Source organism: Ochotona curzoniae, unplaced genomic scaffold (assembly GCF_017591425.1).
Source record: "Ochotona curzoniae isolate NIBS_2020 unplaced genomic scaffold, NIBS_Ocur_1.0 contig_430, whole genome shotgun sequence".
Taxonomy (NCBI): Eukaryota; Metazoa; Chordata; class Mammalia; order Lagomorpha; family Ochotonidae; genus Ochotona; species Ochotona curzoniae.
In genome coordinates, this window is record NW_024466219.1 from 20,498,365 (window position 1) to 20,560,422 (window position 62,058).

General features: G+C 43.1%; 1 protein-coding gene across 1 annotated transcript; it reads left to right on the forward strand.

Annotated features, from left to right (window-relative positions):
* The first annotated feature begins 1,224 nt into the window (after window positions 1–1,224).
* Window positions 1,225–58,727, forward strand: PPP2R5A (protein phosphatase 2 regulatory subunit B'alpha). Its single transcript, XM_040985642.1, has 13 exons — window positions 1,225–1,997; window positions 31,285–31,481; window positions 38,926–39,027; window positions 45,848–45,940; window positions 48,555–48,685; window positions 49,887–49,946; window positions 50,780–50,888; window positions 51,296–51,349; window positions 54,744–54,794; window positions 55,054–55,173; window positions 55,251–55,378; window positions 56,061–56,162; window positions 57,592–58,727. Exons 1-13 carry the CDS (start codon window positions 1,808–1,810, stop codon window positions 57,722–57,724), a joined length of 1,470 nt encoding a protein of 489 aa, XP_040841576.1. The 5' UTR covers window positions 1,225–1,807; the 3' UTR covers window positions 57,725–58,727.
* Window positions 58,728–62,058: the final 3,331 nt, after the last annotated feature.

The window sequence follows — 62,058 nt, forward strand, 5'->3', positions numbered from 1 at the left end:
GGTCTCAAAGCCTGTGATCTGCTCCCAGCAGCATCGCAGCAAAGGGGGACAGGCTGCTCGCATCGCGTAAGGTTTATTAAGGAGCATGATGCATGAAACACAAGACACTGAGCTCAGTTCTTGCCCTTCGGATATTAAAAACCTAGCACCTCCATGGAAGGGATCCTAGGCAGAGTAAACGGGAAGCCGCCAAGCCACTAGCCACTCTGGAGCAAATCTGCGCTCGATGCGCTGGGGTGGTCCAAGGCCTCCGCTGGGGACACTAAGCTGGGAGTAGCTTGTAGCTTGTTGCGGGGCGCTGACTTGCAGGAATCTGAAGTAGTAGACAGCCCAAAGCATCCTGTCACACCCGAGCTCCACACCCTCTCGCCAGGGGCCACCCCAGATTCCAGCGCCTCGCTCCCAGGGGTCGTGCTCACTACCTCGTCGTCCCCGGGGATCCTGTACTCGCCAGTCACACCGTTCGCCCCCGCACCGCCCCATGGCAGTGACGTCACACCTGCCGCTCCAGGGCAGCCCTCCAACTCCCCACCGTGTCCTCATCGGCCAGCAGAGAGGACAGCGCACAGCGCAGGGCTGGCTACTCTGCGCGCAGAACTACCCCTTGTAGTTTTCTGGTTTTCTCCTAGGTCGTCAGGAGAGCAATTATAGCTTGGAACTGCCGCGCAGGCGTGCGAAAAGTGTCCCACCCCCGGCTTCGCTCCCCAAAACTGTGACGCAGATGGTACCCCCGCGAGCCGCCTTCACTTCCGATTGGCCCTGATGGAAGGCCGTCACGCGGCCACGCCCTATCTCCCCTTCTCACCTCCCAGCTCCGGACACTTGATAGACCGACCCAGGAGGCCACGCCTCGCACGGGTCCTGCCGCTTCACGCTGCGATTGGCTGAGGAGCCCAGCATGCCTTCCCGCCCCCTGGCCCCTCCGGAGCATCCCGAGGCTGGCGGGCTTCCACGGAAGTTGTCAGTCAAACTCCTCCCTCCACGCCCTGCAGGAGGCCCCTCCCCAGGCCGCGCGCCCCAAGCGCGCGCGCGCACCCACGGCACACACTCCCCCCCCCAACCCCTCGCCGGCTTCTCCCGTTTGCTTGTACCAACCACCTTCTCAAGTTGTAGCGGCCGCTCGCCGGGGGTTCTCCGTGGGCGGCCGACGGGCGCGAGGCGGACGGAGTCCGGAGCTCTCGGCGCGGCGGGGAGCCGGTGCGAGCCGAGGGCCCGGGCGGCCGGTCACCGCCCCGGGCGGCGAGAGGCTGGCGCTGGCCGGGGAGAGCTGGCACCGCGGCTGCGGTTCCGAGGGGGCACCGTGACGGCAGCAGCGCCCCGGGAGAACGCTGCGAGAGGGAAGGACTGAGAGCGGCCCGCTGAGGGGCCGGCCGGCTGGGCGAGCGAGACTGCAGGGACCGCCGGGCGTGTTGGGCGTCCGCACCGTGCGCCCTCACCTCAGTTGTCTAAACTTCAGGCTCCCTTCCACCCGCCCTCCGCGCCCGGAGTCAACAACTTCTTCACCCCCCTCCGCCCCCGCCCTTCCCTCCGTCAGCCCGGGAGCTCGCCCGCGCGGCGGGGACCAGGAACCTCCGGGTGCTGAGATGTGGCCGTGAGGCGTTGGCGGGCGGCGAGGAGAAGCTCGGCGGCGCCCGGGAGCCGGACGGCGGTTTGGTCGGGGGGTCCGGGGCTCAGGGCCGCGAGCTCTCCCCGCCTGCTGCTGCTGCTGCTGCTGCCGCCGCTGCTGCTCCTCCTCCTGCTGCCGTCGTCCCCGCTGCCCGCGCGCTGCAAGCAGCCACCGGAGCTGCCAAGCGCCAAGGCCGCGGAGATGTCGTCGTCGCCGCCGTCTCCTCCGGCGGCGGGGGCTGCCAGCGCCGCCATCTCGGCCTCGGAGAAAGTAGACGGCTTCACCCGGAAATCGGTGCGCAAAGCACAGAAGCAGAAGCGCTCCCAGGGCTCGTCGCAGTTCCGCAGCCAGGGCAGTCAGCCGGAGCTTTCCCCCTTGCCCCAGCTCAAAGGTAAGCTCCGCCGAGGGCGCAGCCAAGGCGGCGGCAGCAGCGAGCGCGGGGGCTGCCTGGCTCCGCTCGCCCCGGCGCCGGCTGTGCCATTTCCTTGCTTGGGGTTCGCGGAGTACCGGGGTGCCCCCGCCGTCCGGATAGGTTGGATGCTGGGACTCTTGCTTCTCACTTCTCCGGCTTTCACCTTAACTCTTTCCCATCTCAGGGGAGGCCAGCACCCTCCCCACCTGCGCGCTGGCTTAACCTGCGCTTCCGATTGGGACCTGCGCCTCGCCTCTCGCTCACGCCAGTCCTTTACAGATCTTGCCTTAGAGCCCTGCCTTTGTTGCCTGGTCTTCTTCACTTTCCCGAATCTCAGCCCCCTCTCTTGGGCCGCTCTTCGTCGTCCTTTACTTTATACTGTTAGCAAACCGATTGCACCCACACGGGCCTCCACTCCCCGTCCCATTGATTGTATCTGGAATCCTGATTGTCAACAGCGATTGAAAGTTAGATGGCCTTCACGTGTGTGGAATATCTCGCAGGGAAAAGGCTCACCCTCGGGCCAGCGTAGCGTCTTCTTGATTGGTTCGTTGGCTTAGGAGACCCCTTAGTTGAAGGCGGCACTTAGGGTCGGGTTGGGGGAAGGGGAGTGTGGTGTGGCTTTGCGATGCAGTGGGAACTTGGTTCGCCTGGCAGCGACGCAGAGACTTTGTGGGTTTGTACAGTCATTCAAGTTGCTGTCCGTGCCTAATGCCTTGCAGAAGTAGTTGGCACTCCTTTTGGCGCACACACTTGTCCCACTGGAGTGAGAGGTTTTTCAATAAGTTTCTCTAGGGTTCTCGCCTATTCATTGTGAATTGCTAACTTTGAATTATACAACTGAAATGCCGGCTCCCTGTGAGGTAGAATTAACTACGGAACCAGGTGACCATGCCCTTAGATGTTTAAAAAGTGTTTGCAACAAAAACCTCAAGGAACTCAGAGCGTAGTTTGTGCAAGGCGAGAGAATGAAAGGTTCATAGTAAAATAGATAAATGTTCTGATTTTTCAGTCCATTTGGAAAAAAAAAAAAAAAAAAACCACACTTTCCTCCAAGGTTAGACTGATTCCGATTTGTTTTGGGGCCCGTGAGCCCAGCCTTAGCTTGGCAGGGAGTTTAAAGAAAACCCCAGATAGGATGACAGGTGACTTCAGATGGCTCTGGAACCCCGTTCAGTCCACGTGCCGCGCTGCCTCTTGGGGTGCATATGAACCAAGGACATCCGCCTGCCAAGTTCAGACTGGCTTTTGAAAAGAGATTTTACCATGTCTTCAGTTGGTGCTCTGGCGTGTCACTTGACTGCCCTTTCGCATACAAAAATTTAAAATTGTACGTGAGGTAGTGTGAGGCGTTGCCAAGACTTTGTTAAAGGATATCCATCTTACCCATCAGAACATTGAATTGCTGTTCATAGATTTTAAATTTTATACTTAATTAAAACATCATGATTGCTTTTATGCTGATTTTTTGAAGTTGTTTTTGTATAATCAAGATTTAGTGTTAACGTTTTTCTTTCATTTAATTTGCTTTTCAGTAAAGTATTTTGGTTACTTAATATTATGCTCATGAATATATTCGGTTTAAAAAGAATAGCGTTAAACATATGGTTTGTTTTAACTAGAAGATGTAGGTCTAATACGCTTTGCTTTTAAAAACCTGGCAGATAAATGCATAGACTCAGTAATCATCTAGGTTAAGTGGTTCTGGTTCAACAAATTGAAGGTGTTATGAGTGTTTTGTTTATGGTATTTGGTTAGCATTAGAAAAAAATAAAGTTGGAAATTTAAATTAATTCTGGGTATTTACATTAAAAAGCTATCGTAAGGAAAATTATGATTGCAAGCTAAATTTAAGCAAATATTATGGGAAAAAGCAAGATGCTTACTTGGGTTAACTGGCTAAAAGGAAAAACTACTTTTGCTCCAGATGCCAGTATACTTGAAAAGTTATTCTCAAAAAAAAAAAAAAAAGTCAGTTGGTTGAGTTAGTACTCTGGGCATTGTACTTGCTGTGGCAGCATTGTGTATTTTTTCTGTCACTGGTAGTTCTTCCCATTTGTGGCCTTAACCAAAAAGACAAAATAAGCAAACAAGTGAAAAAACCGAACTAGTGGAAAGCCCTGTGTGCATGAAAGAGACTTTTTCTTGCTGCTCTGAAATAGGATCTTCCTGTGGAGTGATTCAGATATCTGGGGGCATCCAAGATCTGCAAGTGTTTATGCCAGCCTGCTGTGTTACACTTTGTCCACATGGCTCTCACCTGGAAAACTGCCAACTAGTTTTCCGCAAAGCATACTGTGAGTGAGGATTAACAAAATAATTTGACCTTTTCCTCTGTAAGAAGTTTATTTGTGTAAAATCATTTAGTAAGTTAGTTCTAGGATTTTAATGACAAGCATGTTTGCAATAAATCCTTATTGTAGAGAGTATTTAATAAACAAACTTTAATTTTTTTAAATGAAAAACTGTCCTGAAAATTGTGAAGCTTAAAAAATTTTTTTCAAAACACATTAAAATCTATTCTGTAAACTCCTTTGAGAACTAGCTAGAAATTGAAGTTAGGAGCATTTTACCAATATTTTTTCTCATATTTGAAATGTATGTTAGGGAAGTGAGAGGTGCGTCTTAGCTGTTAAGATGCCCACGTTCCACATGGAAATTCTTGGATTCCGCTCCTGGCAGTGCTCCTGGTCTTGGCTTCCCAGCAGCACAGACCTGGGAGGCAGCAGTGATGGCTAATTGAGTTCTTTCCACCGGTGTGTGCGATTGTCCTGGCCGCCTGCCTGGTCTAGCGGAGTTGTTTGATCTGGGTGGTGAGCCCGCAGTTGGGGCCTTACTCTGTAACCACAACAACAACAAGTTGTGTTAGCATGCGACCTAATTTTTCCACCTTAAGCTTTTCATTTCCTAACCAGCAATTAGGAAATGTTTAACTTTTTAAAAATCTGCTGTTCACAGTAGAAAGCTTCTTCAGTCTTTTGAACCTGTTTGTCTTCAGAAGGATTGGTTTGGTAAAATACCTGATGACTTATGTTTGTTTTGCATTTTTAAATCATTTTATCTTCCTGTACATTATTAAACAATATTTTTCATAATAAATGGAACAGCCTGAAGATGTGCAGCCCTCCGTCCCTGTTCTCTCCTTTTTCACACCTTGTGAAGTGTCATATGACAAGCCCTGGGTCAGTGTAGTTTTACTAATATTTCTTTTTAAATCTTTTAGGGGAGATTTTTACAATTTGAGAAGCAGAGAAAAGAGAAAGCTGCCATCTTGTGGTTTGCTCTCCGAGTGCTCATGACACCTGGGCTGGGCCAGGCCTCACCAGGCCGAGGGCTGGGGACTCAACCAGGTCTTCCATGTCAGTGGCTGGGACCCAGCTGCTGGAGCCACCACCTGCTGCCCACAGGACGTGTGTTAGCAGGAGATCTGGAGACTCGATCCAGTTCGCCCAGGTGTGTGGCAGGAACTCAGCTACTTGAGCCGTGAACCTGCTGCCTTCCAAGGTCCTCCTTGGCTGGAACCAGGAGTGGAGTTGGGACTCAAACCCAGGCCTTGAGAGGCACAACTTGGGTCTTTGTTGTTACGCCAAATATCTATCCTCAAATACTAGGCTTCATTAGGTTATCTCAGCAATTTGGCAAGACCATTATCAGTCACATTTTATTGGTGAGGCTTAGTCTTGTTCCAGGCCTGTGATTATTTGTTTGGATGGTGTCACAGCTGACACTGGGGCCCCGGGTCAGTTATTTCAGGTCGTTGTCTATACCTGCAATGGCATGATATACTACGTAGCAGAATGTTGAACTTGTGGTCCTAGCTGAAGAACTTTACTATCCTTATAACATGGGGTGAGACTGCAGGAGGGAATGCAGGTCTAGATCCTGTGCCTGTGGAACTCTATCTTGAAAAATAATAATAAAATTAAAACATGATTTCATGTTTTTTCAATTATTTATTTTATGTAAATTTGAAGTAGGATGATAGATAGGTTTGATTCACTGGGGTTAGTCCTGGGTAAAAGGTAAATTTTTTCTTTGGAAGATTTATTTATTGCAAAGTCAGATATATATATATATATATATATATATATATATACACACACACACACACAGAAATACCTTCCATCCAGTGATTCACTCCCCAAGTGACCGCAAAGGCCAGTGCTGCACTGATCCGAAGCCAGGAGCCTGGAACTTCCTCTAGGTCTCCCACATGGGTGCAGAGTCCCAAGGATTTGGGCCGTCCTCGACTGCTTTCCCAGGCCACAAGCAGGGAGCTGGATGGGAAGTGGGGCTGCCGGGATTAGAACTGGCAACCATTTGGGATCCCAGTGCATTCAAGGTGCGGACCTTAGCTGCTAGGCCATGGCGCCAGGCCCCAAAAACAAATAAATTTCTAATCTGAGTAATTTTCCTTATCTGTAAAATGGTAGCGACAATGCCCTCTGCCTCCCCAGGGTTTTGAGAATTAATTGAAATAATGTAAGTGCCTAAAAACTGGCACAGACTAGTAGTTCCCATCCTTGTTTTCCCAACTTCGTATATTAAAATCCGGAATAATTTTTAAAACGAAGGATTTGAAGGATTATTCATAGTGTTGCTCAAATAGTAAATTAGTAAAGTATTATTTATAATCAGTTTTTAAAGGTGATTTACATGAAGTGTGAAGCTACGGCATTTTTTAGTGTGAATATAAAAGTGGAAATACAGTAAAGTTAGACTCTTTAAAAATAATAAAAATTGTGATAGTAATTTTTTTCACCCAGCAAAGGGATTGAATTGCTGAGTCTGCGTAGCTGTGTGTTTGTTAGGACACCCCCAGCAAATAGGACGGAACAGACTGGAACCTGCTCTCGAGGCCCCTTAGCCTAGGTGAAGAGCGTCCCCTCAGCTCACATGCCTTACGGGTCACTCTGAGGAACTGGTCCCCTGGAAGCGCTGTGGTCAGCCAGCCATGGGGGTTGGCTGATGCCGTGCTTGCTTTGGGGGGACCAGGAAGTTATGTGTGCACGCTTCCTGGAGGTATATGTTCTGCTTAGATAATCGTGGAATAAGAATAAGGTGAAGTTTCTCTGTTGATGCTGGGGAAATATCACTACTCAATTTCTAAGGTTTGTAGATCTCAGAGTTAACATCATTCTCTCTAAACACAATACCGTTTTTGTAACTGAGGCAACTATTAGAAAAGGATTTGCTACAAAGCTGTGCCTGGAAGCCTTGTCCTTTCATTTCTAAAGACCTATTTAAAACATTTTTATAATTTTGTAGATGTAAACAATACATCTTTGAAAAGCTGGGTAAATCTAGTGTCAGTTGCTAGTCTTCAAATTAGAAAGTTTGGTATTTAAGTCTGAGTTTTTTGGGCCCTACTCAGTAGCCTAGTGGCTAAAACCCTGCCTCCCATATGGGTTCCAGTTCATGTCCTGGTGGCCCCACTTCCCTTCCAGCTCCCTGCTTGGGGCTTGGGAAAGCAATCAAGGACGGCCCAAAGCCTTGGGACCCTGCACCCATGTGGGAGACCTTGAAGAAGCTTCAGATTGGCCTAGCTCAGGCCATTGTGGTTGCTTGGGGAGTAAATCAGCGGATGGAAGATCTTTCTGTCTCTCCTCTTTTCTGTATATCTGACTTTGCAATAAAAATAAATTAATTAAAAAGTCTGAGTTTTTGACATCTGTAAAATTCCTATTTAGACTCATACCCCTCCCCCTTTTTATTAGCCTCTGATTCTTATTTTAATTTTGTCTTATGAAGGACCTAATTGAATAAAATGATAATGCAGGAAAATGTGTTTGGTGAAATAGTGCGAGCGCTGGAGTAGTGCTCTGTCATGAAACAGTAAGCATCAGAGATGACTCAGGTGTGCTCGGGGCTAATTGTTTAACCCGGTGAACTCCAGCTCAGCCATCCCCACCTGCAGAATAACGCTGCCCCTTGGAGAAAAATCACGAAGAGGAGTTAGTCTTTTTTTAAGAATTAAGTCTTTCAGAGTTATTGTGCCTTTGGATTTTTGCACTCCGTTTTTATAAAATTTAGCTTTTTTTCAGTTGTAAGTGGTTGGAGATCAGGAGTAGGATTTGTTTTTTTTTTATGTCTTTGTCATGTGCTTAGCACTCCACTCCTCGGCCTTTGCTGTCCACTTGAGAGCTTTAATGAAGTGTCCCCGTTCTCAAGAGTCGCTCTAAGGTGAACCCATGCGTATGTGTGTGTTTTTAAGATCTCCCAGAGTGGTGATAGGCAGCACGAGTTGGGAATCACTGATTTAGCTTTGTCTATTGATTTAGTTCACTAATTCAGACTTGGTCATTGCTCAGCGGGTCCACATACCCTGTCCTCCGGCAGGTCCTGCTGTTCACACGTCCCTCTCTTAAACCATGCTGCCCCCTGCGGCTGGTGCTGAGGCTGCCGGCAGACTCGCATTATTTATTTGACAAAACGAATCTATTAGACTTTGCCGTAGTTACCAAATGAAAGCTTAACTGTTATCATTTGATACCAGGTAATCAGTTTTCTTTGATTTTTTAAGAAAGAAAAAAATTTTAAGAGCTGCAGTTGAGCTAGTAACTAAAATTGACAACACATGAGAGAAGCTTGCCTTGTTTTAACTGCTTCATGCAGAACAGGTGGTCGCTCATCCCACCCACTTTGAAATATAAAACTGATTTCCTGTCTACACTCGGAGCCCTTTTCTGATTCTTGGAGATCTAGACCTACCTAAACTACTTCTGCATGTGTTATATACAAGATACTGAACATAAACTGTCTTGGACTTGACTGTGTTTCTGAGCAAACCTATTTGCTTCTTCAGAGTGTTTTCATGTGAAACATTTGGCTTAGTTTTGACCACACCTTATTGTTGAAGGTCATGCAGTGAGGTCTCACGACAGTTCTTTTTTTAGGATTCATTTTGTTTTTATTGGAAAGTCAGATATACAGAGGAGGAGAGAGAGGAAGATACAGATTCCGTGGTGTAATGGTGGGCACGTTGGACTCTGAGCCCAGAAAGAGAGAGGAAGGTATTCTGTTCGTTGATTCACTCCCCAAGTGGCCACAATGGCCAGGCTGAAGCCAGGAGCCCAGAACTCTTCCGGGTCTCCCACATGGGTGCAGGGTCCCAAGGCTTTGGGCTGTCCTCAACTGCTTTCCCAGGCCACAAGCAGGGAGCTGGGAAGCAGGATCACTGGGACATGAACCAGAGCCCATGTGAGATCTTGGTGCATTCAAGGTGAGGACTTTAGCCGCTAGGCTACTGCACAGGGCCCTCAGGGCAGTTCTTATTCCTGTTTTCTCTTTGGCCTCTCTGCTGACCACTTTGCTGACCACTTAGGTTCGTGGACTTGTTGTTTTGGATGAGTACTTAGTTGTTATGTAGTTGATGTCTTTCTCCAGAATGAGAAGAAATTTTTTTTGTGTGTGAAAGTAGAAGTCATTATCTGCTTTTCGTATCCTATTATGGTACCAAATACAGTATCCTGTGCGTAATAAACACATCTTGGTTTTTTTTTGTTTGTTTCAGAGGCAGAGACAGTTTCCATTGCTGCTAAACTCCCCAGCTGTGGGGAGAGGGGGGCTGGGGGGCGGTGTGCAGGGCGGGAACGTGGACACAATCGGGGTCTCACTTGAGTGGCGGGAACCCAGTTACTTGTGCCATGGTCTCCGCCTCCCAGACTTTGAGCAGGAGAAGCTGCAGTCCAGGGTCAGGTACACAACCCGAGTGCTGGGACGCGGGACCCAGGCCTTCTGAGTGTGCTGACCAGGCCAGACGCCTGTGCCGGAATCACTGTGTCGATGGAGGAACCTGCCTGTTGGGTCTCTTCTGGTCACCACCCCACACACACCTGCCCACATTTATAGTTTGTTCTTCTCAGACAGCAATTCTTTCCTGTTTTGCCTTGGGTTTTCATATCTTTATGCCTAAAATTGGTTCCAGTTAACTTAAAATAAATGAATTCTGGATTCTTGACACTTTGACAGTGCATGTCGACTTGAAACAGATGATTATTTACTCATGTATTTTGCCAATACTAGTGTGTGAGCTAGAACACTAGTGATAGATTTGTTGTTAAGAAAGTTACTACATAAGGTTTGTGTGGAAAAACAACTTGATTAACCTCCAAACATGGTCATATGTATTTTAAAAAGTGAAATGATTAGTTTGCAGTAATTTATAAGTTTGAAGTGCAGTCATTATTTGTAAGGTTGTCCTTGAAGGAGATGAAAGGATCAGATTTAAAATGTGTAATTACTAGTTGTGCATCATTATGTAACTAGGAATCTAAATACTTTGCTGAAAGAGTTGTACATGACAGGCCGGGTTTATGCAAAACACACAGTACTTGTCTGAGCAGGATGATTGACTAATAAGCAGTTTCAAGCCTAGTTTTTTGCATTTATCTTTTTGAACTCTTCCCTAAAGAAATTGGTTTATGTTGGCATTTTGAGTGTATAATGAAGAATTATAGAAACTGTGCAGTTTCCTTCCAAAAAAAAAAAAGTTTGAAAGATTTACTTATTTTGAAATTCCAAAGTTACATAGAGAAAGTGAGAGACGGCGAGATGGATCTTCCATCCACTGGTCACTCCCCAGGTGGCTGTGGTGGCCAGGGCTGGGCCAGGCTAAAGCTGGGAGCCAGCAGCTGCTTCCAGGTCTCCCACGTGCGTCTCTTTTTCCCAAGGCATTAGCAAGAGCTGGATTGCAAGTGCAGTATTGGGAGTACACATGGGTGCCCATCAGGGACACAGATCCATGCTGGTGTCATGGGCAGCAGCTTCACCCACCACGCCACAGTGCCAGATTCTGCAATCTTGATGATATTTCTAAGATTTCAACTTGTATTGGTAATTTGCTGACTACAGCGAGTTCTCAAGCTCAGATTCAGAGAACCGATATTTGGCCTGAAGGAAGGATTTCTAGAGAACATACTCCTCCTGCTGGAACGTTGGTGCTAATTGCATCTGCTGCAGCCTTACTGTGAGGGCGCTTTGCAGTGCTGAATGGCACTCCCGGAGTCATTCTGGTTCACGCTTGTTCTAAATAAATAGCCATCTTGTCATCAGATAAACATACTTACAAGTAGGGCAGAAGCTGAGATACCGTCTCAGGTTTTGTTTAGTTGGTGAATGAATTGTATATACAGTAGCTAAAGAGGTTTAATGCCTCAAATAAGGGTTTAATGACCGGAATGGAAATCTGAAATAAGGCTTTGAAAATTACATATTTAATTGTTTTTGCCTTTATTTTGCATTTGCTGGTGAAGGGTTATATCTGTTCCCCAAATTGATGATTACTTGAACTCATCAATAATCCCATCCCTGTAACTTGTCAGAAGTAGGAAATAATTTTACAGCGCTTGAATTTTTTTGTATTTATTTATTTATTTATAAGGCAGAGTTGGAAGGAAGGAGGGAGAGAGGGAGGTATCTTTGATCTGCTGATTCAGTCTCCAGATGTTTGTAACGGCCAAGGACCAGGAGGACTTGGGCCATCCTCCAGTGCTTTCTTTTTTTAAAGATTTATTTTTATTATTTTTTCATTGGAAAGGCAGATATACAGAGAGGAGAGACAGAGAGGAAGATCTTCCATCCGATGATTCACTCCCCAAGTGAGCGCAACGGGCCGATACTATGCCGATCCGAAGCCAGGAGCCTCTTCCGGGTCTCCCACACGGGTGCAGGTTCCCAAAGCTTTGGGCCGTCCTCGTCCAGTGCTTTCTAGTTAGGTTAGCTGGGCGCTCGATTGGAAGTGGAGTAGCTGAGACTGGAACCGGCTTCCTTGTGGGATGCTAGTGGCAGTGATTTTACCCACTACAGTGAAGTTGAAAAGGTCCACCTAAAGAAAGAATAACATGTGCAGAGCCATGGAGAAGTGAGCACAGTGTGTGTTTGGGACTAGCCAGCAGTTTTGTATGTGGTCATGATGTAGAATCTAACAATGAAATGGCTAGAGCTGAGAATAGAGCAACAACATCTAGGTCATAGTATTGAAACATTTTAATTTTAAAATTGACATGTAGTAACTACATATTTAAGGGGTGCATTGTAACATTTCAGTACATATATGTACAATGTGAAGTACTCAGAATAATCAGCATGTCTGTCGCCTCTGACATACTGCTATGCTAGCTTGAATGGATACGGCTATTCTGCATTGAAAACTGAAGTGATGTGAAGCATCTGTTGGGATATGAGAGACTAACATCTGTTAGATGCTGGCACACTGATCCAGGGAAGACAAGAGGTGGCAGTAAGCAGGCAGAGTGGTACCACAGACAGGGCTTGGTGACAGGGCATAGCCAACCATGAAACATTCTGAGATGACCGACTCGATTTGTGATAGCAATCTGTTGAAAAGGAAAACAAGAGGACAGATTGGTTTGGGAGGACGGGCTGAAGAACGTGTGGAAGATCTGCCGTGCGGCTGCCTTGGATCTGGAGCTAACCCAAGATCTGTGCTAGAGGCTAGAGTGTGGGAGTCCAGCTTCTCGGTGGCATTGGAGGTGATGGAAGTAGAAGTGACTGTCCACTTGAAAATGCACAGAGTAAGAAGAGCCCAAGGCGTTACCAGCATTCCGATGGTGATCAAAGGGAGAGGACTGCTTGAGCAAGGAAAAATAGTGAAGGCAGTAATTCAGAAACTGGGAAATGGTTCGGGAGTTGTAACAAGAAGTGACAGATCAGACCCGAAGGGTGTCCTTGGGTCGGGTCATTTTTAGATGACACCGATGACTTGAGAGATGTTCATAGGGTCGATAGGATGTCTGCAAGAAGAGCATACACTGTGTAAGTGGAGTCAGTAAGTGTGGACAACTCTCAGGAAATCTGACAGTAGCTGATGGCTGGAGAATAAATTCTAGAGAGAGGACCAGTTTGGGGATTACCTTACTAGGCCAGGTAGGACAGGATGTGACTTGGGCTAAGGTGGTAGCAGAAGATGTGGAGAGAAAGAGATACATTTGAGATATACGTTAGATAGGAACTGTTACCAGGTTGTCCTATAAGTTAGATAGGAACTGTTACCAAGTTGTCAGGTGGGGAGAGGTGTGCTCAAGGGTCTTTGACTCCTGGGTATTGCTCTAGCTTGAATGTGGATGTTAGGGATACAGCTCCCTGCTGAGAAGGAACCTGGTGCAGAGGGAAAAGCCAGGCTTGTAGTTTTAATTTTGAGATGTCTGTTAGAAGCCCAGTACTAAAATATCGGATATGTGAATCAAAAAGTACCCATTTGATAATTTCCCTGACTTCCAAATAATTGTTTTAAGCTTTAATAGCCTGCCTTGGCTTTAAAGTTTGCTTCTTAGAAGATGTCCATAGCTTGGTTTGCTGGCCGTTTAGTTCTTCTGACGGATTGGGACTATCCATTGATGTCCTTGGAATATGTGTGAGAGAAATCACAAAATATGGACTGGATGTACACAAAAATACAGTTAGGCTAACTGGATTGTCTGCTTTCTGCCTTTACTTCAGATTCACAAGCAGTCGCGGCTGTTCTAGTATTTACTGAATGAAAGCCAAGGCTATTCAGTTGGTTTTAAGAAGCATCATCTTATATCATACACTAATTCATTATCTTACAGTGGTTTACAACTGGGCAGTGTTCTCATGCAGCACAAACTTGTTAGTGTTTTGTAGATGAAGAAACTGAAGCGTAGGCAGGCTATTTTCTGGACCAGGTAATTTAGAACTTGATCTTTTAAGTTGGTTACTGACTTGTCCCCTGTAATGTTAAACTGAAGATGTGTGTTGTTTGCAGTAAAGCAGACATGAACATCACGTTTCCTAATGACAAAAGAAAAATATCTGTAATTGTGAGCCTTGAGGTGTCTTAACATCATCTCTTCCAGGAATTCTAAAAGCAGGAAATCTTTGCTTCTCAAATTCTCCCAAGATGAAATGTTTGTCTTTGTTGTCTCCGTATTAGTATTGTCCCCTGCCACCACCTTAAGTAACCTAACTTTTTTTCTGCAAAACTTTCACAGTTTGTTTATGAATGAGTACTGAGAAACAAAACAAACTATTAGGGCATGTGTCTGTTAGGCTAGGGTTGTAATTTGAAGTGATTAGCTACTCAGTTAAAATTATGATCTGTAATTCACAGCTTGGAGAAACTGTAGATGATCAAGATCAGACTACTCATTTCCACTTCTTTTAAAATGCTGGGTGTATTTACTTCCCTCTATATTAAGGTTTTGAAAACATCTTAAAAAATACTCTGACCATATTAGCATATGGTCTTAATAGTTTGTTTTTTTTTTTTTTTTCAATTTGAGAGAGGAAAAGATGTTGGGGCAAGAAAACTGAGACTTAAATAGAAAAGGTAATGTGAGCTGATTTACCACTTTATTGATTGAATTTTCCTAGTAAAACCTCCAGACAACCGTGTGTCATCTGTCAGTAGTTTCCCACGTGCATTTGGACTTGCAGTGAACGAGGGAAATTAACTTCAAAGTGGAAAGTAGCACATATAACAAGGAAATGCATTTCAGATGCATTCATTTCCCAGTCATATTTCCTTTGTAGGAAATTTTCATCAATCATTTATGTAGGAGAAGTAAAAATAACCCAGCTGTTACCAGATATCCAGGTGCTGGTTGTTAAATTAAATTTCTACATATTTTAATTAATTTATTTTTTTGAAAGGCAGAATGACAGAGATAAGCAAGATCTTAGGTCAGCTGATTCACAAATTACCCCAACAGCCGGGTCTGGGTCAGGGTGAAGGCAGGAGCCTGGAACTCAGTTCTGCTTCCCCATGGGGGTCATTCACTGCTCTCTTGGCCCCCCAGCAGCAGCAAATCAGCACTGCACTTTGGGACCCGAGGGTTGCCACCTGCTGGGGTATTTCATATATATTATAACATGCTTTAATTTAGATCAGCTGCATCACCTGACACAAAATATATTTCAGCATATTTTTGAGAACTTTTTTTTTTAACATCTGGAGAAGTAGCGTCTCTGGAATCAGAATGACTATTTTAGGGTACAATACTTGCTGTGAGTCATAAGTGAGTCTCAGTTTTCATGGTTTGCTAAAATAAACTCATTTAAGGAATATGCAATGAGATGTCATTTCTTTTATAATGGCTTTATTATTTTTGTAAAAACTCACAGGCTGATTTAAAAATAACTCAGAAAGGACTATTTCAGGGACTGGCATTGTGGCACGTCAGATTGAGCTGCTGCCTGGGACGACGCCTGTGTTCCATAACTGAGCGCCAGTTTGATACCGGCTGCTCCATGCTTCAGGTCCAGCGTCCCGTGAATGTGCTGTGGGGACACTGGAAGACACCTCCGGCCCTTGGGTTTCTGCCACGCACAGGGGAGAGTTCCCTGGCTCCTTCTGCAGCCTGTCCTACCGCGAGCTTCTGTGGGCATTTTGGAGAGTGAATGAACCAGGGGAGGGAGGATTTAGCTCTGTTTCTGTGTGTCACTCTGCCTCTTGAATAAATAAATCTTAGCCAAGTAGTGTTACAAAACACTAGAAAATAAATAATGTAATTCTCTCTTTTTAAAAGATGTGATTATTTATCTGAAAGGCAGAAGGTGGGACAAGAAAGGACTGAGGAGAGCGAGAGACAGACACAGAGGTCTTCCCTCTGCTGGCTCCAACAGCCCAAACGGGGGTGGTCTAACGCCAGGAGCTTCATGGAGGTCTCTTGGGTGGGTGCAGTGGCCCCACGGCTTTCACAGGTGCATCAGCAGGGAGCTGGGTCATAAATGGAGCAGCTGCGACCAGTGCCCACAGGGATTGCCGGCACCGCAGGTGGTGGCTTTACACACTGCCACAGCACTGGCCCCAGGAGCATACTTCTGACAAGAAACATAACAGTCAATCGAGCATTTTTCCCAAAGTTTTTATTTCTGTAAGCACTTAACTCGTTCATAACCTTGGTTTTAAATTCCTTGTGAATAGGAGATGAGAGAATAATTTCTGAGAGTAGTAGTATTTAAATTTAGCAGTTTTATGTAAATCTCTTGAAAATTCCAGAAAACATATGCTACTTGTTTATAATTCCAGGGTTCTCAGATTTGTCTACCACCACCCCGAAAGGCCCGTCTTTAGTGATGACGTGGGGAGGTCACGTGTCTGTAGAGCTCAGGTCTTGCCCGGGGGACTTGTATGCCTTGTGAAAGTAGTCAGTCCTTAACACAGCAGCAGGTGTTGTGTGGACCAGGCGGGGGTAGCTGCAGCAGCAAAATCGTTACAGTCAACAAAACTGACAACAGTGCAGTCCTCCATCCCATTTATTAAAAAACCCATTTAATGCTTTCTGCCCAAGAGTCCCAAGTTGAGAAACAGAGGTACTTCTTAAAACTTGTTTTATTTAATGAGTGGCCAGTCTTGTATTCAAATTAAATTAAAGAAATGACAAATATTCCATGTACTTCCTGGGAGACTGTCACTGCTCTGCTTCCTAAAGTCCTAGCTTGTACAACTCACAGAGTCCATATAATGTGCCCTGTTGGCTCATCTCTGTCCCGGTTTCTTTCCTGCTTCATGGAAGTGGGTTTGGAATACAAGAAGAATTTTGAAATCTGTGTGCCCCATGATGTATTGTTGTGGATATACTTATAATTTGATGTCTATGTTTGTCCCACCATTTTTAATTTTAATGAAGCCACAAAATTTTAAGTTATATTTAGTCACAGAACTGTGAATCATTTGTTAATAAATGTTTTCATTGTTAATTTATCATAGCTTTATCTCTAAAGTTTCAAATAAATCTGATTTTAGACTCTTCGTTATTAATGTTCTAGGGATATTGCCAAAAAAAGCTACATGTCCTATATTCTGTGCCAGTTTCTTAAATTAGAATCTTGGATTGCATCCTCAACTTGTCACTGTAGTGTGCTGCTGGGTTGCTATGATACAGCGTTCGTTCTGTAATCTGTAGCATGAATTCTATATGAGATCTTACTTTAGATTTCAAATACATGAGCAGCAGTAATTGGGAATATGGTAGATTTTTCCTTTAATGAGATGCTTCTACAACAATTATTTCCATTTAAAATGATAATACCTGCTACTTCCAGTTATCTTAAATGTGTAACCAAGTACTAATGATGAATAAGGTGAAATAGCTTGGTTATCCTTAAGTTTAGTTTACCATATTGACTTTAATGAGAATGGGCAGGAAGAGGAAGACTGTGTTAAGCACTGTATTAACATTTTAGTGTTAAAGATTTTTTTTTTGTTATTATTTTTTATTGGAAAGGCGGATATACAGAGAGGAGAGACAGAGAGGAAGATCTTGCATTTGGTATTTGAGATCTTTAAAGAAATGAACCTATATTAGGTTTTTTGTTAAGGTGCGTTTAAGACAGTATTGTCAATGCCTTGTTACAGGTGGCACGTCAGAATATCTTACTGCACTGCATATTTAAAAAATTCAGTGTCCTGGTGGCCAGCACTGTAGCCTAGCAGCTAATGTCCTTATGTTATATGCGCTGGGATCCCATATGAATGCTGATTCTAATCCCAGCAGCCCACCTTCCCAGCCAGCTTCCTGCTTTTGGCCTGGGAAAAGCAGTTGAGGACAGCCCAAGGTCTTGGGACCCTGTGCCTGCATGGGAGACCTGGGAGAGGCTCTGGGATCCTGACTTTGGATCAGCATAGTTCCAGGCATTGCGGCTGCTTGGGCAGTGAACCATCTGATGGAAGATCTTCCTCTCTGTGTCTCCTCCTTTCTGTATATTGGACTTTCCAATAAAAAAAAATGAATCTTTAAAAAATTCAATGTCCTCTTACATAGCCATATTAACAAAATGGAAAGAGGCAATATTACTTTATATATTGCTTTGGTGTTCCCATTTACCCCAATTTTTTAAAAAAGATTTATTTATTTTTATTGGAAAATCAGATATACAGAGAGAAGAGACAGAGAGGAAGATCCTTCGTTCATTAATTCACCTTCCAAGCAGACACAAAGGCCAGAACTGAGCGAATCCAAAGCCAGGAGCCCAGAACCTCTTCCCGGTCTCCCACATGGGTGCAGGGTCCCAAGGCTTTGAGCTGTCCCTGACTGCCTCCCCACAAGCAGGGAGCTGGCTGGGAAGTGGGGCTGCCGGGATCAGAACTGGCACTCATGGAATTCCAGTGCGTGCAAGGCAAGGAGGTTAGCCGCTGCCCTACTTCACCGGACCCTGTTGTTTTTTAAATTACAGCCATTCTAGGACCTGGCTCAATAGTTCAATAGGTAAATCCTTGCCTTGCATGCATCCAGGATCCAATATGGGTGCCAGATCGTGTCCCGGCTACTCTGCTTCCCATCCACCTCCCTGCTTGTGGCCTGGGAAAGCAGTAGAGAATGGCCCAAAGCCTTAGGACCCTGCACCTGTGTTGGAGACCCAAAAGAAGTTCCTGGCTCCACTTTGGCTCAGCTCCAGCCTTTTAAAGGCCACTTGGGGAGTGAACCAGCGAACAGAAGATCTGTCTCTCCTTTTTCTTTCCTTTTTTTTTTTTAAATCTGACTTTCCAATAAAAATAAAATAAATAAATCTTAAAAGTTTCAAATTACAGCTATCCTATGTGAAGTGATGTCTTGTGGTTATAATGTATGTTTCCGTAAGACTAATCACATCTTCTCATGTGTTTATGGCCAAAGTCTCTTCAAATGCTTTGCCAATTTTTTAATTGGGTTGTCTGTGAGTGTTTGTGTGTGGTGTTATTTATTTGTAGGAATTCTTACCCTTTTTTATTTATTCATTTATGTATTTGAAAGGCAGAGCTGAAGAGAGGAGAGACAAAAGAAGGACCTTCCATCTTCTAATTCACTCCACATACGGCCACAACAGTCGGGGCTGGGCCATGCTGAAGCTAGGAGCTTCATCCTGGTTTCCCATATGGGTGCCAGGGACCCCTGTACTTAGGCCATCTTTGCTGCTTTCCCAGATAGGAAGTGGAGCAGCTGGGCTTAACCTGCTGTGCCATTGTGCCACAGTACCAACTGCAAGAATTCTTTTTTGTTTCTAATAAAATTTTCTTTTTGTTTGAAAGGCAGATTTTACAGATAAACAATGAAGGAGAGAAGGTCTTCCATCTACTGGCTCACTTCCCAAATGGCTGCAACCAGAACTGAGCTGATTCAAGACTAGCAGCTAGGAGCTTCTTCTGGATCCCAACTTGGATGCAAGGTCCCAAGGGCCTGGGCCATCCTTTGCTGCTTTCCCAGGAGAGGCAGAGAGCTGGGACCTGACCAGCACCCATATGGCAGGAGAGGCAGAGAGCTGGGACCTGACGGGCACCCATATGGGATGCCAGGGCTTGCAGATGAAGGATTAGCCTCTTGAGCCAACACATTGGCCCCAAGAGTTCTTATCTTGATCAGCTTCCTTGGGCTTTTTGTTTTCTTGATGAAGGAAACACAACTCTTTCACATTTTGATTAAGTCTTGAGTTAATGATTTTTTTCTTACTTGTGCTTGTGGCATAATATCTAAATCCTATTCCAAATCTAGATTTAATCATGAAGGTTTTTCCTATATGCTTTCCTCTAAGAACTTCATAATTTTAACCCTTTGGTTAAAATATAGATCTTTGACCTCATATTTTTGTACAGGATATGATACAAGTTCATTCTTTTGCATATGGCTATCCTGTTGTTCTAGAACTATCTGTTGAAAAGGTTGTGCTTCTTCTGTTAGATGGTTGTGGTGCCCTTATCGGAAATGTGTTGACTTGTGGTTTTATTTCTGGATTTCTCAATTCTATTCAGTTGGTCTGTATACTCATGCTCTTGTGTCATTGCGCTGTCTTCACGACTGTTGTTTTTTAGTAAATTTTGAAATGGTGACATGTGAATCTTGCTGCTTTTTCAAGATTGTTTAGGATGTTCTGGGTGGCTTGCAGTGATAGGTTACGTGTGATCATTGTTCATATACCTTTCCCTCTAATCACTGTTTTAACTGTATTCCCTAAGTTTCTGTATGTTATGTCTTCGTTTACATTTGTTTCACAGTACTTTCCAATTTTCCTTTAAGTCTCTTCTTTGACCCTTAATTATTTAGGAATGTGTTGTTTAATCTCCACATTCTTCTGGAATTCTTTCTTGTTCTTACTGCTTTCTTTGTTATCAAAGAACATACTTTTTATTACTTCTGTTTTAAAATTTTTGAGGTTCTATTATCTGTCACACGGATTGTCTTGGAGATTGTCCCATGTGGAATTCAGAGTACGTATTTTTCTATTGGGTGGAATGTTAAAGTAAATGCAAAATCTGTACTGTTGTACAGAGGCTTGTAAAGTCTATTTCATTGTATGCTCAAGCCCTTTGTTGATTTTCTGCCTCACTGTTCTGTTCGTTGTTGAAAGTGCATTACTGTGTCCAACTGTTACTGTTGAATTGTCTGGTTTTTTGGGTGAGGATTGTGGTATAGCAGTTTAAATCATTTCCATGGGTGATTCTATCCCATATTGGAGTGTCTGGCCTTGAATCTAGCATCTGCTTCTAACGCAGCTTTCTGCTAATGCATTGGGAGGCAGCCAGATGATGGCCCAAGTACATGGACTTCTTCCATCCATTTTGGGGACCCAGTTGGATTTCCTGGCTCCAAGGCAGGCCTCACTCAGCCCCGCCCCGCCCTTGCAGATGTTTGAGGAGTGAACCAGTAGGTGACAGATCTTCCTTTCTCCCTCTTGTCCCTTCTTTCTCCTCTCAGTGGTCTGTCTCCTGTTACTTTACCTTTCAAATAAATTTTAAAAATTGTCTATTTCTCCCTTCATTTGTCAATATTTACTAGATGTATTTTGGTACTATGTGAGTAGATACAAATATATTTATACTTGATGCTTCTCTCTTATAAAATGATCCTCTTGGAAGTGGTCTTATAGCAGTCGATTAGCTGTCTCCTAGGACATCAATACCCCATAAGTCTCCGCTGCTTTACTTCTGGTCTATCTCCCTGCTAATATGCCTGGGAATACATGAGATGGTGGCTGAAGGACCTGGGAAGCCCCAGAGGTTGTTTCAGGCTCCCAGATTTAGCCAGGACTGGGTCATTTGGGAAGTGAGTCAGTGAATGGATGATTGATATCTGTCTTGCGCCCCCCCCCCCCCAGTTACTCTGCATTTTAGACTTCCAAATAAGTCAGTTACTCTGCATTTTAGACTTCCAAACAAGTAAAAAACAAACCAAAAAAAAACTTTTTAAATGAAATTTATCTCTGATAATTTGGGGGGGGGGGGGATTTAAAGCCTTTTAAATCGCATAGTCACCTCAGCTTTCTTAGAATTTTTTTTGGCATGATGTATCATTTTTCATCCTTTTACTTTTAAGCTGTATCTTCAAATCTAGCTTGTATCTTCTGAAGAGAGCAAATAATTAGAGGTTTAAAGAAATTTGAATTTGATTTAAAAATCAGGCAGAGATCTTCTAGTACTGGTTTATTCCCCAGGAGCTCAACAGCAGTTGGGGATGGGTGAGGCTGAAGCAAGAGCTGGGAACTTGATCTGAGTTTTTGCTCTGGGTGGCAGGGACCCTGGTCCTTGAGCTCTCCTCTGCTGCCTCCCACGTGTGCATTAGCTGGAAACTGGATTGAAAGCTTAGCTGGGACTTGAACTCAGACACTTCAGTACAGGATGCAGATACCCCTGGTGGCATCTTAACTGCTGTCCCAAGTGCCTGTTCAGTGAGGTGATTTTTTTAATGAATCCTCTGACAATATGTGCCTTTGATTGGCTTATGTACTTTATCCACATTTAATGTTAACTGTTGATGTTTAATTAAATGGTACTTTTTTTTTTTCATGTTTATCTCTTTGAAAGAGTTACATAAGGGGAGAGACAGAGTGATATTCTACCTGCTGGTACACTCCCTAGATGTCTGAAAGAGCTAGTGCCGAACCAGGCCAAAGCCAAGAACCAGGAACTTCATCCAGGTCTCCCAAAAGGATGCAGAGGCCATTTACCCGAGTCCTCCTCCTCTTTTTCCAGGCATATTAGCAGGGAGGTGGATTGAAAGTGGAGCAAATGGGACTCAAGCTGGAGCCCAAATGGGATACTGGCATTGTAGGCAGTGGCTTTATATGCTATGCCACAGTGCTGGCCTCATTACTTTTTTATTTTCTATGTGCCTCTCTTGTCTCTTTGTTTTATGTTTTTCCTTTCCTGCTTTCTTTAGTAGTAGAAAATGAATGTTTTCTAATGCAGTAAATTTTCTTAATGATCTTTTCTGGATTTTTTTAAAAAAAGATTTATTTCTGTTTGAAAGGCAGAGTTAAAGAGAAGGGTCTACAGGAAGAAAGTGAGTGAGCGAGTTTCCATGTGCTGGTTCACTTCTCAAATGGTTGCAGTGGCCAGAAGTGAGCTGATCCAAAGCCAGGAGCCAAGAGCCTCTTCCAGATCTCATGTAGGTGCAAGGGCCCGAAGATTTAGACCATCCTCTGCTGTTTTTCCCAGGTCACAGGCAAGGAGTTATAAAGGGTGCTGGCACCACAGGCAGAGGCTTAGCCTATAGCAATCTGGTGCTGGGCCCTACTGTACATTATTAGGGCTTAGTATTTGCTCTTGGATTTTATTATGTTTTGAGGGTACTTCAAAATATTTATGTAAAGTGAAAATAAAATATGTATTTATTTTGGTGCAGACATTTTTTTTAAAAAATTGCATAGTTTTTCATAATTTGCATTGTCCACACTTTTCAAAAGTGCTGTTGTAGATTTTGTTTCTTTATGTTAATACCCTAATAGTACAGTGTATCCTTGCTATTTTATACGATGACCAAACCACTTAAGAAAAAATAGACTTATGATGTCCTGTATAATTACTTTTACCCATACTCTTTTGGATTCTTGTTGGCTTTGGGTATTGATTTACTTTCCACCTGCAGGAATTTCTTGAGTGTTTCTTCTAAGTTGGGCTGGCAAGCATTGACTAATCGGTTTTTATTTATCTGGCAATATCTTTATTTTGTCTTCATTTTTAAAAGATAGGCTCATTAGATATAGGATTTTCATTTGACAGGTTTTTTTTTTAACACTTCTAGTATATTATTTTATGACTTTCTGACCTCCATTGCTCTTGCTGGTAAGTCAGCCGTTAATCTTAGCCCTTGTTAGGTGACTAGTCAGTTTTTCTGTTGCAGTTTTCAGAATGTGTTAGGATCTCTCTATGTGTGTCATTTTTTTGGATTGCCTTGTTTATTTGAGAGGTAGATGATGGTTGGAGCGTGCTGAGAGAGGCAGATATCTTCCATCCATCCTCCTGTTCACTCACAACCTGGGCTAGTCCTAGTCAGAATCAAGATTCTGGCATTCCATGCAAGTCTCCATGTGAGCAGCAGGGATCCAGGTGCTTGGCCATCATTCAGTGTCTTCCCAGCACCATATCAGGAAGCTGGAGAAGAAGTTGAGCACCTGGGACTTGAACCAGCATTGATACGGGATGCAGGTGTCCCAGGCTGCAGCTTAGCTTTCTGTGCCACCATGCTTCCCCGTGTGTGACTCTCTCTGAGTGAATTCCCGGAGTTGGTCGACCCTCCTAATGTGCTTTAAATAAATTTGAGAAGTTTTCAGTTATTATTTCTTTAAATATTTTTTCTGTCCCTTTCTTTATCCTTCTGGTATTCTCATGCTCATGTTGGGATACTCGGAGTTGTCTTACATGTCACTGAAGATCTGTCCTCTTGTCTACTCATTCATAAGTTTCCTAGTTCTTTCTGATGCCAGTTCACATTTTTTGTTGGATACCTTTAAAGTTTTTTTCCTTTTGTTATACCTTTTTAACTCCACAATTTCTGTTTTGAAAGATTTATTTATTTTTATTGGAAAGGCAGGATTACAGAAAGAAGGGGAGATAGAGAAAAAGATCTTCCATCTGCTGGTTCCCTCTCCAAAATGGCTGCAACAGTTAGAGCTGAGCTGAGCTGAAGCCAGGAGCCAGGAGATTCTTCCAGGTCTCCCACATGGATAAAGGGTCCCAAGAACTTGAGCCATCCTCCACTGCTTTCCTAGATCATAAGCAGAGAGCAGAATGGGAAGTGGAGCAGCCAGGGCACGAACCCACGCTCACATGGGATGCTAGCACTTGGAGATGAAGGATTAGCCCCCTCAACTCCTGTGCGGGCATCCCAAGATTTCTGTTCCATGCTGTTTTTGTAAGCTCTCTTTATTGAAAACCTCTGATATGATATTGGCGTATCCTTCTTTACCTCTTTAATTGTAGTTTTTAGTTCTTTGATCACACTTAAAATTAACACTTCGAGGTCCTATTCTGTTAATCCAACGAGTTCACTCTTCACAGGTAGTTTCTACAGCTGCCTTCTTTTTTTCCTTTTTTCTAAGAAACTGCTTCTTTGTGACCTTTACATGTTTTGTAGGAACTCTGCGCAGTCCTGGCCCCTGCTTATTGGTGGGGGTGTTTGGTGACAAGGTGCAGTTTCCCTCATCAATATGTTAAACTTTTCATGCTGTTTCCTAGAGAAGGGGCAGCTCCAGGTATATCCCCAGACACTGTGGGTTTGACAGGGCTTTCTTTTATTGTTTTTAAGCTTTTTGTTTTCTTGATTTTCTCCTGAAAACTCTTTTTATTACAATTTAGCCTTTCTTCTCATTGAATCTACAGCTGTCTCCCATTGCCTTTTTTTTTTAAGATTTATTTATTTATTTATTGGAAAGTCAGATATACAGAGAGGAGGAGAGACAGAGAAGAAGATCTTCCGTCCGATGATTCACTCCCCAAGTGACCACAACGGCCGATGCTATGCCGATGCTATGCCAAAGCCAGGATCCAGGAACTTCTTCCAGGTCTCCTGTGTGAGTGACAGGAGCCCAAACAGGGACCATCTTATGCTGCTTGTCCCAGGTGTTTTATCAAAGAGATGGATTGGAGTTAGAACAGCTAGCATGCAAACTGGCACCCATATACGTGCTGGCAGTGTTTTTATCTGCTATGGCACAATGCTAGTCCCTGAACTAAAAATTTGCCTTGCATTGTAGTGTTACTTCTTTACTCTTATTTAGGGCTTTAGAGCTTTCACGTATATAATTTATAGCAGTGAATTTGGAAACTTAGAGAAAATGGGAAAATCCTCTGACATAAACAGCTTCTGAAACTCACACACACACACACACACACACACACACACACACACAAAATTCTTAGTACTCACATATATTCAATTGAATACGAACTAAAAACCCTGATCAGGGCATTAAAAGCAAAGAACATCATCCACTAATTAGTCTTATGAGCATTGATTTTAAAATCTTACACAAATTATTAGCAAATTGAATTCAGCCATATTTAAAAGGAAGATGCAGTCCTGATCATGTTGGCTCTATGACAGGAATGCAAGGTTGGTTTTATGTTTTAAAAAAATTGATTTGTTGCATAGGTATTTGACTTTGTAGTTAAGACACCCACATTCCGTATTGGAGTGCCTGACTTTGAATTCCACTCTTGATTCTGGCTTCCTGATATTCACCCTTTAAGGTAGCAGGTATTGCTCAAGTGGTTGGGCTCGTATCAACCATGTGGGAGAACTGGTTTAAATTTCTGTCTCCTCGCTTCAGCCTCTGAGGATTTTAGGGGAGTGAACCAATGGGTAGGAGCTCTTTCTCTCTAACTCTTAAACAAATAGAATTTTAAAACATTGTATCTTCATTATAAATGAAAAAAAAATAGGAAGTTTATTTTCAGTACAGTATTCTTCAGTTACTTTTCTATGCAAATTCCTGCTGCCTGAGTGTCCTTGATCTCCTGGTCTCTGCCTGTTGAGCTCCTAAGGCCTCTTGCTGTCTTGATGCTTCTCTGCCCTGAGTTTCTCCAGCTGGACAGCTGGTGTGATTTTTGTGAGGTTCACTTTCTTCTCATTCTCTCAGGATTGCATCCCTGACTGCCTGTTTGCCCATGTCTGAAAATACTATTCCCAGTATTTTATCCAGGTCTGAGCAGTTCACAGTGGGAAGAGGGCTGGTTTTCTGGAAGAAGTACCTCCCATTCCCTTGCCCAGTTTTGGAACTCTCTGAAGTGTTGTGGTGGTATCAGATGCATAATGGGAAGTGTCAGCCATAGTAATTTTTTTTATTATGACCCTGAAATGAGCTAATAGTCCTCATGGGGACATAGCTGGCAGTCATGTTGGGCATTTTTGGCTGACCAGTTGTAGGCCTTAGTTTCACAGAAACGGGTGGGGGGATGGCGGGGGCAGGGGAACGAAGTTTCGGTGGTACTGGCAGGGCTGGTGACCTCAGCTCCTCGCTCGTTGCCTCAGCTGCGTCACGTCTCACGATCCCATCACCTGAGTTTTGACAGGGACTTTTCAAGCCACTGGATAGACATGGCATTCAAATAAAGCAGGTTTTGTAAATGCCGAGTGATATCAGGATAAAATGCCATGATTTTCTCTCCCTCAGCATGAGGTTTAGTCATATTTACTGGTCCTGGTGCACTCACCATCCTTTTCTCATTGGTTAGTGTTCATATGGGCACTGCCATTATTTGTTTCTGAGGAAAATGAAAAATGTGAATGAGAGTGCATTGCCATCAGTGCGTAAGCACATAGGCCATCCATGGAAGTGTGTCAGTGTGAATGAAACGTAGGATGCGTTGTTTCTGGAGAAGACCCGAGAATTATAGATGTCCAGAAGAAACTTGTTTTATTTAATATGTTCTTTTTTTTCTTTGTGTGTTTTTTTTTAATAATTTTTTTTATAATGATTACATGGTTGAGCAGGTTGGGAAGGATCAAGGTTTAGGAAAAATTGGATGAACTCACTGTTTCCAAATTTGCTATTTCTTCTTGTATCTGGGAGAAGCAGAGAGATAAAGGGGGAAGCCACACATGACTTTCCAAACGTTCCAAGTACCCAGGGATAGGAACCACCGCCTGATGTCAACCCAGGGTCCCGATGTGTGTGTGTTCTGAGGGTTCTGGCCAGGCAGTTTGGATAGTTCTGAAATGCTGTTGATTTTACCGATCCAAGCATGATGCAGCTCTCCCAATGTCCACTGGCTGACACAGTCAACCTCAAGTCTCCATTCACCCAGGTTTTTTCCTGTCATCGTTTGACTGGGGTAGTTGTTCAGTTTGTTCTGTTCTCCTGCTGCTGTGGTGCCCAGTGAGCTGCCATATTCTCCTTTTGCATCAGGGTTTGTGTCTAACGCTCCACCTGTTTCACTGAGAGCATGTTCTTGCAAGTGAGCCCAAGGACTCAGGCCAGGTGACCTGAGCCGCGCTGGATCCCCCACTCCTGGGGCTCACAAACCCAGCTACCCCAGACCGGAGGGCCCAAGGGCCCGAGCCGAGCAACCCAGGCTTCTCCAAATCCCCCACCAAGTGACCCAAGCCTCACCGGATCCCCTGCTCCCGAGCTCAGCACTCTGTCATTTGCCAATCCCCAAAATCCATTTGTGCCTTCAGTCATATTAGCCTCAGGTTACTAGCCTGTGACGAAAGGGAAAAAATGCCTCCCACTTTTATTCCATTTTGAAATCTATGCATTTGCTGATCACAATCATCTTCTCAAGTTATTGATAAAAATGATCATTATACCAGTTCTTAGACATAGCCGTTATGCTTGACTATTTGAATGTCTTGTTCATTAATGACCTGGTTTGTAGTGTATGATTTTTAATCTTCAAAATCAGAGCTTTTTTTTTTTTTAATTTTTCAGACCAATTTTTGTCAACCCCTTGTATATCTTAGGCTAAGTATAAAGGAAGTAAAAAGGAAAACTTGCTAATGAATTATCCTGGCCCCTGAAATCTTTTTCAGTTATCCTAAGCCTGAAACGTTTTGGTAGTTTTTAAAAAAGCATTTGTTTAATGTAACTCTATAAGTAACATATATGTGACTATATAATTGAGGTTTTGAGCAGTACTGTGTTTGCAGAAAAGGAAAGATTATTATATCCTGATTACCCACAGACATTTTACGGAAAAAGTGAAAATTAACTTTTTAAAGGATGTGTTGGATTTGAAAACATGAAAAAGGAAATCTCTTAAGGTTCTTCAGGTAGGGAAAGGATTTGAAACAAAGACATCACCTTTAGAGAACAGCAAGAGAACTGCTTTCCCATGACAGCTGAAGTGGAGGAAGGAGAGAATGCAACAGGCCATAAAGGTGGTCACATATTAAAGTGGGATACTGTGCGAGTTCATATTACCTTTAGCATAATGTCGGGGAAAAAAGTTAAACAATTTTAAAGCTCTATTAACACTGAGTTCCCCCCACACCCAAAATTGCCATTATTCAGGAATTATATTAATTTTTTTTAAAAGATTTATTTTTATTATTTTTTATTGGAAAGGCAGATATACAGAGAGGAGAGACAGAGAGGAAGATCTTCCAGCCGATGATTCACTCCCCAAGTGAGCGCAACAGGCCGATGCTATGCCGATCCGAAACCAGGAGCCTCTTCCGGGTCTCCCACGTGGGTGCAGGGTCCCAAAGCTTTGGGCCGTCCTCGACTGCTTTCCCAGGCCACAGGCAGGGAGCTGGAAGGGAAGCGGGGCTGCCGGGATTAGAACCGGTGCCCATATGGGATCCCGGGGGTGCAAGGCGAGGACCTTTAACCACTTGCGCCACCGCGCCGGGCCAATTATATTAATTTTAAAAATACAATAGGTATATTGTCTATTACAGTAAATATTAAATGAAGCTAGAAACTATGGGTATAGAAGTATTTAGAGTTAAGAATATTACTGAGCAAGCAGGAGAACTGCAGGAGCACGCTACTGAGCAGGAACTGAGCAGGTACTGAGCAGCACCCTTGCAGCCTGAGCATCTCCGTTTCACGAGTCGAAAATACATACTCAGTTTGTATTTTTTGGCTTTATACAGTTTGCTTGCAAAAAGTAAAAGCATACTTCTTGTAAGTTTTGTTTTTCAAACTCAGTATCAATAGTAAGCAGACTTTTAGCTATTGATTGAAATCAACCAGTGCCAGTGTTACTTGAAATTAAATGCATATAACCATTTTAGCTTTAAATTTGGTAGAAATCTGGGCACCACATCGTTGTTGTTGTCTTCTTTTTAAAGATTTTTTGTTGTTGTTGTTGGAAAAAGCAGATTTTCATAGAGAAGGAGAGACAAAGAGATCTTCCATCTACTGATTCATTCCCCAGGTGGCCACAACAGTCAGAGCTGAGCCAGTCCAAAGCCAGGAACATTTTCCAGATCTTCCACATAGGTGCAGGGGTCCAAGGACCTGAGCCGTTCTCTGCTGTTTTCCCAGACCATAATCAGAGAGCAGGATGGGAAGTGGAGCAACTGGGACATGAAATGCTACCCATATGGGATACTGGAGGTTGCAGGTGGAGGATTAGCTAGTTGAGCCATCACACTGGCCTCTGGCTGCTGCATTTCTGACCCAGTTCCCTGCTTATATGCCTAAGAAAGCAGCAGAGGATGGCTCAAGTACTTGGGTCCCTGAACCCATGTTGCAGATCAGGAAGAAGCTTCCAGCCTCAGACCGGCCCAGCTCTGGCTATTACAGAGCAGATAAGAGATGACTCTCTGTTTCTCCTCTCTCATTTTTAACTCTGTCTTTCAAATAAAAATAAATTTTTAAAAAACTGCAAAGGATATATCAAAATGTCCCCACTTTGGAGTGGTTTCATAACAAGTGACCCTGATTCCAAAACTTAACCAGAACCATAGCCAGTCATTTCATATATCTGTCAATGTTATGAGGATTCTGAATATCAGCCTTGGATTGTAAACCTCAGCCTTTGTGTACCAGAAACTATCACTGAATCTAGGATAGAATGCTGTAAAAGTTTGTGGTAGAGTGGAGGTATCTTACTAAAAGTTTTTACTGTATAACCACAAATAATAACTTACTTGGAGTCTTCATGCTTTTATTTCAGACAGCATATGAATTTTACTTTCCTTTACAATATATCCATATTTGTCTTATTATGAAACTTATGTTGTAAATTATCAGTGGGTAAGATTAGCCAGTGAAAAATAGGCTGTGTTTATCTTCTGACTTTGTGTAGGGGGCTTAGAATATTCGTATCACTGAATTTTAGGAATACCTTACCAGCTTTTTTTTGCTTTTGACAAAATCTAACACCACTTCATGCTGAAAACCTAAATCAACTTTTTCAGGGCAGCAAGTTACATGTAAGTGCACAGTAATCTTAGTAGCTTCCCGTTCCCAGAGGTTTACAAGCACATGCATCGTTGAGTGGGTTAACGTGCTTCTGTAGACTTTCACCTGTACTGGAGAGTTGTGGTATAACGGGTGAGCATGCTGCCTGCAATACCTGCATCCCATATGTGCATGAGTCCTGGCTGCTGTACTTTCTATCTGGCTCCCTGCTAATGCGCCTGGGAAAAGAGCAGAGGATGGCCAAGTCCTTGGGTCCCTGCACCCACATGGGAGACCTGAATTAAGCTCCTGGCTTCAAATCCACCCAGCCCCAGCGATTGCAGCCATGTGGGGTATGAACTGTCAAATAGATTTCCCTCTATATATCCCTTCCCTCCTCCCTTCTTCCCTCTCACTCTTCTCCTTCTCTCCTTGTCTTTGTTTCTAACTGCCTTTCAAATGAATGTTTTTAAAGTAAAAGTTTAAAGTTAGGTACTGGTTTAAATGAAGGAATAGTTTATGAGCAGATTGTGAACTAAATATCACTTCCTAAATGGCTATAACAGCCAGAGCTGAGCAGATCCAAAGCCAGGTTCTTCCACATCTCCCATGCGAGTGCAGGGTCCCAAGGCTTTGGGCCGTCCTCTTCTGCTTTCCCAGGCCACAGGCAGGGAGCTGGATGGGAAGTGGAGCACCTGGGACACGCATGGTGCCCATATGAGATCCCTGTGCTTGCAGGGCAAGGATTTAGCCATTGAGCCGTTGCGCTGGGCACTGCAGGGAATAGAACTTAACCAGAGTGAGGAGCCTGCCAGAGTGAACTGGGAACACTTTGACACGAGGCAGCTGGGATTTATATACATTTCAGAGGAATTTGAACTTCATTGTCTAATTATTGAAGGATCATTGAAAAATTCTTAATATTATCACATTTATTCTCATTTTAACAAGATTTTAGTCTTTTAAATAGTTTAAAGGATGGAATAAATCAGAAGTGACCATGGTCATGGGGCTAACCAGAGGGACAATTATAACAATTAGGAGTGATTAGGGCAGTGAAATGACAGGTAGATGGATTCCACGTAACGAACTATTTTAGACAGAATTAGGTGGGTACATTTGTCACTAGACTTTTGAGATAGAATTTATTTGTGTGTGTGTAAATAACTCACCAAAGTTCCTGACACCAGGTAAGCTGTGAGTTTGTTTCTGAGGTTTTCTTTATTTCTGTTTCTAGATGCCACCTCGAATGAACAGCAGGAGCTTTTCTGTCAGAAGCTGCAGCAGTGTTGCGTGCTGTTTGATTTCATGGACTCTGTTTCAGACTTGAGGAGCAAAGAGATTAAAAGAGCAACACTGAACGAACTGGTTGAGTACGTTTCAACTAATCGTGGTGTGCTTGTTGAATCAGCCTATTCTGCTATAGTAAAAATGGTAAGCTTCTGGATTTATGTTTCTCAAACAAAATGAAGTAGTGCTTGAGGTGTAGCTATGAATCGGTAATAATTAACATACCGTAAATAAACCGTGTGTCCAATAGCCCATGTGAAGGCTTTTCTATCCATGCCACTGGTGCCGTCGTTGTGTAGCAGTGGCTAGTGGTGACTGTGGAGAGAGCGGAGCTGGAGCTCAGGGGAAGGATGTGTAGATGGGTAGTTAATGTCATGGGAGCCAGGAGTCACCGAGAGAATTTGTAAAGGGGAAATTGAAGCTCAAGGAAAATCTCTGAAGAAGTTAAGGGAGGGAGTCAGGTTTTTAAAGTTCCTACTTCGGACATTTAATGTCGTGTTGTGAACTGTGAAGGCTCAGAACCTTTAAGAAGTCACATAATGCAGGTAGAGTTTCCCTAATCTGAAATCCAAACTGAAATGTTTTGAACATTCGGAACTTTTAAAATATTGTTAGGACAATACAGTGGAATGTTTCAAATTTGGCCTGCTAAGCGGATCACAATCCAAATGCAGGCACCCTGAAAATATTGTAGAAAATTACCTTCTGGTTATACGTATTAGGTGCGTGTGAAACAATCTTATGTGATACTTTGTTATTTATGTGCAAATATTCTAAAATATCTAAAAATAACCCTGCACCTGAAACACTTCTGTTCCCAAGCAGTTTGTGTAAGGGATATTCAAACTGTGAAATATCTATTTAGAGTATCTGGTGTAAAAAATTAATTACTTTCAACATTGTTGAAATAAGGTTATTCAGGATGCTGTAGAATGTAATTCTCCATCATACAGTGGAAATTTGTTTAGCAACCCAGACTTTATTGCATACTGACAGAATGCAGAAATTCGCATGGACTGAGTACATTATCTTAACCTATACTAGTATGTGGAAGCAAATACAAAGTGTAATCTAGCTTCCTTCGTTTCTTTCCCCTAGCCTTGTGTGTGTTCTGAGGAAAGAGCAAAATGGGTAGGAGCAAAGATAAACTTGGCCCTGATACACTGGTTGGGTTTTCTTTGATCTCACTGCACTTGAAGAATTATCACAAGGACTTAAGGAATTTTGTGTATGTTTTTGAAAATAGAAATAAACACACCTGCAGGCTGACGTGGCGCAAGCTAATACTCGGCCTGCCAGCGCTGGCATCCTGTAGGGGCGCCAGTTCGTATCCTGGCTGCTCTGTTTCCTATCCAGCTTTCTGCTTGTGGCCTGGGAAAGCAACAGAGGATAGCCTGGACCTTGGGCCCAACATCCCTGTGGGAGGCCTGAAGAGGCTCCTGACTCCCTGCTGGGGAGCAGCTCAGCTCTGGAAGTGAACCAAAGAATGGAAGACTGTCTCTCCGTCTCTTCTCTCTATGTAATAATTTGCCTTTAGATAAAAATAAATAATTCTTTCTTTTTAAAAAGGCTGAAAAAATTTTAAAGGTTATCTATAGAGATAAAATGAACCAAAATGAAGTTAGCTTCATAAACTCCTAGACAGTAAAAAGGAAGTAACAGTTTGAAATCTAAATACTGGGGTTTTGTTTTATTTTTTAAAGATTCACTTATGTATTTGAAAGGCGGAATGACAGGGAGAAAGAAAAAAAGACTTGGTTCACTCCCCAAATGACAGGACAGCCAGAGAGCCAGACAGCCTATCCTGGTTTCCCACAGAGGTGTCAGGAACCCAGTTTGTTCCCTCAGTTTGCTGCATCCCAGGTACATGGAAAAGCTGGATGAGCCGTGAGAAGGCAGAGCTTGAAACCTGCCATTTACTGTGGGCTGTGAATGTCCGAAGTGACAGCTGGACTGTGGCACCACCGCGCCTGCTCTTGATGCTGCGCTTTGATCAACTTCTTGTGTTTTTTTTATAAGCCTCTTGTTTTTGAGTTTTGTTTTGCTGCATCATTTTAAAAATTCAGAGAAAGGACATTATTTCACATTGTTGCCAATTTGAAATGCTGGGAGCCATTACCTGCTGCCATGCCCGAAGCAGAAGGCTGCAATCGGAAGTGAGACTGAGACTCAGACCCAGGTTCTTCATACAGGAAGTGGGTTCCCAGGAAGCGGCCTAGCCACCAGGCCAATGCCGTCCCCGTGTTCAGGAGTTATGAAAATCCTGGGGTAGAATTTGCTTATATATCATTTTTTTTAATATATTTTTTACAATCTTTACATAGTTTTTTTTATTATTATGTTTTTATTGGAAAGGCAGATATACAGAGAGGAGAGACAGAGAGGAAGATCTTCTGTCCAATGATTCACTCCCCAAGTGAGCACAATGGCCGATGCTATGCCAATCCAAAGCCAGGAGCCTCTTCTGGGTCTCCCACGCAGGTGCAGGGTCCCAAGGCTTTGGGCCGTCCTCGACTGCTTTCCCGGGCCACAGGCAGGGAGCTGGAAGGGAAGCGGGGTGGCCAGGATAGAACCAGCGCCCATATGGGATCCCGGGCGTGCAAGGCGAGGACCTTTAATCACTTGCGCCACCGCACCGGGCCCAGTCTTTACATAGTTAATTAGGGCATAAAGGTTCAAGGGCTATAGAAAATGGGTAAGATTATCATTTCCACACATTTTTTTTTCTACATCTGGGGAAGAAAGGGAGGTAAAGGGAGAAGCCCCACTCAGTCTCCCACCCATCCTAGGTCCCAGATGTGGGGCATGCCCCAAGGGTCTTGCTCAAGTGGTTTTGATAGTTCAACAGTTGTGAATTGCTGCCATTCTTGCCATTCCAAACACGAAGAAATTGAAGAAATCGCTGCAGAATCCACTGGTTTACATAGTCCATCTTAGAGCCTCCGTTTGCCCAGTTTTTCACTGCCAACATGTAGCTGGGGTAGTTGATTGATTTGTTCTGTCCTCTGTCTTTTCATGGTTGGGGATGTGAGTCCAGCAATTCGATTGAGGGGATCTCTAAAGGAACTTTGAGGTGAACCCAGACCAGGTTCTTGTGTGTACTGGCAAGTACAGGGCCCAGTACAGTCCATCATGCAATCAGCTGGTGGTTACAGTTGCTGGGTCAGTTCTATTTCCAGCCCTGTCCTCCACTGGAACCAATGGGTGTTGCAGTCCAGCCTGATTCTGCCCAGCACACACTCGACCTTCACATAAACCAGTGGGAGCTGCAGCCTAGTCGGAGCGACCCACAATAACCCCCACCAGGCCCACCCCCTATGCTGGTTCCCATGCTTGCCAGTATTTGCAGCAGACTGGTCCAGTCTGTCCCACATCCCATACATGTCACTGGACATTGAAGCCTCGTTCAACCCAACCAGCTCCACTATCCAGCCCTCACGGATGCTGTTGGGTGCCCTTCTGTCTAGCTACTCCTGCCCCTGTCCTGGTTTTTGTGCCCTCCAGTGGAAGTGATAACCCAAAAGGGAGGAGCCGACCATTTCCCTTCTAGGCCACTCCCACTCCCAGATTATGCACTCTCCAGGTAGTTCTGCAGTTTAACTTGACAGAATTAACCCCCAAAGCCAGCTTCTGCCAGCTGATGCTGTGGCTAAGCCCAAACAACCCTCACCCACTCTAATTTAGCTTGCACCAGTAGGAATGATCAGCTCAGCCTGGCTTTTCCCTGATCTAGTCCACCTGAGGTGCACAGGTGTTGTAGCCCTGCCTAGTCTGGTCTGCCCCCATCCCAGCCCATGCTCTCCAGTGGGAGTAGCTGTCTGGCAAGGGGACCCTCCTTTATTCCTCCTGCTGGCTCTGCCCCCTCCCTCCTGGTTCTCACGTGTGCTGTTGGGTGCTGCAGTCACATCCCGTACAGGCAGCCTCACCTTGGCATTCCGTAATGTGCACTGGTTTCTGTCGTGACCAAACCTGGCTCGACCCACACTCTGTTCTGGTGCTTGGATTTGCCAGTGGATGACGTGAACTGATTCAGCCTGGTCTGCCCCCGACCCATGCCAAATGTATGCCAGTGGGAAATTTTCCATGACCTGTTCTGGGCTGTTTCCTATCATGCTTCTTGCACTTACTGCAGGGACTGTGTCCTACTGGAGGAGTTTCCCAGGCTCCTCCATCAGAACCTCTCCCAGTGCCAGATTTCGCGTATACCAGCAGGTCCATGAGCCAGCCCTACTTCGTTCACCTCCTGTCCTAGCAGGAACAGTGGCCTTTCCTAACTGACCTTCAACCCATTCAGGTTCTTACTGTTGGATGTTTCAGCCCAGCCACAGCTTGTCCATACCCATATACAGCTCACACTTGGCTCAGTAGGGGCTGAGACCTAGCCTAGTCCATCCCATATCTACCCTGCTCCTCTAGAGCACAAGATGGTGCTGGAGTGTAGCCTGGCTTGGTGCATCCAGTCCCAGTCCACACTTGTGCCAAGGGAGACTACAACCTTATCCTGATCAGAACACAGCCCCCCAATCCAGCCCATGTGCTCCCTGGCGGGAATCTCCACCCTGGGTGTCCCCTTAGCTCCCCTACCGGGTCTGTTCCTAACCATATATTGTGTGCATGCCAGTGGTTGCTCTGACTCATCTTGGCACAGCCCCTCACCTGTTCCGGCTCTAGCCTTAGATGCTGTGGCTTAGCATTCCCTGGCTCATGCAGACCAGTAGGTGTAAGAGCCTAGCTCAGCATGATCTGTGCTCCATCCTGATTTTTAATTTTGCTGGAGAGCTAAGGTTTGCTCGGCCTTGCCTGGTCCACCCCGTTCCATTACCAACCCATACATTAGCCAGCCATTGGAGCTACTTTGCCCAGCTTGTCCGACTCCCAGGTCTGGACCATGTGTTTACCAGCAGGAGCTATGACCCACCAGGGGAGTTTCCCAAATTCCTCCGCTCAACCCATTCCCTGACCCAGTTCTCATACATGCCATTAGGTTTTAGGCCAGTGCCTGGAATAGTCTAGCCTTCCATTTGGCCTTGTATGAGCTGGTGAACATTGTAGCCCAGCCTACCCCACACCCTGTTTAGGATGCACATTTGGGTGCTGTGGCCTTGACCAGCCCAGACTGTTGTCGGTTCCTTTGCCCATGAGTGATGGCATGCTTCTTGGTCACACCTAGCTTAGTCCATCACCACCCCAACTCTTGAGCTAGCCACTGGGGCTAGTATTTCCACAGGTTTTGGCCCACATATCCCCCCGAATAATCTACCCCCCGGATATGGTTCTCTCGTGTGCTAGTTAATGTCATGGCCCTGCCTAATGTGACCCGTCTCCTGATCCATCATCATGTCAAGTAATAGGATATGAGCCTGCTAGACAAGCGCTGAGCCTTAGCTTTTGCATGGATTGGTATTCGGTGGTCAGCACTGTTCAGTGATTACAAGTTCTACACAGGATTTGAAGGAGTTTGGTGTAGCAGTTTTATCCATAAGTATGATCTGGTCCCTCCCCTCCAACCTACCAGGTCTCATTACCCTTACTTCCCTTCAAAGGAAATGTTACTCTGTCATTGGGAATTTTAGGATTGAGTCACATCCCAGAAGCACAGTGGGTTCAACATGGAGAGCTTCCTAAGCAGCAATTCAAAACCCCAAAACCCCAGAGCTCCCCGCTGGGCGGCCAACAGGCAGAGCCAGGTGCCAGATGGTGCTCTGGCCCCCCAGGGACAGCTCACCATGTGTACGCGGTGGCTGGAATTGGGGCTCCGAGCATGGGATGGCCCAGCCTGGCCATCTATATATAAATTCTGAAACCAAAGTGTATGTGTTGCACACATGTACTCCGTTTTTAAGTGAGAGCCTACCTGTCTCACTCAGTCCTTGAAGCTCTCTGAATATTTGTCCCGTGCAGTTACTCTTATTTGACAACAAAGTCAACTTTTGTCTTTCACTACTGACAATTATAAGTATGCTGTCAAGGGCAAATTATGCTTTGTTAGGACACTTATTTCCTCTTTCAAATTCTTTCTCTGGCTTTTTGCTCTCTCAAATTGATGTCCTGCCAAGCTCGATTGGCATTTCTCGAGCACTGGCTTTGAGTTCCGGCTGGTTGGATTCTGGCTTCTTGCCAGCTGAGTCTGTTGTAGTAAGTTACTGTTAGCTGGTTGCCATTTCATTAAAGTAGCGGGGAATCTGTCATGTGTCAACATCAGGTGTCACTCGTCTTTCCCTCTGTCCTCTGAGAATTTTATCTTAATCCCACAATAGTTTGATCTTACAGGTTTATTAAGCCTGCTAGTTCTGTCAGTCTGTTCAACACTCTTAGCAAGAATTTGGGTTGTAGGCACAGAATATCAATTGCTAAAGAAAACCTGCATTCTGAGATAGATAATGTGAAGGCTAAGAGTATAAGATATATTTTATTGAGTATAAAATAAAATGCTCCGGGTTTGAGAGGTTCATATGTTTTTTTAAAGTCCCAGAGTAGATGAAGCAGTAAGTTACGGCCTCGTGAGGTTTATGCCGGTGACAACTGTGCAGGCATTGTGTCCCTTCCCTCCTGTGCCTTGATGTGGCATATATACGGAACTTCAAAAATGTAATGGAAAAACAGAATTAAAAGCTAAATTTGATGTAAAAAATTTTCTGAAATGCCACTTTTTTAAAAGATTTATTTTTATTTAATTGGAAAGTCAGATATACAGAGAGAAGAGAAAGAGAGGAAGATTTTCCATCCCTTGGTCCAGTCCCCATGTGGCTGCAAGGGCCAGGGCTGAGCTGATCTAAAGCCAGGAGCCAGGAGCCAGGAGCCTCCTCTGGGTCTCCCACATGGGTGCAGGGTCCCAAGACCTTGAGCCTTCCTCAACTGTTTTCCCAGGCCATAAGCAGGGAGCTGGATAGGAAGCAGGGCAGCCGGGATTAGGACTAGTGCCCTTATGGGATCCTGGTGCATGCAAGGCAAGGACTTTAGCAGCTAGGCTACTGTGCCAGGCCCATGCCTCCTTTTTTATAGCATATATTTTCTTTTGAACTTTTTGAAGACTATCAAATATGTATAGATTTCAAAATTTTTTGCACCAAAATAAACTTTCAATCCCATTTTACACTTTTGAAATATCATTATATACATACATAAATATATGGAGAACTATACATATTTATGGAAACATGTTTATCAAACTTTAAAGTATTAGGCAAGTGTAGTCTGTGACCTGAGCTTGAATGTGTGAGGTTGTAGAAAGACAAAGCAGTCAAGTTGGAGACAGTAACTTCACTCTTATTCTCCAAATTCACTCTTCTTCCCAATCTCTTCCCACTTTATTTTAAGCAAAACGTGGAAAGGATGACTTGTAATTTGAGGGAGAAAATCCAGGGTTAGCCTGTCATCTCGAGTCTGGGGTCTGAGGATATCAGTTACCAGAGAAGAGGGAGCAACCATCTGCCTTCTCACACCCGGAAGAGGTTCCTGGATTTTGAATGAAGCTTACTAACACCACTTAACTTTTTAGTTAAATAAAGTGATTTAAAAATTTTTTAGTTCTGCATTGTTAAACTTGACTATGCAACAGGATAAATCTGAATTTATTTTTTCTTTACAGATCAGTGCTAACATCTTTCGTACGCTCCCTCCAAGTGACAACCCGGATTTCGATCCAGAAGAGGATGAACCCACGCTTGAAGCCTCCTGGCCTCACATACGAGTACGGACATAACTCATCACGTTATGACCTTTCGTGTTATTTCTGATAAAGTCATTATTTTCTCTTTAAAAGCTTAGTATTTAAAATATTTGGCTTTTGTTTTCTTAGCATTGTTTCCTTTCCCTAAGTACTGTTTTTTTTTTATGTGATTAAAAAAATTTACCAAATTGTTTTAATTGTACATTTAAGTGGTACAAGCAACACCACTATCTAGATCCAGAATTTTGTCAAAACCTACTTGTCATTTAGCAGTTAATCCCCATGCATTCGTCTTCGTAGCCCCTGCAACTACTAATCTGCTTTATATGTAAGTTTGCCTGTTTCAATGTTGAATATAATTGAAATCATGTTTTCAGGGTTCATCAATGTGGTAGCACTTAGCAGTACTTCATTCTTTTTCAAGGCTGAATACTATTCCATTGTGGGAATATGTCATGTTTATTTGTTCATTGGTTGATGGACATTTTTCGCTCTTGTAACTAGAACTTGTTAATGACATTGATGTGCAAGAGTGTTTTCTTTACTGTTTTTTTTTTTTTTTTCAAAGATTGCTTGAAAGGCAGAGTTAGAGACAGAGATCTTCCATCTGATGGTTCACTGCTCAGATGACCACGACAGCCAGGGCTGGGCAAGGTCAAAGCCAGGAGCCCCGAGCTTCATCCAGGTCTCCAGGGGTTAAAGTACTTGACATCCACTGCTTTCCCAGGCGCGCTAACAGAACAGCCAGGACTTGACCTGGAATCCATATGGGACACCTGCACTGCAGGTGGCAGCCTCACCTGCTGTGTCACAGCATGAAGCTCCCATGTACAAGTTTGTATTTGAATACTTGTTTCACACAAAATTTACTTTTATCATTTACCTCACAATGTTCTCTGGCTGTATGTGATCATTAGTTACTTGGAAATGTGACGGTCGGGTACTTGGGACTTTCCCAGATTTCCCTGTCTAGCTGATTTCTGATGTTGTATTGTGTTCAGAGGACATGGTTGGTACGATTTCAGTCTTTGTATTGAGACGAGACCATGCCCAGTGTCCAGCCTGTCCCAGAGAATGTCTCATGTATGCTTGTGAAAAATGCCTTGTTGTTGGACTGTGCTGTTGAAGGCCATTAGATCGATTTGGTTGATAGGGTTCTTCTACTTTCCTTGTTGATCTTCTGTCTGTTGAATGTACGATAATATCATCATAGAATGTGAGATAATATCACATAGAACGGCCTATTTCTCTTTTCAGTTCTGTAAGTTCTTCAGTTATTTTGGGGCCCATCTGTGTTGATAGCAGGTACATCTTCCTGCTACCTGATTTCCACCACTGCAGCATGTCCCTTTGTCTAGTAACAATTGTGTGTTGAGTTTATTTCATATGATATTAGTGTGGCCATTCTAGCTCTCTCAGTGATATATTTTTTTTCCATCTTTTGACTTTTAATCTCTTTGTCTCTTTGAGTCTGTGGTATGTCTTTTAAATAGCATCTAGTTGAATCATTTAACAGTTTTTTTAAACAGTTTTGAAAGTCTGTGTCTTCCAAATAGGAGTTTTAGTTCATTTACATTTTAATGTCATTACTGATTAGGTATGATTTAATTTTCCCTAATTTTAATTTTCCATAATTTTATTATGTCTTCTTTTGTTCCTCTGCTTGGTCATTACTCTCATCTTTTTGTGCTGAGTAGATATTTTCTAAAGTGCCATTTAAAATCCCTTGTTTCTATATGTTTTAAAATTATTTCCTTTGTGGTTGCCCTGGGGATTACAGTTAGCATTTTAAAACAATGTAGTGTGGTTTAATTCTAATTTCAATAGCGCACAAAACTGGTTTAGTTGCTTCTAGCCACTCCCCTTTCTTCTTGGTATTATTGTCATACAGGGTTCATCTTTATACATTTGTGTCTACCACACAATTTTATAAGTATTACTTTCTGTGGTTGCTTTGTAGAAGAGAAACATAAAAGTTATAATATCTTCATTCACTGTAACAGAATATTAATGAGCAATGGAGAGAAATGGAAGGAACAAAACAAAGGTCATTTTAGTACTAGGTTATTGGTTATATGTTTTCATTTAATTATTACCATATAAGTTTATTATTTTCTTTCCTATTACTGCTATTTATTGAGAACCAAAAGTAAATTTTCTGTATACTTGCTTTCAGATAAGTAGGATAGTTGGCTGCTATACTATTCTGAAATAGATTATGTAGTATTTTAATTTTTATTAATTACTTTAGTGACACATATAATTATGGTTTAATAATATGATATACTGACTAGACCATAGATTTTTTTAATAGTAATAGCATGTATTTTTTTTAATAAGGAGGCTTTTCTCTGGGTCTCATATATTCTATATAATTAAAATTTCAGACTAGCGGCATAAATATTTACAGTATGCACCTTTATATTCTAATAATTCTTGGATAGATACTTTAATTTTGACTATTTCCATGTGTTAAGACTCCAGAATAATAAGGATTGCAGCCTAATACACTTTTTAAGAGATTTATGTATTTTTATTAGAAAGGCAGGTTTACAGAGAGAAGGAAAGACAGAGAAAGATCTTCCATCTGCTGGTTCATTTCCCAAATGACCACAACAGCTGAAGCTGAGCCAATCCGAAGATTGATTGATTGATTTATTTGAAAGTTAGAGGGTGGAAGGACCTAGAGAGATCTTCCATCCTCTGGTTTGATTCCCAGATGGCTGCAGTTGCCAGGGCTGAGCCAGGCCAGGCCCAAGCCGGGAACTGCAGCTGGATCTCCCACGTGGGTGACAGGGTCCCAAACACTTGGGACATCTTTTGCTGCATTTCCCAGAACACAAGCAGGGAGGTGTATTGGAAGTAATGCAGCTGGAACATAAACAGGTGCTCATCCAGGCAGCTGCCATCACAGGTGGCAGCTTTACTCGCTATGCTGTCCCCGTAGTACTCTAACTTTTGTCTTCAGGTAGAGAGTGTTTATATTATGCTTTGACTTTCTAGGTTGTAAGTAGTTATCATTTCTTTAAAGACTTACTTATTTGAAAGGCAGTGCTCCTGTCAGTGGGTTCACTGCCCAAATGACACCACCACCCAAATTTGATCCAGGCCAAAGCCAGGAGCCCGAAACTCCATCTGGACAAGTGGCAGAGACTCGAGTATTTAGACCATCTTCCACTGCTTTCCTAGATACTTCAGCAGGGAGCCGGAACAAAGGCGGAGCAGGCTGGACTCTAACTGGCTATCTAATATGGGATGCCATTTTTGCATGCAGCAGTTTAAGGCAGTAATTTGTTGCTATTCTTTACTTTCTAATGGGGCAGAGAGCTGAGAGAGCAAACCCTGCACTTAACATTTCAAGGCACATGAAAAACCTGTCCTTTTTTCACATTATTATTTATGGGGGGAAAAAAAGATTATTTTTGTTTGTCTATTTCAGATTCTTAAGTAAATAAAATCTTTAGTGTTTATCATATTCCAGGTAATGCTGGCATTTAATATATAACTCACATAGTTCAGTGTGTGTTAATCCTCATCAATTTAATAGAGTAAGTCAATTTTTAAAACATTTTACTTTAAAAAAAAGATTCATTTATTTTTATTGGAAAGGCAGATTCACAGAGAGGAAAAGACAGAAAAAATCTTCCATCCACTGGTTCACTCCCCATGTGGCCACAATGGCCAGAGCTGAGCTGCTAGAGGGCCAGGAGCTGGGAGCTTCCTCCAGGTCTCCCATGTGGGTGTGGGTTCCCAAGGCACTGGGCCATCCTCTACTGCTCTCCCAGGCCACAAGCAGAGAACTAGATGGGAAGTGATGCAGTGGGACACAAACCGACACACATATGGGATCCTGGCATGTGCAAGGCAAGGATTTAGCCACTGAGCCATCTTGCTGGGCACATTATTTTACTTTTAATTGATACTGGTTAATGCATGTTCCCTGAAAGGTGCCCTTTATTTACTTGTAGACAACTAAAGTTGTGTCTCTTGGCCAAACGTTTCAAGTCCTTTTCCTTACAGATCTTATTTCTAATACTTGCAGAACCTTCTCTTAAAGATTTTAGTGATGAACACCAGAATTTTACAGATTCTATGTTTTATTTTTCAAAAAAGATTTATCTTCATTGGAAAGACAGATTTACAGAGAGAAAGAGAGACAGAAAGATCTTCCATTTGCTGGTTCACTCCCCAAATGGCTGCAATGGCCAGGGCTGGGCTGATCGGAAACCAGGAACTTCTTCCAGGTCTTCCATGTTGGGTAGGACCATAAGCAGGGAGGTGAATTGGGAGTGGAGAAGCCAGGATATGAACCCATATGGGATGCCAGAGCCACAGGTGGAGGATTTGCCTGTTAGACCACCGTGCCAGCCCCTATTTTATTTTAACCACCTTAGGAAAGACATAATCGGAAGCGAGTAGCCTGGTAAGATCATTCTACCTTCCTTTTCTCAGCCATCTTTTTTTTTTTTTAATTGACACATTTGTTAAGGCAGAGACCTCCCATCCACTGGTTCCTTCCCAAATGCCTGCAACAGTCTAGGTTGCACTAGGATGAAACTAGGCACCCGGACACCATCTGGGTCTCCCAACTGCGTGGCACAGGCCCAGGTGACTGGGCTGTCTTGTGCTGCACATTAGCCAGGAGTGCAGTGTGGTACAGCTGGGACTCCAACTGGCTGCTCCTAAAGGCTACTGGCATTGCTAGCAGAAGCTTAAATAGCCAGGCCATGGAATCAGGCAAATGGCCCCAAGTACTCACCTTTTGGGATATTTGGGGGATTTACCAAAATAAAGGGACCCAGGATTACATTAAACATTTGTAAAGTTTACACCAGTGAACTTATTACTCCATTGCTGAAACATTTATTCTTTAAAATTTTGTTTCTTGAATTCTTGGAGGAAATTGTTCCTTCATAAAGAACAGAAAGAACCTCCCTGCTTTATGGCCTGGGAGGGCAGTGAAGGATGGCCAAGTCCTTGGGCTCTTACACACACGTGGGAGACCTCAAAGAAGAGTCCGGAGATGGATGCCTGGCTTCGGGTCACTAAGCTCTGGCCATCACGGCCATTTGGGGAGTGAACTGGCGGATGAAAGATTCTGTGTATCTCTTTCTGTAATATCTGCCTTTTAAATAAAAATGAATAAATCTTTTTAAAAAATCTTGAAGAAAGTATAACTTTAAAAAATACATATTGTGGGCCCGGCAGTGTGGCCTAGCAGCTAAAGTCCTTGCCTTGAACATGCCAGGATCCCATATGGGCGACGGTTCTAATCCCGGCAGCTCCACTTCCCATCCAACTCCCTGCTTGTGGCCTGGGAAAGCAGTTGAGGATGGCCCAAAGCCTTGAGACCCTGCACCCATGTGGGAGACCTGGAAGAAGTTCCTGGATCCTGGCTTTGGATCAGCATAGCATCGGCTGTTGGACGGAAGATTTTCCTCTCTGTCTCTCCTCCTCTCTGTATATCTGACTTTCCAATAAAATAAAATAAATCTTTTAAAAAAAATACATATCGTTGGGCCCAGCATGATGGATCTGTGGCTAAATCCTTACCCATAGAGGTGCCAGTTCATATCCTGGCTGCTCTACATCCCACCTGCTTGTTGCCAGGGAAAGCAATAGCAGGTGGCCCAAAGCCTTTGGACCCTGCACCCCTGTGGGAGACCCAGAGGAAGCTACTGGCTCCTAATCAAGCTCGGCTCTAGCCTTTGTTGGGGAGTGAACCAGCAAATGGAAGGGCTTTCCCTTCTCTATAAATCTGACCTGCCTCTCCAATAAAAATATGTGTATATTTTAAAATACATATACATATATCATCTATGAATAAAACTTTATCAACTTGTTTTTCTCATTGAATATTTAATTCATAAAAATTAGGTAACACTAGATAAGCTTTGGGCAAATGGATCAAGCAAATTTTTTACTCAGATCCCCACCTGCTGTTAGCTCTCTGTTAATGAATGGTGGTAGAAGTGTGTAGTCACGGTGAGTGACAGGCCTACGTCATGCTTTTTCTGTGCTGCAGCCCGTGCGTTCACTGTGCTGCTCTCCTCACCTCCGCACTGTGTGTGTTACTAGATGTTACTGAATGACAGCTTTCACTTTGGGATCTAAACCTCCCTTTTTAATGTTAGGATGCTAAATTCATACACTGCTTAACAGTTAATAAATGACGGTAACTTATAGCTGTTAGGGTGTAAGAAACACAGCTTGTGAGCCTGCTGTGCCTTCTGCTGTGTCCACTGCAGCAGACACATTCCTTCCTGTGCCGTGAACTTTAGCAGCTCATTCATCACTGCCCAAGGGAAAGGAAATTGTGCTGATTTTAATTTTTCTCACTGTAGTTTTATGGGAAGATTGAAAATTTTTAATTTCTGGTGGCAAACTACTTTTACCTGGAGTTTTCTGACCTTACATTTATCTAAGGAACTCTAGGGATTTAAAAAAATATCTATTTATTTATTTCGATTGGTAAGGTTAAGAGTAAGCTTAAATATATGTTAACTTGAGCTAGGTTAGCAGTCCTCTGGCAGGGGTGTGTGGAGTATTTTGTGTCTCAATATATTATACACCTCATCTTCAGCTTCTGCAATTTAACATTTTTCAGTGAGTAATACAAACTAATAAATATACCTTTAAGTTTACTAGTTTAGTAGAAAAACTTTATTAATATAAAGGTTTTTTAAATTGCATTTTTAAAAAAATTTTTTTACCAGCTTACCTTTGGCTGAGATCTGAAAGCTCCCTTCTAAATTGCTGTGGGGGCAGGTGCGCTTTGCTTATAAAGCAATCAGGGTAGAATTTTAGAGGTGTCATCTTAGCTTTTGTTTTTCTCTTGCAGTTGGTATATGAATTCTTCCTGAGGTTTCTGGAGAGCCCTGATTTCCAGCCTAGTATTGCTAAGCGATACATTGATCAGAAATTTGTACAACAGGTAAGGAACTCTTAAATTTTCTCATATTCATTATAGCAATGGATTATTCAAATTGTGATAGTCTTTCAAAAACTAATGGTTTATCTCAGTTTGACAGCATTTAATGTTCTTGTCAATTAGAAAAATGAGACAGCTCTGAGAATACGAATATTTTTATTAAGAGTAAACTTATAATTATGCTACGCAATCCTAAATTCTCAGTTATTTTATAGAGATCAGGAAAGCTAATTTTGCATAATATCTGAGAATATTACCTATGACCATTTAATCTAAAAGTCAAACTTTCGTTTTAGGTTTTTGGGGTTTTGAACTTTTATTTTGCCATGTCTTTTATGGAAATGAATCATTACTAAGTGTTTCGGCATTAGCCTTCTTCCTTGTCATACAGTACAGAGAGTAGAGTACCCCTAAAAAGCTTTTAACTATCAGAGTCAGAATAGATTTATTTTTACTTGAAAGTCAGATTTATAGAGACAGACAGATTTTCCATTCCCTGGTTCATACTCCAGGTGGCTGCAACAGCCAGAGCTGAGCTGACCCAAAACCAGGCAACAGGAGTTTCTGAGTCTCCCACGCGGGTGCAGGGTGCCAAAGCTTTGGGTTGTCCTCCGCTGCCCTCCCAGGCCATGCATTACCAAGCAGGGCGCTGGATGGGAAATGGAGCAGCTAGAACACAAATTGGCACCCATATGGTATCCTGGTGCTTTGCAAGGGCAGGATTAGGCAGCTGAACCACTGTGTTGGGCCAGATTCCTGGTTTTGTGTGCTGCATCTATTTATATTTGAAAGTAAATTCTTTGGACTTGAAGTAGATGACAAAGGTTCTTTAATATTTTGCCCCTGAAGATTTACTTGTATTAAAATACATTTGTTCCTGGGCCCGGCGCGGTGGCACAGTGGTTAAGGTCCTCGCCTTGCACGCCCAGGATCCCATATGGGCACCGGTTCGAATCCCGGCAGCCCCGCTTCCTATCCAGCTCCCTGCCTGTGGCCCGGGAAAGCAGTCGAGGATGGCCCAAAGCTTTGGGACCCTGCACCCACGTGGGAGACCCGGAAGAGGCTCCTGGCTTCGGATTGGCATAGCATCAGCTGTTGCACTCACTTGGGGAGTGAATCATTGGTGGGAAGATCTTCCTCTCTGTCTCTCCTCTTTGTATATCCGTCTTTCCAATAAAGATAAAATAAATATTTATTTAAAAAAATACATTTGTTCCTGAAGTAGACATGATGGCCTTGACCTTCATAATTCTGTCCCCAGTTCTCAAGTAAACTGAACATCCAGACTTGAATTTTAGTATCTTAAGTGTGGAATTTTGCCATTTTTAATTACAATGATTTGAACTGAATTTACCAGGGATAGTAATATAATTCCTATACTACAGATACTTTTTGCGGGAGCCTCTGCCATGCTTTAACAATCTGTTGAATACAGATCAAAAACTAAGCAGCTCATTGGCTTGGAAGACGTATTGATATGACTGGTTGTCCATCACTATGGGGTTTGAGATGTGCAATTTAAGATAGAATAGTATGAAAACTTGTGATGAGATCCAGAGCTTGCCATTCAGTATGATTATCAATCCTAATGTACCAACTCTGCTTATTTCAGATAGTCTGTGTTTTCAAGAAAATCCAGTGTTTCATTTAAAGACAGTAATGTTTTGACAGAAAAAAATTTACCACCTTAGAATGGAAATTTTAGATCTTGACTTTAAGGTCTCACCCCGTGCTTTGCTGAAGAGTTGTATAGCCTTATAGCAGAATGCTGACTGGGTTGTTAAAATATGTATGTATATTTATTTGAACTGCATTGTCACAGAAGAAGTCAAGATCTGCTGGTTCACTCCCCATATGGCTTCAACAGCCAGGGCTGGGCAAGCTCGAAGCCAGGAGCCTGGAGTTCTGTTGGGCACTCTGTGTGGCAGAGGCCCAGGAACTGGGCCACCAACTGCTGCCACCTGGCACATTCCAAGATTAGCTGGCTGAAAGGCAGAGCAGCCAAGACGCTGAGGCTCTGGTATAGGATGCTGGCCACCACTGCACCACAGCATGGGCCCCTGCTTTTAATAGGTTTTCAATCGCTAGCTGACTTCAAGTGTAATAAAATTTTTCCAGTACTACCAATAATTCGTCCTAAAAACTGAATATGAATTTCTAAGCCGTTGCCAAACGTGACCCTCTGGAAGTTATTATCATAAAATTAACAAAGAGGTAGATTTGTTTGTATGATACAAATGATATCATCTAGTAATCTAATATACTTTAGGAATTTCTTCTTTACAAGCCTTTAAATTAATGGCTTAATCTAAAAAAATGATAGGTATTTTGGTTTACTATTAGCATTAAAATTTTCTCAAATATTAATATTCAAAATTGTGAGCCATGTCAGAAGTAGGATAGTATTTCAAAATGTGGCAAAACAAATAATTTGTGTATTGTTTCTTTAAAAAAAAATGAAATTAGTAGGAAAACCACTTTTTGGCTTACCAAATAATTCTTGCTGAACAAAGCCAAAGAAAATCTTAAAACTTTTAAGATTTCATGGAGTCTTCAAATAAAGTGGAGTTCCAGCTCGATTATTTTTTAAAAGTAATTTCTCAGATTTCTTTTAAAGCTCCTGGAGCTTTTTGATAGTGAAGATCCCAGAGAACGTGACTTTCTGAAGACTGTTCTGCATCGAATTTATGGGAAATTCCTTGGATTAAGAGCATTCATCAGAAAACAAATCAACAACATTTTCCTCAGGTAAAGTAGTTATATATTCATAGCACTTTTCTTATCTACCTAGCATCCTTTTAAGTTCAACATTGAATTTCAAAAATTAATGTTTATTACATAAAATATGCAGAAAGATTATTTTATTTGAAATACAGAATTAGAGATCTACCACCCACTGGTTCACTCCCCAAATGACCACAGTGGCTGGAGGTGTGCCAGGAGCTTCTTCCAGGTCTCCGCAGCAGGTGCTGGGTCCCAAGGACTTGAGCCATCCTTTGCTGCCTTCCCAGGCCAGCAGCAGGAAGTGGAAATGGTATCCACGGGGTATGCCTGTGCTATAGGCAGAGGCTTAGCCTACTATACCATGGCCCAGTCCCCCAGGACACATTTAACTGTAGAATCTGTCATTTTTAGCCTAGTTTCTATATCAGTTGCATCTGAATTTATACATGTAACCCAAGTACCTGAGCGATAGTAACCATGAGCAGTCCCAAGTGGGCGAGAGCAGTGGTATTCATGTATAGCAAAAAGGAGAATTTGTCTAGATGCTTCTTTAAGCTTTTGGTTTAAAAAATTTGTATGTAACTACTTTTTGAATCAGTAGCTGGTAAAAGTTGATAATCCAGCAGTTAATTACATTTATATAGCACCATCATTTCACTGTTGTAAAATGTTACGAATCTGTCATGAATCAGATTTCACACTAGCATCCTGTTTCACTGAAAACGAAGTCATAAACTCAGGCTGGCATTCCCACATTGCAGAGGGCGGGGGGTGGGCTTCCCCTGCTTGACTGTCCACACCCCTCTTAGAGGGGATCCTCATCTTGGAAACAAAGCTGTGTGGTGTGAAGGTTGGTGAAGTTCTGAAAAGCAGCGGCTTTTCTACCTGTGGCCCTTTCTCCTGGGTTTTCCTCTAAGTAGAGAGGAACTATTTTGAGAAGTATTTGCTGGAGAAAACCCATCTTTTCCTGTAAGTTAAGTAAAATAGAGTATTGCACTTGAAAACCATACTGTTACCTCCACCTACAGGAAGTTTTGGCGAAGGCCTGTGTGATTTCACAGGAAATACTTGCTGTGAAAGTGCCAGGAATTAACTGATTAGGAACAAAATAGCCTACAGGGCTGACCTACAAACGTGCTGCTGCGTCTTACAAATGTTCTCTGGATTGATTTCTTTACCTGCCAGGCTCTTGATGTTTATTACACCTTTTGATTTTTAAATTTAGGTTTATATATGAAACAGAACATTTCAATGGTGTTGCTGAACTCCTTGAAATATTAGGAAGGTAGGTCATTTTTTGCTGCTTTTTAAGATCAAGTAACGATTTTTTTTGTATCGACATTTGGCTAGAGTACTTTATACTAGAGCACAAGATATAGTTTCTCAACTGAATTCTTACAGGTTTTTAGGAGGCACAAATGAAAGCACTGCTGTATAAATCTGGTTGAGAACAGGCTTCGGGACTGTGGCAGGGATGCCTGATCTTACCAGACTGGCACAGACACCTGGAGTGTGCTTGGAGAAGGGATGAAGCAAGCTACAGGGAGCCAGGGAAGTGCCGGGAGCTCTCAGATGCTGAGACCGTTCCTAACCTGTTCTCAGAGTTCACTCTTTGATAGCATTGTTCACTAAATAACTTGTTTTCCTGTTACTATCTAGAGAGTGATTTTGGTTTCTAGAATTTAGAAAATGTGGATCATTCAGCAAAGAGAAACTATCTGAGAAAATATTAATATTTTTCAAGAACATTTATTTGAAAGGCAGTATTACAAAGAGGGAAAAAGATAATCTTCCATCCACTGGTCACTCCCCACATGGCTAGGCCTGGGCCAGGCCACAGCCGGGAGCATCCTCTGGCTCTTCCCAGGCCATTAGCAGGCAACCATATAAGTTACACAAAATGAAAAGCATCGCTTCCTGGGGCATTAGTTGGCAGTCCTCATGATCTCCTTATGGCACTGACTCAGGATAGACAATTTCTATAAGGTTTGTTCCTGCTAAGTGGTTTGAAGACCAAGAGTCACACAGCACTGTTCCTTCTGTATTCATGGGTAGTGTAACTTTTAGAAACAAAGTAGTAACTACTTAACCCTTGCCCCTGCCTTTTTCTCCCTCCAGTATTATCAATGGCTTTGCACTGCCACTGAAAGCAGAACATAAACAATTTCTAATGAAGGTTCTTATTCCTATGCATACTGCAAAAGGATTAGTTTTGTTTCATGCTCAGGTGAGTTTCAGAAAACTTTTAAATGAATATTGTTTCAAAGATTAACAAAGAGAAACAGAAATGCTGAGATAATGTTAAATTAAGCAGTTTATTTTGTAGATGCCTTGACCTAACTATGACTTTGAGTAATGCGACCCTGGAGCCAGTGCCGATTGGATATTTTGCTCTCCTTCATCAATGCTTAGAGAGCAGTGTCAGCATCATCATGCATGTAATACATACTGTGGCCATACGCACTGGAAAGCTAAATTGCTAGCTTCAGTCCTCATCACTACAAGTCTTTTGAACCAGAAATTACTTTCAAGTTTATATACTAAAATAGTAAAAGTTGTCAAAATTGTTAAATAATCATTTTTGCTGGCTAGATGTTTAATTAAAAAACTTACAAGCTTTTCCTTACCTTTTAGCTGGCATACTGTGTTGTACAGTTCCTGGAGAAAGATACAACACTAACAGAACCAGTAAGTGTTTCTCATGTTTTATTGGTCTGTGTGAATTGTATTTTGCAGTAGCTTTGAAATAACAGCAAAAAATATACCTTCGAGTGAAGTTAGTAGAAGGGGTTCAGAGAGAACAGGATTGAGAGAAAATTATTCTCTTGAACTACAACATGTGTCTTAAATAACAAATATTTTTTCAAAGATTTGAAAGGCAGAGTTACATAAAGGGAGAGACAGATCTATGTGCTGGTTCACTGCCCCCCAGCGGTCACAGTGCCCCAAGGGGTGATGGGAAACTTCCTCGGGGTTTCTCACATGGTGCAGCAATCTCAGTACTTGGGCCATCCTCTGTTGCTTTCTTAGGAATATAGTGGCAGGGAACTGTTCTGGAAACACATCAGAAGAATGAAAAATTCATTATTTATACATAAAACCACAAAAATTTCTAAAATAGATTCAGACTAAATCCATGATTCCCATTAAAACTGAAGGAAGAAAAGCCTAATGGATATGTGTCCTGGTTAATGATTTGTAGTAAACAAAGGCTTTTTTATTTTCCTACTGTGTAAAAAGTTATCACAAATTTAATGGCTCTGATAACGAGCACATGGGCCCAGCACGATCGCTCAACTGACTAAATCCTCACCTTGCAAATGCCAGGACACCATAGAGGTGCTGGTTCGTGTTCTGGCTGTTTGCTGCTCTACTTTCCATTCAGCTCTTATGGCCTGGGGACCCTGCACCCACGTGGGAAACCCAGAAAAGGCGCCGGGGTGCAGATTAGCTCAGCTCTAGCCATTGTGACCATTTGGGGTGCAACGCAGATCTGCCTTTCCAAGAAAAAAATAAACGTAAAATAACAAGCGTGAACCTCACTGTGAGTGAGGGAGGAACAGGACTGTGGCCTGTGAGCGATCCTAAGGGAAAGTCACAGAGAAGTACTGGCAAAGGCTTGCCTCTAAGTTCACAGGGCTTTGGCAGCGCTCCGTCCCTCAGATGCCATCGGACTGGAGGCCCTAGCCGCCTGCTGGCCAGAGCCCACCCTCTGTCCTTGTCATGTGGACCTCTCCAGTATGGCATCAGAGCATCTGCCAGGAAGACAGAACTCACACTCTTGTAACTTACACACTGAAGTGACTGGATGGAGTGGGAAGATGAGCTTGAAGATGGCCAGCATATGGAGATGTGCTTTATTTCCTAATGGTGGATCCCACCTTAGTACCATGACCGGTACCTGTGCAACTAAAGGGCCATCTTTGCCTTAAACTTTTTCACCAACTTGAGTCTAAGATCTCTGCTCATTTATGTTAAGCCAATACCATCTTTTCTAACTGTTGAGCCCTATCTTACTCCTAAAGCAGTCTTTGACTGCTTACCTTTATGAATCTACAGATAAATGCTCCAAGTTGTAAAGAATCATTCAAAATTAGCATTTGGTTGAAACTAAATTCATGAGAAAAATATCACTACAATATTTAAGACAACTTTCAGCAAAATGTCATTTTCATCTAAATTTTAAACATTTCTTAGAAATTTTATTCCTTATGTGTAGTTATGAGGAGACTCTCATTTGTACCCGATTACTACTAATAGTTTCACAGAGGTACATATTATCTGGTCATTTAAAGTTTCTAGAATGAGAAAAATTTAATGATTTTTAGGGGATAAGATTATACCTAGATAAATGAGTACACTTTTGGTATTTCAACATTATTCATTGTTACTGGATTGCTTCCAGAATGGTGTTCTTCCCTCATTCCTAGACCACACCAATCAATCATTAAACTAAAGGCTACCGAAAACCCAGGAGTTAGTTTTTGGCCTCGGTTGTTTTACAGCCTGTTTCCAATAAATTACTGACGTGGGGGCCCCTGTCTGCAGCACCAGCATCCCCGCTGGGCCCTGGGTCAGGTCTAGGCGTGGCCTCTGCCCCCCAGCTCCATGCCTATGCACCACGGAACACAGCAGCGCAAGATCCAAGTGCTTCAGCCCCGGATGGGACCTGAGGAGGTTCCTGGCCCACTTCCGGCCACTGCCACCACTGTAGGAATGAACCAGCAGATGAAGATCTTGCTGCCTTTCAAGTAAAAAAATTGCTAATAGAAATTTAGCTAGCTAGAACTAAGATTTATATGAAAACGATCAGTTGGAAATATGAAGACTATTCAAATTCTTTTGAGACAACTGTAGTGGTTTCTCCCACCCCCCACTTTTTTTTAAGGCATAGTTATAAGAGGTGGAGACACCGAGGCTGATCTCCTATTTGCTGGTTTATTCCCCAAATGGAGTGACAGCCAGGAACCCCCTCCTGGTATCCCATGTGGGTAGCAGGGAACCAAACACTTGGGGCTCCTCCTGCTGCTTTTCCCGGCACATCAGCAGAGAGCTGGAGTAGCGCTGCCAGGGCGCCGACCAGTGTCTATAACAGAAGGTCAGTGTTGCAGGTGGTGGCTTTATCCCCGCACTGTAACACCAGCCGTTTGCTTTTAATCATCCTAACATTTACGGAATGAGTTATAATGGAGCACAAAGTTTTTAATATACTGAAGAATTACCTGATCCTTAAGGTTTCTCCCCTTACTGACCCTGCTAAGTCATCAACATTTTTAATAATACCTAATAAAACAGTTTAAAACTGTAATTACTTACCTGCTTGGTCAGCTGCCATTGAAATGTAAACTCCATGAAAAATCAGATTTCATCTGTTTTATTCATCAGTGCATTCCCAGTGTCTACCACATTGTCTGGTTCACATCATATGCACCTATTTGTCTAATTTGTAAAATTTAAAGCTTAATAAAAGTCTGTGTAATGGACAGCATGCACACAGGAGTCAGCCCGCTCATCTAGGCAGGAAGAGGACACTGAGTGAGAGAATGAGCAGAACAGGTTGGACAGCTCTCCTGGCCAAGCTTAGGAGTAAGTGTCTGGGTCTACAGATGCACTAAGGTGGACTTGGTTGCCCAACAGACCCAGGGAAGAGAATCCCAACCCTGGTGCAGTGAAGCCGACAACATCTCAGGGCTATCAGAAACCACTCGAGTAACACCCTCAGAACACTCTTCCCCACTTGGGGATCTCCAAGTCATCGAATGACCATCCCACATCCCCAGGTACTGATGTAGTTTGACAGTTTCCCCTTCCCTTCCCACTCTGGGGACACAGGAGAAAAAAAAAATGAAAGAACTAAAACATCTGTCTCACCCACCTTCCTCCAAAACTTACCCTGCCCACCCTAATCAAAAGCCCCCATGGGCCTGCATCGCTCAACTAAACAATATTTTTAAAAATTTAGAAACCTAGGCATACACATACGTAGTATTGTCCTTCAGAATGATACCGCTGCTGAAAATATCCCAATGTTAGCTTGCCGCACTGTTTAATTCAAGCTGAACTTTTTTTTTTTTTTGGACAGGTGATCAGAGGACTGCTGAAATTTTGGCCAAAAACATGCAGTCAGAAAGAGGTGGGTTTTGTTTATAAAAGCAGTGCATTTTACTAGATTTTCACACTCCCAGTGCTGTAACTTTGCTTCTTTGGGCTAGGCTATACTGCTGCTGCTAGACAAAGACAAGGCAAGGGTGTGGGACAGGAGTTATTGGATGCTTTCTCCCTTACCCCCCCTTTTTTTTACCCAATGTGTAAGTTATAGGATTAGCTTTACATTCATATAGCTCATGTTCATAATTTTCCATATTTTTTAAAAGAAAATTTTTTTAACCTAGGTGATGTTTTTAGGAGAAATTGAAGAAATCTTAGATGTCATTGAACCAACACAGTTCAAAAAAATTGAAGAGCCACTCTTTAAGCAGATATCCAAGTGTGTTTCCAGTTCTCATTTTCAGGTATGTATATTCAGTGACTCCACTGTTATTTTATACTATTTTTCCTCTTGGTTTTGACATTTCTAAATATTTTGTAGGTTGCAGAAAGGGCATTGTACTTCTGGAATAATGAATATATTCTTAGTTTGATTGAAGAGAATATTGATAAAATTCTGCCAATTATGTTTGCCAGCTTGTACAAAATTTCCAAAGAACACTGGAACCCGTAAGTATCTTCTATGTTGGCCCCATTTTTCTTATACATGAATCCTATGCACTTTTGCAATGTATTCCAAGGCTAATGACTTCATTCTCTCCTGTATTTTACTTACAGCTATAAAGCTGAAAATGAATGTGTCAGCATATTCTTTATTATGCATGGCCTTACTTCCAATAAAAATTACAGACCTCTTACAACAGTCTCTACCAGTGTATGGTCAGATCGAATTGGGGAGACCAGCAGCAGGTGCAGTATGTGTGCTAAGGCAGAGCAGCGGGATCTGCTCCCAAGATACACACTCACCTCCATTAGCAGCGGTGTTCCTGGGAAAAGGCAGGGTGATCAGGCTCACAGTGATATTCAGAAAGCATATATTCCCTTTAACATCCTCACCCTGCTTCCCACCTTCCTTACGTTATGGTCACTGGCTCTCTGAATGCTGTCACTCAGACTGGAGGCTCTAGGGAATATCAAGACCACCACAACATTGTTAGCTAGACTCTAAATCTGAGCATGCCACTTTCTACCACCACTGGCAGTGTAACCCTCAGCAAATTGGAAACCCTCTTGAACTTTTATACTCCTAATGGATTAAGAGAATCAGCCAACAGCTAGGCCATTTCAGAGCTGATAGTGTTATGCTTCCTGTGTGTCAGCAGCAGTAACCCTGCGGTCATCTTCATTTCAGAACCATTGTTGCACTGGTGTATAACGTGCTGAAGACCCTCATGGAAATGAACGGCAAGCTTTTCGATGACCTTACTAGCTCATACAAAGCGGAAAGACAGAGGTATTTGATATTTTGCATTACATTTTAGATTAACTGAATGTGACTGAATATAATAGGTCTCTTTTTGGAAGTAAAATGACCATTTTAAGAAGTCAGACTCTAACCACTTATTTCCAAATTAAGTCGCCTCAATATTTTATAAGTATGTTAAACAGGAACATGGTAACAACGCATTATTTGATGCTATGATTTACTTGCCCTAATGGTTAGGCTATTACCAGTCTTGGTAGCATCTGCATTGTAATCTACACTTTATGTGGAATTTCAGGTACCAACATATATACAATCTAATGGAAAGCTTTCTACCCACATGTGCCACCAAAGTGGGCATTATATTTGAACTGCTCTTTGCATATGCTTAATGCTTATGTTGGAGAGCATCAGAGAATAGCATTTTACCATCAGCATAGTTCTGCTTTGGGAAGAAGGAACTCATACTGCTATTTGTTTATGGCTGAATTTATTGATATATTCTGCTGGCAATAATTAATATTTGTAGTGAATGAAGAGCAGCCCATTTCAGCATAGTGATTAACCACCAATGTACCAGGGCCCACTTACCATTTGAGGATAATAGTTAGCATTTACTTCTAATAAATATTTGTTTACCTGTTGCATTTATAAAAGCTGATCTATTCTGATTACGAATTTCTAATTTTGACTTTGTGTCAAATGGAAGGTGTAGCCCTTGAAGGCCAGCCTCGCCAGTCAGTATCTGACTCAGTGCTTTAGTGACATCATGCAGTCCTGAAGAGCCCAGGAAGACAGGACAAGGGTCATACAAACTTCTATTTGAGAAATATATATTCACATAACTAGAAATAAGTCATTTCCTACTGGTTGTTGTTCCTTATGCAAAATCTGGAATACCTGTATAAACTATTGCTGAGCATCCCTACACCTGAAATACAAAATCCTGAGACTTTTTAAGCATCATGTTGACACTCAGTTTTAGATTTTGGAGCATTCTGGGTTTCTGGACTAGGGGTGTTCCACCTGGATCTGCCTAAGCCTGCCAGTCCTTTAGGATGTCTGGTTAGATACGATTTACAAGGACAGACACAGGAGAACATTAGAAACAAACCAGTTTGGTGGGTGGAGGTGTGGCACCAAGCTGTGTGGCGAGTGTCAGACGTTTACTTGAGAAAATTAATGTGAAGGTGCTTAGCAAGTCATAAAGCACAGCAGTATGGTGGCAGTGGCAGTGATACTGTGTAAAGGACACACAAACTGCAAAGGCCGAGGCACTCCAGTTAGACGCATGGCAGAAAGAAACCCACACTCGCATGCATCCCACATCCAGCATCCCTAGGGGTGTTTACAAGAGGTGTGGGGGAACAAGTGTGCCCTCCAGGAACAGCCCAGAAGTGCCTTCCTGTTGGTTCTGAAGTCAGGATTGCTAATTACAAAAATTTCAATTTATCTACAGAGAGAAAAAGAAGGAACTGGAACGTGAAGAATTATGGAAAAAATTAGAGGAGCTAAAGCTAAAGAAAGCTCTAGAAAAACAGAACAACACTTTGAACCTGCACAATATTCTCAGCAATACAAATGCCGAGTAACAAAAAACAACAAAAGACTACCACTTCTGCCGGATAGATGGATTTGTACACTTTTTAAAATATGTAAAAATTGCAAAGCAAACCTCATCAGTATAATATAATTAAAAAGTCAGGGGGATTTTCCCCCCTGGCAACTGTAAATGAAAACTATATGAATTAAAAACAGCCCTGTGTTATATCATGGCCACGGTATATTGTAACCTTTGTCTAGCCAATGATTTGTGTCACTTCTGAAGTTTCACAGAAATGAATGAATTTTATCATATGAGTGAGATAATTATGGAATTGGTAAGAATTATGACTTGAATTATTTTTTGATTGTGTTGCACATAGAGTAGACTGCTCTGTATATTATTCCCTTTTATAATGTGCTTTTTAACATTGCTGCAGCCCTTAGCTACATCCTAGGAAAAGGAATCTTTCCTACAGTAAACTAAGGCCTCAGCCTTCCCAGCTGCGTCTCCCAGAAGGGAGCATTACTGCCCCAGGCCTTTCTCACTGAAGGGGTCACTGTACTCTGGAATTTGAGCAAAACCTTAAACCTCCAGGCTTTTGAAAGCACAAAATTCAAAGCTGGGAAAGTAAACCAAACTTCCTCTTGAGTATTGCCCTTCATTTGCAACTCCCGAGTGGTAACACAGATTAGTAGGGGCGGCCAGATAAACCCTGAGGTTGCCTCTGTTCATTCCTCCTCTCAAAGGCTGAAGGCAGGCCCTTCCCGGCCGGAGCCCAGGATGGGGCTTGGAGTCCCAGCTCGTGATGGTGCCGCGCTCCTCATCACGCCTGGCTGTACTGAAAGGAAACGCAGTAGGCTGCATCTGTCGCGTTCTTAAGAAGTTGCCTGTGTAGGGGTCCTGTATGTTTTTACTTGGCCAAGTATTTCTCACATCTTTTATCAGAGTACCATTCCAATCTCTTAACCTGCAGTTGTGTAGAAAACGGTTTTGTAATGAAAGAGCCTCATCGGAGGACTGAGCAGCATTGAATAAAGTCTATGTTTGTATTTTGCCTTATGTCATCTTTGTTTCTTTCAGTGCTATCTAGAAGCTTGCTCCTCTTGAACTATACATAAGTTATTTGTAGAAATTTCTAATTGTGGAATGCATTCTAACTGTAAAATAGGGGAAGGTTGTGTGCACATCTGACTCAGAGCATATGCATAAAATTCTGTACGCTAGCTGTGTGGCTAGCTGGTAGCTAAGTGGAACTCTGCCTTTCCAATAGAAAAAATGAATCCTTTTCATAAAACAAAGCAGTGAGACAATATCATTTTCTGTAACCAAGGAGCAATTCAATAAACACAAGCAACTGTCAATACAGGAGCACCCAAAAATATAAAGAAAATACTAAAAGGCTTTTAAAGGGAGAGATTGGGGGTAGAGGTGGTATTAAAATCCCCTATCAGACAGAAAATAAAAAAGGTACCAGAGACAGACTGCACCCTAGATGAACTGCCCTGACGGGGAGGGAGCCTGTCACTGGGCGCACACCCTCAGGCCTGCGCTGCCCTCTCGGCCTCAGGGTACTTGACAGCACGTGGAATATGTTTTTTGACCATAAAGCCATTAAGCTAGAAGTCACACACACACACACAGAAATCAATTACTCCTAACCAACCAATGGATTGAGATAAAAACTGAGGAAAACCCAAGTACAACATTCCAAACCTAGAGACAACACGAGCAGGAAGCCGCACTGGCCCTCTCCGTAAATCCCTCCCCCCATCAGAGGACCCCTCGACCAGGACTTCCGCTCTCTGGGCACCCCTACCCAAGGTCACATGAAGACTGGCAACAAGTAGCGGTGCTTTCTTCCCTCCTGACCCCTCCACCCTCAAAACAGACCCCACGCTATCTGTGACCTTTCAAATAAACTTTCAATTTTAAAAATGTATGCCTACATTAACGAACGAAAAAGATCCCAAATTATTAATGTTGTATCCCAAGAAGCCAAGGAAAAAAAAAGCTTCAAAATTGGCAGAAGTAAAAACATACATATTGGAGCAGAAATAAATGTAATGCAGACTGAAAATAAATGAAACAAAGAGCTGGTTCTTGGAAAAGATTGACAAACCCTGAAGTAGATTAAGGAAAAAGGCTCAATCAAACCAGAGAGGGAAAGGGAGACACTGCAGGGGACAGCACAGCAGCACACAGGACTCGGGGGTCATCATGAACAAGACATGCTGACAAGTCGGATGATCTAGAAGGAATGCAGTTTCCTGGCCACACAGCCTGAGATCAAGTCATGGGGGGAGGACACCTGGAGACACCAATAACAAGAGTGACACGGAATCTCTAACAAAGCAAGAGGTCTCCCATGGACCAAAAGCCTGCTGCCGCCAGATCCTACCAAACACTCTAGGTCCTGACAGTTCTTAATCATACCAAAAAATAGAAGAGGAAATTCTTCCAAATGTATTCTAAGAGGCAAGCATTACCCTGATACCAGAGAAGCAACAGGCCAATATCCTTGTAGAGTACAAAAACTCTTCACAAAATGCAAGCAAACAATCCAATAGGACATTAAAAAAATTACTTACCATGATCAAATGGGATTTATCCCAGGGGCTCAATGATACATGCAAATCCATGAACATGATACACGCTATCAACAGGATGAAGGACAAAAATCACATGACGGGTACAGTGGTGGTAGTGGGCTAATCTCTCTACCTGTGGTGCCAGCATCCCTGATGGACACCGTTTTAGTCTTGGCTACTCCACTTCTAGTCCAGCTCCCTGCTTATGGGTTGGGAAAGCAGTACATAGTTCAAGGCCTTGGGCCCCTTCCTGCACCCACTTAGGACACCCAAAGAAGCTGCTGGCTCCCAGCAAAAACCTCAGGATGATCTCAATACATCAGAAAAGGCATCTGATATCCTACAGATGGAGTTCAAGGCTCTTGGCTTTAGCCAGCCCAGCACCTCGCAGCCATTTGGGAAGTGAAACAGCAGATGGAAGATATGTCTCCCTGTAACTCTGCCTTTATATAAAAGGCCATTCTAAAAGCAGTTTGAGGCAATCGCTATCAACATACCAGTGATACTTCTCACAGACCCAGGAGAAACACTACTAACGCATATGGAACCACAACAGAATGCTACTGCCATAAAGATACACAGTGAAATGTAAGTAAACCCACGTATTTACAGCCAGCAGATCCTTGACACATGAAGCTAGATCCTTCACTGGCCACAATGGCCAGGGCTGGGCCAGGCCAAAGCCAGGAGTCCTGAACTCCGCCCCAGTCTCCCATGTGGGTGGCAGGGGCCCAGTCATCTGGGCCATCTTCCACTGCTTCACAGGACATGGACAGGGAGTTGGAATGGAACTGGAGTAGCTGGGATCCGAACCAGCACCCTCATGCAATGCTGGTGTCATAGGCAGCAGCTTAACTCGCTACACCAGAATTAAAAAGCTAATATAATTAGGATAGACCGAGGATTATTATGTGTCTATAACAAATAAGCGTACTTTGGTGAAGGGCAGAGCGACTGGCAGTGAGAAGTCAGACATCAGTAGTGTTCTCAACTACTCACGGTTACTTCCTCCTCAGTGACAGTAAAAACGCCAGCAGACTACGCGTTACCATGAAAGCAGGTCCCGCTCAGTGCAGCAGCTCACAGTCCACTCGGTGCTCAAGCTGTGGTGTTCTGGGGCCACGTGCTCAGGTCCAGCCAGAGAGCATCCTGCAGATTTCCTCACACTAACCCGGAACAGCCAGCACCACTGGCTACAGGGCCAGCCAATCCGAAGGACAATCCCAGTACAAAACACAAAATAAAAGGCAAAGAGTGGGTCTGAATAGTGGGGTTGGTTTTTCTGTACACATTTAGGGATGTATTTCTTCCATTAAAGGGAACAAGAGTGGATTCTGACAGGCTGCAGCTGTTGTTTTTCCCCCCTCTCCTCTCTGTAAATCTGCTTTTCCAATATCTTTAAAAAAAAAAATAACAGGGGTCAGTGCAATGACTCAATTGGCTAACCTCCACCTGCAAGCACCAACATCCCATATAGGCGTCAACTCATGTTCCAGATGCTCCAGTTCTCATCCAGATTGCTGCTTGTAGCCGCAATGGCAGAGGAAGATGGCCCAAAGCCTTGGGCCCCAGCACCCATGTGGGAGAACTAGAAGCAGCTCCTGGATCCTGGCTTTGCATTGGCTCAGCTCCAGCCATTGGGGCCACGTGGGGAGTGAACCAGCAGAAGGAAGATCTGTCTCCTTTTCCCATAGTAAATCTGCCTTTCCAATAAAAATGAATAAATCTTAAAAATGTTTTTCTTGGAACTGAAAAATATTCACTTCCTTCCTAATCATCCACTCATCTACCT

Excerpts from the sequence above, each read along its gene's own strand:
- PPP2R5A (XM_040985642.1), top strand. The coding sequence starts at position 1,808 with ATGTCGTCGTCGCCGCCGTCTCCTCCGGCGGCGGGGGCTGCCAGCGCC. Across the intron at positions 48,686-49,886 it reads ATCAACAACATTTTCCTCAG|GTTTATATATGAAACAGAAC; the intron begins GTAAAGTAGTTA and ends TTTTAAATTTAG. Across the intron at positions 50,889-51,295 it reads TAGTTTTGTTTCATGCTCAG|CTGGCATACTGTGTTGTACA; the intron begins GTGAGTTTCAGA and ends CTTACCTTTTAG.